The sequence below is a fragment of the Tamandua tetradactyla genome, chromosome 14 (genome assembly GCF_023851605.1).
Source record: "Tamandua tetradactyla isolate mTamTet1 chromosome 14, mTamTet1.pri, whole genome shotgun sequence".
NCBI lineage: Eukaryota > Metazoa > Chordata > Mammalia > Pilosa > Myrmecophagidae > Tamandua > Tamandua tetradactyla.
Genome location: NC_135340.1, coordinates 69976908 through 70048996, shown reverse-complemented (window position 1 = coordinate 70048996; position 72089 = coordinate 69976908). Strand labels below are relative to the sequence as shown.

The following is a 72089-nucleotide window of genomic DNA, read 5'->3' as shown; positions in this document are numbered from 1 at the left end:
CTAAATCAAGACTTTGGGTTTTGGTCTCTCACTCAACCTCTATTCATATATCTCCAATTGCTAGGATATGTATATAAATGTGTGTATATATATTTGCATATATATGTATATATAAACATATATATATATATTCATACATCTCACCTATAGCATGACTAAAACAAAACTTGTCATCTCTTCTTTCCCTTCATTTCCTCCATTCCAGTTTCTTTCCAGAAAAGACATTTTTTTTAACCCATCATTGACACTACTATTGCCCTATCTTAGGGATAAATATTCTGAATTTAAATTATTCAATATTTTTCACAAAAGCTATAAATTCTTATCTGATAAGATCCATTCTTCTCTGAATTTTGGTAAATAAGGCAGTTTATAATCAAGGGTGGAGTTTACCTTGGATACTGAGAGATAGGTGAAATCAGGTTTGTACCATGAAACACATTATAGTAGAATAACCAGATAATTGTAGAGGTAGAATATTATTGTTTTCTCAGATATGCTGCTGATATGAACTCCTGAACTGATCTCTGGCCAACAGGTTTACTCTGCCCTTATTTTCCCATGTGGTTAAGCCAGCGGCTTCCTCTCCTGCCTCTCTTATTCTAGAATCTCTCATTCTAACACATGTTCATCCCAAAAGTAAAGAATTAGGTGTTTTTTTTTTGTGGGGGGTGAGGTTTTATATCAGCTTCTTAGCTATAAAAACTATTGAATTGATTGTTAGACTTTAAGTGGATTTATCATCTACCTTGACAGGTTCAAAAGCAGATTTTATGACTTGCTTTAAAATAAAATTCAACTTAATTCTTCCATCATATCCCAAGTGATTTGTCCTTTTGAATTATTTAAGTCTTACTAACAATCCCCTGACATATTATAGTTCAGCTGTGATGGATTGAGATAGTATAGATCTGTTCTTTGTGCAAAAGCATCCCTAAGATGCCACTACCAATCTAGATCATGAATTATTGTCTCCTTTTTGAGTCCCTCACATTATTAATTACTATGAGGAATAGTTAAAGTATCTATTCTGAAATCACAACTTGTCGCTTTAGTGTTGAAAAGTTATGACATATATCTCAAATGATCGCTTCACGTGATATGTAGCTATACATGGAAGTAGGAATATTTGGTGATACATTTGTGATCTGTGGAACTGGCCAAATCTCTGAGGGTCCTGGCTAAGTTGTGTAAAAGGATGTTCTCTGTCATCCTTACTTATGAGTAAAAATGCCATGGGTGCCTAAATTTATGCACAGCCTACATATCTCCCAGCTTTAACAGAATGTGATGACAAAATGGGCTCACAGTTACATGAATTCTCAAATTGAAATGATTTTTGAAACATTTCTTGGCAGTCTCTTCATCCTTTAATGTGTTCCCACACATGTATATGACTACTAAAAGTGTGCCTTACATATGTGTAGAGATTATCCCAATCAAATGTAATGACCACATGGCTTGTGCTCCAGTTTCATTTACTAATCACGCATGTGAAGCTACTTGAGGAAGCCTTGCCACTCTCCATCCTTCCAGTTCCCATTGTGGATATGCCTTTTCTACTCAAGGGTGCTATCTCCTTATGGCCTGAAAACATCAGTGCTCAAGGTACCAGAATGTTGTGAGGGTCTTTGCAAAAGTCAGGTGAATGGTCACTTCTCCAAGCTGTCCCCTATGCCTGCAGGCATTTCTGCGAATGCCGAGTCTCTCAAAATCTGTTTGCTTATGATCATTAGCTCTTATCCAGAGTTTTATAACATTTTATAAAGACTCTCATGAAAAGCAATTACATCGGTTTTAAGGCTTCACCCTATAATCATAGGGCTCAAATGTAGCATAAGAGCTTCAACCCAATTAGCCAGAAATACTTTGTTACATAATATTTCATTCCTTGAGCTATACATCTCTTAAGGGGTGTATGGTCTGTGGTAGGAACATGGTGAGCTGGGGGTAGGAAGGGGTGATGCTCATGGTTCTTCCTCATTCCTGATGCCTGCAGAACTCTGGTCTAACTTGAAGGAACAGGAGGATATTGGACAATGGAGAAGAATCCCAAGAAGGCTGGAAAACCCTACATGCTCCAGAGAAATACTGAGGATGAATAGAGTCCAATCTAACAGATCCTCAGAGAACAGCTCAGTCACTTGACCCTTTGAATAATTTCTGATGTCTGAGCATTGGGGATACTTTTTTTTTTTTTTGCATATAGCGATTTCTTGGATAGTAAAAAAGTATCACATATATTCAAGTAACCATGCAAGTTTCTTTTTTTTAATTAATTAATTAATTTTATTTTTATATCTCTTGTATTGTATAATATAACATATATGCAAAGCAAGGAAATAAAAAAGCAACAGTTTTCAAAACACTCTTCAACAAGTAGTTACAGGAAAGATCCCAGAGTTTGTCATGGACTACCATACAATCCTCTCAGATTTTTTCTTCTAGTTGCTCTAGAATATAGGAAGCTAGAAGACATAATTTTTTTTCTTTTTTTATTAATTAAAAAAATTTAACAAAACATTTAGATATCATTCCATTCTACATATACAATCAGTAACTCTTTTTTTTTTTTATCTTTTTTTTTTTTTATTAATTAAAAAAAGAATTAACAAAACAATTAGAAATCATTCCAATCTACATGTACAATCAGTAATTCTTAATAACATCACATAGTTGCATATTCATCATTTCTTAGTACATTTGCATCGATTTAGAAAAAGAAATAAAAAGACAACAGAATAAGAATTAAAACAATAATAGAAAGAAAAAAAAACAAAAAAAACAAAAACAAAAAACCTATACCTCACATGCAGCTTCATTCAGTGTTTTAACATAATTGCATTACAATTGGGTAGTATTGTGCTGTCCATTTCTGAGTTTTTATATCCAGTCCCGTTGTACAGTCTGTATCCCTTCATCTCCAATTATCCCTTCTCTCTTTTTTTTTTTTTTTAATTAACGGAAAAAAAGAAATTAACCCAACATTTAGAGATCATACCATTCTACACATGCAATCATTAATTCTTAACATCATCACATAGATGCATGGTCATCATTTCTTAGTACATTTGCATTGGTTTAGAAGAACTAGCAACATAACCGAAAAAGATATAGAATGTTAATATAGAGAAAAAAATAAAAGTAATAATAGTAAAATCAAATCAAAACAAAACAAAACAAAACAAAAACCTATAGCTCAGATGCAGCTTCATTCAGTGTTTTAACATGATTACTTTACAATTAGGTATTATTGTGCTGTCCATTTTTGAGTTTTTGTATCTAGTCCTGTTGCACAGTCTGTATCCCTTCAGCTTCAATTACTCATTGTCTTACCCTGTTTCTAACTCCTGCTGAACTCTGTTACCAATGACATATTTCAAGTTTATTCTCGAATGTCCGTTCACATCAGTGGGACCATACAGTATTTGTCCTTTAGTTTTTGGCTGGATTCACTCAGCATAATATTCTCTAGGTCCATCCATGTTATTACATGGTTCATAAGTTTATCTTGTCTTAAAGCTGCATAATATTCCATCGTATGTATATACCACAGTTTGTTTAGCCACTCTTCTGTTGATGGAGATTTTGGCTGTTTCCATCTCTTTGCAATTGTAAATAATGCTGCTATAAACATTGGTGTGCAAATGTCTGTTTGTGTCTTTGCCCTTAAGTCCTTTGAGTAGATACCTAGCAATGGTATTGCTGGGTCGTATGGCAATTCTATATTCAGCTTTTTGAGGAACCGCCAAACTGCCTTCCACAGTGGTTGCACCCTTTGACATTCCCACCAACAGTGGATAAGTGTGCCTCTTTCTCCGCATCCTCTCCAGCACTTGTCATTTTCTGTTTTGTTGATAATGGCCATTCTGGTGGGTGTGAGATGATATCTCATTGTGGTTTTGATTTGCATTTCTCTAATGGCCAGGGACATTGAGCATCTCTTCATGTGCCTCTGGGCCATCCGTATTTCCTCTTCTGAGAGGTGTCTGTTCAAGTCTTTTTCCCATTTTGTAATTGGGTTGGCTGTCTTTTTGTTGTTGAGATGAACAATCTCTTTATAAATTCTGGATACTAGACCTTTATCTGATATATCATTTCCAAATATTGTCTCCCATTGTGAAGGCTGTCTTTCTACTTTCTTGATGAAGTTCTTTGATGCACAAAAGTGTTTAATTTTGAGGAGTTCCCATTTATTTATTTCCTTCTTCAGTGCTCTTGCTTTAGGTTTAAGGTCCATAAAACCGCCTCCAGTTGTAAGATCCATAAGATATCTCCCAACATTTTCCTCTAACTGTTTTATGGTCTTAGACCTAATGTTTAGATCTTTGATCCATTTTGAGTTAACTTTTGTATAGGGTGTGAGAGATGGGTCTTCTTTCATTCTTTTGCATATGGATATCCAGTTCTCTAGGCACCATTTATTGAAGAGACTGCTCTGTCCCAGGTGAGTTGGCTTGACTGCCTTATCAAAGATCAAATGTCCATAGATGAGAGGGTCTATATCTGAGCACTCTATTCGATTCCATTGGTCGATATATCTATCTTTATGCCAATACCATGCTGTTTTGACCACTGTGGCTTCATAATATGCCTTAAAGTCAGGCAGCGCGAGACCTCCAGCTTCGTTTTTTTTCCTCAAGATGTTTTTAGCAATTCGGGGCACCCTGCCCTTCCAGATAAATTTGCTTATTGGTTTTTCTATTTCTGAAAAATAAGTTGTTGGGATTTTGATTGGTATTGCATTGAATCTGTAAATCAATTTAGGTAGGATTGACATCTTAACTATATTTAGTCTTCCAATCCATGAACACGGTATGCCCTTCCATCTATTTAGGTCTTCTGTGATTTCTTTTAGCAGTTTTTTGTAGTTTTCTTTATATAGGTTTTTTGTCTCTTTAGTTAAATTTATTCCTAGGTATTTTATTCTTTTAGTTGCAATTGTAAATGGGATTCGTTTCTTGATTTCCGCCTCAGCTTGTTCATTGCTAGTGTATAGAAATGCTACAGATTTTTGAATGTTGATCTTGTAACCTGCTACTTTGCTGTACTCATTTATTAGCTCTAGTAGTTTTGTTGTGGATTTTTCCGGGTTTTCGACGTATAGTATCATATCGTCTGCAAACAGTGATAGTTTTACTTCTTCCTTTCCAATTTTGATGCCTTGTATTTCTTTTTCTTGTCTAATTGCTCTGGCTAGAACCTCCAACACAATGTTGAATAATAGTGGTGATAGTGGACATCCTTGTCTTGTTCCTGATCTTAGGGGGAAAGTTTTCAATTTTTCCCCATTGAGGATGATATTAGCTGTGGGTTTTTCATATATTCCCTCTATCATTTTAAGGAAGTTCCCTTGTATTCCTATCTTTTGAAGTGTTTTCAACAGGAAAGGATGTTGAATCTTGTCGAATGCCTTCTCTGCATCAATTGAGATGATCATGTGATTTTTCTGCTTTGATTTGTTGATATGGTGTATTACATTAATTGATTTTCTTATGTTGAACCATCCTTGCATACCTGGGATGAATCCTACTTGGTCATGATGTATAATTCTTTTAATGTGTTGTTGGATACGATTTGCTAGAATTTTATTGAGGATTTTTGCATCTGTATTCATTAGAGAGATTGGTCTGTAGTTTTCTTTTTTTGTAATATCTTTGCCTGGTTTTGGTATGAGGGTGATGTTGGCTTCATAGAATGAATTAGGTAGTTTTCCCTCCACTTCGATTTTTTGGAAGAGTTTGAAGAGAATTGGTACTAATTCTTTCTGGAACGTTTGGTAGAATTCACATGTGAAGCCATCTGGTCCTGGACTTTTCTTTTTAGGAAGCTTTTGAATGACTAATTCAATTTCTTTACTTGTGATTGGTTTGTTGAGGTCATCTATGTCTTCTTGAGTCAAAGTTGGTTGTTCATGTCTTTCCAGGAACCCGTCCATTTCCTCTAAATTGTTGTATTTATTAGCGTAAAGTTGTTCATAGTATCCTGTTATTACCTCCTTTATTTCTGTGAGGTCAGTAGTTATGTCTCCTCTTCCATTTCTGATCTTATTTATTTGCATCCTCTCTCTTCTTCTTTTTGTCAATCTTGCTAAGGGCCCATCAATCTTATTGATTTTCTCATAGAACCAACTTCTGGCCTTATTGATTTTCTCTATTGTTTTCATGTTTTCAATTTCATTTATTTGTGCTCTAATCTTTGTTATTTCTTTCCTTTTGCTTGCTTTGGGGTTAGCTTGCTGTTCTTTCTCCAGTTCTTCCAAATGGATAGTTAATTCCTGAATTTTTGCCTTTTCTTCTTTTCTGATATAGGCATTTAGAGCAATAAATTTCCCTCTTAGCACTGCCTTTGCTGCGTCCCATAAGTTTTGATATGTTGTGTTTTCATTTTCATTCGCCTCGAGGTATTTGCTAATTTCTCTTGCAATTTCTTCTTTGACCCAGTCGTTGTTTAGGAGTGTGTTGTTGAGCCTCCACGTATTTGTGAATTTTCTGGCACTCTGCCTATTATTGATTTCCAACATCATTCCTTTATGGTCCGAGAAAGTGTTGTGTAAGATTTCAATCTTTTTAAATTTGTTAAGACTTGCTTTGTGACCCAGCATATGGTCTATCTTTGAGAATGATCCATGAGCACTTGAGAAAAAGGTGTATCCTGCTGTTGTGGGATGTAATGTCCTATAAATGTCTATTAAGTCTAGTTCATTTATAGTAATATTCAGATTCTCTATTTCTTTGTTGATCCTCTGTCTAGATGTTCTGTCCCTTGATGAGAGTGGTGAGTTGAAGTCTCCAACTATTATGGTATATGAGTCTATTTCCCTTTTCAGTGTTTGCAGTATATTCCTCACGTATTTTGGGGCATTCTGATTCGGTGCGTAAATACTTATGATTGTTATGTCTTCTTGTTTAATTGTTCCTTTTATTAGTATATAGTGTCCTTCTTTGTCTCTTTTAACTGTTTTACATTTGAAGTCTAATTTGTTGGATATTAGTATAGCCACTCCTGCTCTTTTCTGGTTGTTATTTGCATGAAATATCTTTTCCCAACCTTTCACTTTCAACCTATGTTTATCTTTGGGTCTAAGATGTGTTTCCTGTAGACAGCATATAGAAGGATCCTGTTTTTTAATCCATTCTGCCAATCTATGTCTTTTGATTGGGGAATTCAGTCCATTGACATTTAGTGTTATTACTGTTTGGATAATATTTTCCTCTAACATTTTGCCTTTTGTATTATATATATCATATCTGATTTTCCTTCTTTCTACACTCTTTTCCATATCTCTCTCTTCTGTCTTTTTGTATCTGACTCTAGTGCTCCCTTTAGTATTTCTTGCAGAGCTGGTCTCTTGGTCACAAATTCTTTCAGTGACTTTTTGTCTGAGAATGTTTTAATTTCTCCCTCATTTTTGAAGGATAATTTTGCTGGATATAGGAGTCTTGGTTGGCAGTTTTTCTCTTTTAGTATTTTAAATATATCATCCCACTGTCTTCTAGCTTCCATGGTTTCTGCTGAGAAATCTACACAAAGTCTTATTGGGTTTCCCTTGTATGTAATGGATTGTTTTTCTCTTGCTGCTTTCAAGATCTTCTCTTTCTCTTTGACCTCTGACATTCTAACTAGTAAGTGTCTTGGAGAACCCCTATTTGGGTCTAATCTCTTTGGGGTGCGCTGCACTTCTTGGATCTGTAATTTTAGGTCTTTCATAAGAGTTGGGAAATTTTCAGTGAAAATTTCTTCCATTAGTTTTTCTCCTCCTTTTCCCTTCTCTTCTCCTTCTGGGACACCCACAACACGTATATTTGTGCGGTTCATATTGTCCTTGAGTTCCCTGATACCCTGTTCAAATTTCTCCATTCTTTTCCCTATAGTTTCTGTTTCTTTTTGGAATTCAGATGTTCCATCCTCCAAATCACTAATTCTATCTTCTGTCTCTTTAAATCTATCATTGTAACTATCCATTATTTTTTCTATGTTTGCTACTTTATCCTTCACTTCCATAAGTTCTGCGATTTGTTTTTTCAGTTTTTCTATTTCTTCTTTATGTTCAGCCCATGTCCTCTTCATGTCCTCCCTCAATTTATCGATTTCATTTTTGAAGAGGTTTTCCATTTCTGTTCGTATATTCAGGATTAGTTGTCTCAGCTCTTGTGTCTCATTTGAGCTATTGGTTTGTTCCTTTGACTGAGCCATATTCTCAATCTTTTGAGCGTGGACAGTTATCTTCTGCTGCTGGCGTCTGGGCATTTATTCAGATTTTTCTTGGTGTTGGACCCAGCAAGGTTGTAATATTTTTCTGTGAAATCTCTGGGTTCTGTTTTTCTTATCCTGCCCAGTAGGTGGCGCTCGTGGCACACGTTTGTCTGCGGGTCCCACCAGTAAAAGGTGCTGTGGGACCTTAAACTTTGGAAAACTCTCGCCGTCCTGGGGGTTCGCTAGCCGAAGCGGCTTGAGCCGGCCCTCGGTCCGAACGCAGGGAGGGTTGCTGGTCGCCGCAGCCCGGGAAAGAGCCCGTCCGAATTTCCTAGTCGGCCCTGGGCAACAAGCGTGGCGGGAGGGCGCCAGCGGCAGCGGCCCGCCCGAGAGAGCGCACGCTCCCCGGGAGTCACGGGTTTGGAAGGGGCCTCCCCCACCCGTCACCGTTCTCCGCGGCCTGGGGGTTTCCAATCCAATTCTCTCAGTTGGTCCGGGGGCTGCGCGTGGTGTGGGCGCCAGCCGTCTTTGTTTCAGGGGACCGCCTCTCCAATTCTCCCAGCCGGCCCGGGAAGGGGGAAGGGAGCAACTCCGGCCGCTTGCCACCCCGCCCGGCAAGGCCCGCGCGCCTCGGCGATCTCACCCGAGCTGCCTCTCTCAGCCAGCCAGCCGTTCCAGGATGGGGTACGCTGTCTTTTTTATCTCTGTTGTGGCTTTGGGCGCTTTCTGTATCGTTTCTACTCCCCTAGTAGGTGTCCTGGAGAAGAAACTAAGATCCGCGCGTCTTACTAAGCCGCCATCTTCCAGGAAGTCCCCACAATCAGTAATTCTTAATATCATCACATAGTTGCATAGTCATCATTTCTTAGTACATTTGCCTCGATTTAGAAAAAGAAATAAAAAGACAACAGAAAAAGAAATAAAATGATAATAGAGAAAAAAAAAACTATACGTATCATACCCCTTACCCCTCGCTTTCATTTACCACTATTTCAAACTGAGTTTATTTTAACATTTGTTCCCCCTGTTATTTATCCATGCAAGTTTCTTGGGTGGCTTCCTGCTCTCGAAAGATGAAACCCCCTAAGGGTATTGGAAACAATGTGATCATTACATTGGAACAAGAATTAGGACTGAAAGGATCAGGCTTTCACTCTCCCCATATACTGCTTAGCACATGTCCTAGGCTTTCTGGTGTTCTGGTGTTGTCTGGATATGTTGGCTGATGGGAAACCTATAGGGTGGAACCAGTGGATGCCAGGCCCTAGACCTGGTCCCTTAGTAGCCACCCAGGAACCCCAGCAGAGAAGGGTAAGTACCTATCTCTGAAGTTAATTTAGTCAGAGATGACTTTGCTTTGCTGGCTTGTGCTTCTCTGTAGCTTTCCTCTTCCCCACTAAGGGAGTAAACCAGATTATTTTTAGGGCAGACAAATATGTGTAACTTCATTGACAAGTGTCAAACTATGCACCCTTTGCTTTTTGTATAGTGTGTTAGTCAGGGTTCTCTAGAGCAACAGAACGAACAGGAGAGAACTGTAGATATGAGATTTATACAGGTGTCTCGCACTACTATGAGAATGGAAGAGTCCTAAATCCATAGGGCTGGCAGCTGCAATGAAGGATCTGAATGAACTCCACAGGAGAGGCTCACTGGCTGAAGAAGCAGTGAAAGGGTCTCTCTTCTTCCTTAAAAGCCTTCAACTGGGCGGGCCGCGGTGGCTCAGCGGGCAAAGTACTTGCCTGCTATGCCGGAGGACCTCGGTTCGATTCCCGGCCCCAGCCCATGTAACAAATACGGAGAAACAGAATACAAGAAAATGTTTAAAGATGTTTCCCTTTCTTCCTTCCTTCCTTCTCTCTGTCTAAAAAAAAAAAAAAAAAAAAAAAAGCCTTCAACTGATTGGATTGTCTCATTGTGGGAGACACACCTTAGTTGATTGCAGATATAATCAGCCACAGATGCAATCAACTGACTGGTGATTTAATACACCAGCCTTCCAATTTATCAACCAGCCACAAAACATCCTTGCAGCAACAGTCTGGCCAGTGCATGCCTGACCAGACAACTGGGCATCATCATTTGGCCATGTTGACATCAGAACCTAACCATCACATGTAGACATACCATTTCTGGGTGGGAAGCTGGCTCAGGCTTATATATAAATATGATTTGGAACTCTGGATGAGGAATTTCTAAAATGTATTTTCTTCTTCCAGAGTAACTTATCAAGACTATTTTCACACAATTGAATTGAGAAGACAGGTAATATACTCATTTTGACAGGAAATTGACTAAGTTGAAAGCATGATATATTGACATCTTAGGTCATAAATGTGACTAGTATTTAGAAGAGAGATTTAATTCTTCCCCAATTAAAAAAAAGTCATTGTGGATATTGGTTTGGAACATGTGATTCATTTCCCCTCTCATTGCTGCAAGCACAATTGACTTGGAAGAAAAGATGAAATAACTGCATATCCAACTATTTACCTGCTAGAAAAAAAGCCACCAACCTTTATTGCATTTCAGTGGCAAAGATTGTTTAGCTATGCTGTCAGTGAACTAGTAGAAAATAAATGGTTTCTTTTCCCAGTGAAGATGAGTTCTGAGAGATATGAGAATGAGAGAGACATTCTCATACTCAAACACTGAGAGAGTGTTTGGTATGTTTTCTTGGCACACCATAGATTGGTGTATCTCAGTTATTCTGGATGATTTCATAGCAGTGGTTATAACACTAAACTGACTATAGAAATTCAGGGGCAGAACAGTGAAAGGTTTAGTTCAAGATCAATAAGAGTGGAAAGGTCAAAAGTAACATCACATACCAGCTTTGGATATTGTTGTTCTTACTGTCCTGAGGGAACTTAATGTAATGAACAGTTTTTGAGTCCCTATTGTATGCCATATTCTATGCCAGGCTTTGAGGAAATGAAAATGAGTAAGATATAGTTCCTGGCCCTTTAGAAACTCCAGGGGCTAGTAGAGGAAACATATATACACACAGTAATGATATTATTAACAAAGCTAGCCACACCGATAGCTAATGCTTATATAATTCTTACTATTATAATTATTAGGCACTGTTTAAAGAACTTTATTTGTATGAACTAATTTAGACAATTAACTAAAATGCAGTAAGATAAGATGCTATAATAAGGAAATATATAACGTACTGTGAGAACATAAAGGATATAATTCTGTTTGAGGATTAGAAAATGCAGGCAAGCTGCAGAGAGGAGGGAGCATTTGGACTGGGCCTTCATGAGGAAAGAGTAGTTTGCCTAGTGATAGGAGGTGGAGTGGGAAGGGCAGGGCTTTGATAGAAGAAACAGTGTAAGCCAAGGCGTGAAGGCCCAGGGTGGGTTCAGGACACGGTGGACACCCAATGCAGCGATGTAGATGACTATCAGGAAACCTTAGAGGAAAATGCTATGCATGGTTTATCATGCTGGGTGACATTTACTCTTTCTGCAAAAGAAGCAGAGTCTGTTAAAGTTCTATTTCCGAGTTACACAGGTCTACTTTCTATGATTTAAGAGGCCAGGATCTTAGAACAGCCTCCTATTTGCATAACCTATGCCTGACTGGATCTGACCACAGAATCCTGACTGGAAGCCTGAGATTCTACCTAACAATAGATCAAAGGGCATTATAGCTGGTAGCAGGATTTTTCTCAGAGATATTAACCCCAGAGAGTATGCCCTCTTCCAAACCTCCAGTTTCTCTTAACTGACTGTGGGATGGGTATCTTAACTTAGTTATAGTTCCAACCATTACTATCTCTTGGATATAACGAGTTTTTTTCTGTTTTTTTTTTTTTTAGTTTATCAGCTATGTGGAAAAGCATGTTACAGGAGTGTCTTCTTAAATCACTTTTTTTTGTAACTTAGATGATACCTAAATCCTAAGCTTCAAAATTATTGAAGGACATCAAGAATGCAGGAATATTTGGAAACATACCATATTCACGGTTGACTATCTTAATGCTATAAATTTGTCATAAGTTAGTCTATAAATTAAATGTCACTTAAAATTCCAGCAGAACTGTTGAGAACATTAAAAGCTTATTCTAAAATTTATATGTCAGAATACTGAGTTTTGAACGGCTAAGTTGATTTTGGGGGAAAAACAGTTCCAGAACATGGAACGTACCCTAGCAGATATCAAGTTATACGCTAATAACAGTGTTGTGTAGCGCAGAAATAGACAACTAAACTAATGACATCAGAGTTGAGAGTTCAGAAAGAGAGTCATATATAGAGAACCTTAATATGTGAGAAAGGCAGCGCTTTGAATCAGTGGGAAGTGATGGATTGTTCAGTCCATGGTGCTGAAAAAATTTGTTCCCTATTTGGAGAAAAGTAAAGTTTGGATTCCTGACAAATACCATATATAAAGGTGAACTGCAAACGAATTAAAAACCCAGGTATAAAAATTTAAAGCTAATAGAATTGAATGTTGGCAAACCTCTTTAGGATGGAAAGGACCTGTTGTTACTTAGCACAATAGGAGCCCAAATGATGGATCAATTAGTTCTGTATCTTCAAACCTAAACTTGAAGGTGAAAAATTGATAGAATTAACAGTTGGGAAAGGGATCAGGAAAATATATTGGCAATGTATAAAGTTGATGGGAAATTAACATAAAATATATTTAATTAATTATCACTATCAAGTATATTGAAGGAACTCTCAAAAATCTACAAGAAAAAGATGGAAGATATGATAGGAAATTGGACGAAGGTTATGAATTAGATATTTATCACTGGGGAAGCCCAACAGTGACAAGCATTTAAAGAAATGTTGCGGTAGTAGGTTTAGGTGTCATCTTGGCCAGGTGAAGGTGCCTAGTTCTGTTACTGTGGACATGAGTCATTGGCATGTGAAGCTCGTCTGTAGCAGATTGCATCTGTGGTGGTTTGGGGGGAGTGCCTGCTACAATAAGTGGTGTTTGATTTAATTGGCTGGATGCTTAAGTGAGAGAGCTCAATGCAGCACAGCCCAAGCAGCTCAGCATACCTCATCTCAGCACTTGCAGCTCAGCCCAGGCCTTTGGAGATGCAGAAAGAAATCACCCCAGGGAAAGCTGTTGGACCCTAGAAACCTAGAGAGAAGGCTAGCAGATATCACCCTGTGCCTTCCTGTATAAGAGAGAAACCTCGGATGAAAGTTAGCTGTCTTTCCTCTGAAGAACTATATGTTTTTCACGAAATAAACCCCCTTTCATTAAAAGCCAATCCATCAATATTATGCAACTGTAAGACAGAATAAAGTTGTGAAGTATGTAACAACATGGATGGACCTTAAGGACGTTACGACGAGTGAGATTAGCCAGAAACAAAAGGACAAATACTTTTTGGTCTCACTGATATGAACTGACATTAGTGAATGAACTTGGAGAACTTCAGTTGGTAAAAGAGACCATCAGGAGATAGAAATAGGGTAAGATATTGGGTAATTGGAGCTGAAGGGATACAGATTGTGCAACAGGACTGATTGTAGAGGTTCAGAAATGGACAGCACAATACTACCTAATTGCAATACAATAATGTTAGAACACTGAATGAAGCTGAATGTGAGAATGATAGAGGGAGGAGGGCTGGGGGCACAAATGAAATCAGAAAGATAGATGATAAAGACTGAGGTGTTTTAATCTAGGAAGTGTAAATTGATGGTAAATACAATGAAGAACCAACTCATTGAACAAATGCAAATTACAGCCTGATGCTGCAGCCAAGCGGAACTTTTCTACTCCCCGTCCACAATCTGTGGTTTTCCTCTTATGCATCACTGCTCGTGCTTCTGTCTAGAATGCTCTTTCTTAGCCTCCCAAAGTTCCTAAATCATCCTTTAAGATCAGGTCAAGAGTCACGTCCTCCACGAGAAATTCTCAGATTTTCCAGCTAGAAGTAATCTCTTCCTTTCTTTAATTGCAGCAGAATTTTATTGCTCATGTCTCTCTAAGGATAGTCACAGCTTTCCGTTCCCTCATTGATATGTGTGCTAGCACACAGGCAATGGAGGGAAACTACCTGGGTTCAAGTTCCAACTCTGCTACTTACTAGCCGTGTGAACTTGTGGAAATTATGTAGGTGTTCTGTGCCGTAGTTAGCTTATCTGTAAAATTGGTACTTACCACACATGCTTGCTGCTTCTAGTTTAATATATTGATATTTAAAAGGCTTAATACAGTGCCTGGCACACAGTAAGTTCTATGTGTTTGCTGTTACTGTGTTGTTGCTGTTGTTATTATTATATATTTCCTAGTGAATGTTAAGCTTCTTTAGAAGACCCAAGGCTGATTTATCTTTATATTCTTCACTTTTCTTAAAACAATTCTCAGTATATAATAAGAACTCAATAAAGGTTTGTTGTCTGATTGAATGAAGAACACAAAGTAGAGCACTTAGATTAAAAGTATTGCCTTTTGGAAAGGCTTTGAGTCCTGGAGCTCCCTTTAACTTATCTTGCCTTGGGCCACTTAATGCCTCTGAACCTCAGTTTCCTTATTTGTAGGATAGGGAAAATAATAATATCTAACTTACAGGGCTGTTATAAAGATTGAATGATATAATATAATATGTGTAGTGTACTTGCTCCATAAACATTTGTTGTAAGAATTTAGGTTAAAGTTTTTAGTTGAAAGGTAGTGCTAAAAGGGTAAATTCATCATTTTGGACATAAATTTAAGTTTGTATTGAAGCAGGAGCAAGCCTGCAGCCTGAGATGCTGGGAGCTAAGGAAAAGGAATAAGCAAAGTCTTTGATTCAAAGTCAAGATTCAGAGTGATTAAAAAAGCATAGCTTTCTAAATTTCTACTTGTACAAAATGTTAGGTTTAGAAAAGTAAAGAAATTACGTGTGCTGGGTCTTCCATTTTGTTTTGCTGTCATTTCTTTTGATATCCTCTGAAGCTTGGCAATTTATAAAATACTTCCAATTTAATATATGCTGAAACATACACTTGTTCTTCACTGGAGCCTTGAGGAAGAAATGCCACCTTAGATCCGAGGGTAAGGGAAATCACATATATTGGGCACCACTGCTGCTTTGCCAAATCCTCTCATTTAACCCTTGCAACTTTCTTTTACACATCTTTCCACAGGCAAGAAAAGTGAGCCTGGCCAGGGACATATGTATGGTGAAGGGCACGTGGGCTTTGAACATGGCATTTCTTACTCTCACTGTTTTCTGGTTCCTGTGGTACCTGGTCCCTGTGGCATGGGCATATGTTTTGTTTCTCTGCTTCCTCCATTTCAGGCCTCAAAAAAACTTAAGTACTAGGCTCGAGGAAAATAATCTTCTGGCCCTCCAATGGTTAGGTGCTTCTTGTCAAGGCTTTCTTTAGTTTCTCTGTCTGCCTCTGACCCCACCTGGCTTCCTTTTTCCCCCTTGTTACAAACTGCCCCCACTGGAGTATTGCTGTGTCAATTTGCTAAAGATGACGACATGCAATATGCCAGAAACGGATTGGCTTTTGACATGGGGATTTATTAGCTTACAAATTTGTCCTTCTAAGGCCTTGAAAATGTCCCAATTAAGGCATCAACAGGGCGATACATTCTCTGAAGATGGGTTACCCCGAGCTTGGGTTCTTTTGACAAACAGCAAGGCACAGGGTGACTCCTGCTGGTGCTTCTCTCCCAGGTTTTGCCGTTTCAGCTTCTGGCTTCTCCATCTGTGGCTTTTTCTCTGAATTTCTCTCAGGCTTTTTCTGTGAGCTTCTCTTAATTTCATCTCTCTGCTTCTGTATGTGTTTTATCCTCTTATTAAGACATCAGTCATCTTTCTGGGCTAACCCAGAAACCCTTAAGGGGATTAAGATCTACCTTGAATGAGGTAGGTCACATTTTGATTGAAGTACCTAATGAAAAGGTCCCACCTACAATAGTCTACACACACAGGAATGGATTAAGAGATCATGACCTTTCCTGAATTGTATAACAACTTCAAACTTCCATAGTTGCTATTGGTATATGGTGTTGGGGAAGTGCCATTTCTCCATAAAGAAATGATTACAGACGAGTACAAACATGAATTGAGTTTATCATTGGAGGCAAAATGACCTACTCTGGAATTTTTCAAATATTGTTGAGTATGTAGTTTGCCTGTGAATTCCTTGGGGGAAGTTTCTTAAAAGTACAACATCTCAGATCCCACCCCTGCAGATATTAATTCAGTAACTCAGTGGTAAGGACTGAGAATCTGAATTTTTAAAAAACCCTCCCCAGATGATTTTGCCACATGACTACATGTGGGAACTTCAAGTATGAATAAAATTCATTGCCTGAGGGAAAAGATTTTCTTATTCAAACCATGGGAAAAGAGACACCCTTGTTCCTTTTTCGAATGCACAGCCAGTTGTCATACATCTGTAGCCAGAGCACAAAACTCAGCGCCAACACTGCCAGGGACTGGTTAACACGATGGCAAGAAATATAGTGAAATATAGTGAGAGGCTTCCTGCGTGAGCCAGGCTTTGTGCAGAGTGATACGAAAGAGGGCTAAACATGGGCTGTGTCCTCAAGAAATTTGTAATGTATCTGTAGGAATGTGCCCAGCGCACCTGATAAGCCTGCTAATATGTAAATGACATTAAATCCAACATTACAAGGCCCAGACAGTAAATGTGGGAGTTCAGAGAAGCAAAAGTTATGAAGAGTAATTAGTGGAGAGCTTCATATGATAAGAAAAGCAAAAATGGCTTTGACATCAGTGAGGTTTTGTATTAGTTCTGGATGCCACACTTTGAAGGGGAAGATTGCACTAGGATGTGAAGGAATTTGAAGTCCTGTGACTGGGATGGTTAGCCCAGAAAGGTGACTGATGTCTGGCCTGTCATGTGAAGATGGATTGTTAAATAAAAGGCTGAGAACTGGGACCTCTAGATGAAAGATTTAGGAAGACGTGTGTTAGGTTTAAAAGGGGAAAGGATTTCTGACTATTGAGGCCAGGCAATCATTTGGAGGAAATGTTAGGGAGAAGATTCAAAGGTCAGATAGAGCTTAAATTAGGTTTCAACTCTGTGATGTCATGGTTGTAAGGAGGAAGTGACCATGAAAGACAGGGGAGAGAGGGCAAGGGAGGAGAGGCTGCAATGATTTTGAACTAGAGATAGGGACAGAGAAGTACAAAGAATATATAAAGGAGAATGTGAGAAGGGAAGCTGTGCTGGTTTGAAAGGATGTGTGGACCCTAGAAAAGCCATGTTTTAATCAAAATCCCCTTTCATAATGGCAGAATAATTCCTATTCAATACTCTATGTCTGAAACTGTAATCAGATCATCTCCCTGGAGGTGTGATGTAATCAAGAGTGGTTGTTAAGCTGGATTAGGTGATGACATGTCTCCACCTATTCGGGTGGGTCTTGATTAGTTTCTGAAGTCCTGTATAAGAGGAAACATTTTGGAGAATGAGAGATTCAGAGAGAGCAGAGAATGCTGCAGCACCACGAAGCAGAAAGTCCACGAGCCAGCGACCTTTGGAGATGAAGAAGGAAAATGCCTCCCAGGGAGCTTCATGAAACGAGAAGCCAGGAGAAGAAGCTAGCAGATGATGCCGTGTTCACCATGTGCCCTTCCAGATCAGAGAGAAACTCTGACTGTGTTCACCATGTGCCTTCTTACTTGAGAGAGAAACCCTGAACTTCATCGGCCTTCTTGAACCAAGGTATCTTTCCCTGGATGCCTTTGATTGAATATTTCTATAGACTTGTTTTAATTGGGACATTTTCTCGGCCTTAGAACTGTAAACTAGCAACTTATTAAATTCCCCCTTTTAAAAGCCATTCTGCTTCTGGTATATTGCATTCTGGCAGCTAGCAAACTAGAACAGAAGCGAAGAGGGTTTGAGAAGGGGCACATTCCAAGAGAGTAAAGGGGGAAATAGTAAGGCATTGGTGCAACCCTGTAGTAGCCATCAGAGTTTAGGCTGAATATTGAGTTCTGATTTGGTAGGGAATCTTGCATAGCCAGAAGTAGGCTACTGGAGCAGGTGTGTGGGAAGTATTGTTCCTTTGCTGGAATTTACTTGAGTGTCAGATCATGTGTTCCTGCTCAATCTTTCCTTACCATTTCATCACCGCTGCTCTTTGTGTCAGGAAGGAGCATAATGGCTGAATTTAAACGGGCTCTTATAAAAACAACAAAATCCAGGAAGCACTTAGCCAACAGAAGAGAGAATCAGTAGAGTGATTTATAATGAAGTGGTCTTTTCTTGTTAACCAGCAACATTCTTAAGCAAAACGTAAGGGCATAGAAATGTGAAAGATTATTAAAAAAAAAAAACAAACAACTAGGTGTTTATTTAAAAACATGATTTTTCTCTTTTAGCAGAAATGGTGGAAAGGGTAAAGTATGTCCTTAAACCACTGTGAGGTGTTCAATTGTAAAAGGGCAGCATGTAAGGTGAAGGGAATTAACTTCTCAGGGAATGGCTTTGGAAACTTTCTTCATTAATTATAGATTAAAGCAGACCTTGGCAGTGTCCTTCGGATCAATATGAAATACAGAGCACAAATCAATACTACTACACAGTATAGTGTAGAAGTCCTTAGAAAGAAAATGAAAATTATAAATTGTCTTAAACAAAAAATGATTTTCACTTGAGAATGAATTTACTTCAACCAAATTAAACACTGTGCCACACAGATCCATCTGTGCTTAGAATTCCTGTGTGTTCATCACACTGGGTTCTTGCTCATTTCTCTCCTTATTAAAATGACTCAGGATTAGAAGTCAGTGTCTAATTCCAATTCTGCCATTAATTAGTGAGAAAATTATTTTAATGCCTTAGGAGGACTAAGTGACCTAGCAGATCACCAGTTTCTCAAATGTGTTAGGATTCTCTTATAAGAAGGATATTTGAAACTTTCTGAACTCAAAGAGTTTGAGGAGATATTAGCTTATGTGAAGGCACTGAGATGAAGGAAGGGAAATTTGGTAAAAAGGAGAAAAAGTGTTCACCTGACTAGAGCAGAGAGGAAACGCTGGAGTGGAGGGAAAGATCAACTCAACTGGTGACAATGATGCACCTTCCATTTATATTGCATTTCATACTTTAGAAAGAAGTTTCTGTTACATTCTCTTGCTTAAGGCTCTTGCTAAGTAGTTTGCAATTTGAGTGACAATTTGAAGTTTGCAGGTTTCTGAGAAGGATGATGATGTGTTTGAAATGATGTGTGAGCAATATAGTGACTTTATGAGATTATATTTGTAAAGCACTTAGAAGAGTGCTTAGCATATCCTAAGTGCTTGTGAAACAAAACAGGACGGATATTCTTCTGGGAAAGAGGGAAAGGCTGTATGACAAGCCTCTGCTCACATCATATTTGTGCTGGGAGAGGAAGCAAGTCAGACTTGTTTTCTAAAGGTACTAAAGGCACTTGTGTTTCTCAATTCCTCTGCTTAAGCTCTTTTTGTTTTCTTTCTCTTTATTTTCCTTAGGAGATTGTACTTTTAAAAAAAATTTGTTTTTCTCTCTCTCCCTCTGCTTCAGCCTGCCAGCCTCTCCCGGGGAGTTTGTTGAGGATCTTCATTGAAGCTGCCTGCTTGTGGCTTGCCCTACAGGTCTTGGACTCTTCCATCCCCACAGTTATTTTCTCTTCACTACACCTGAAACTGATTTTTAAAATACATTCACTGTAACATTTGTGGACTTCAAGGACCAAATATAATGCTAAAAATGAACTTGAATAGTGCCAAGAACACAGAATTTGGTATCCAAACACTTTGGCCTATAATAAGCGTCTCACATACACATCATGTGATCTTGGGACACTTGCCCTGGGAACCCTGCCAACACGTTGTGGGGCAGTCCAGGCTTCCTGGAGAGACTACTGGTGGGTGTTCCAGCAAACAGATGCAGGGAGGCCCTCAGCCAATACCCAGCATCGACTTCCAGGCTTATGATTGGGCAAGTCTTCAGATGATTGCAGTTCCCTGTCTTCAAGCATTCTAGCTGAGGCTCCGACATCACAGAGCAGAAATGATCCATCCCGTTGATGTTCTGTCTGAGTTTCTGACCCTCTGAAACCATGAGAAATAATAAGTAATTATTATTGTTTAGAGCCTCTAAATTTGGGGAATATTTCATACTCGGCAATAGAAAACTAACAGTCAAAAAAAGTTGTTTCTAGACATGGTCTCATATAACTGGGACTCAGCCATGTAATCATTTCTTTTCTTTCCCGAATCTCTTGTTTAAGAATAGCAGGGACTATAAAGTACTGAGAGCAATATCAGTGTGTGTATGGAGACTGAGCAAGCTTTATTTTCAAATGAATCAACATAGCTTTGAAAGTTTTGGTGAAAAGTTTGTATAGTTTATAGAAAGGCTGGATAATCAAACATTTGACTGCAGGTTAGGAGCCCTGGTTTTAGTCTTTGCATTGCCATCAAATGCCTTCTTGTGATATTGGGCAAATTATGCGAGTTCTCTGAGCCTTGGTTTCCTCATTTGTGAGATAGGAATTAAAATACCTAGTCTCCTATTTTTTGAAACTGTTATCAAAACCTAGAATGGTACATAATATAGAAAGTCATCTGTTAAATGTTTCTTGGATGACTGAACCTTAAATTAGATAATATATATATAATATCAATTTATAAACAAAAGCTATTATTCATGTAATAGATTCCCTGGAACTTGGAGATCCCTGACCCTCCTGTCATAAAAGAGAGTTTTATATTTCCACTCTTTCACCTTTGCCTCAGGCCTGATTTCAGGATTGTAGGAAGTGTCAGCTTCTATGAAAAGTTACCAACTGCTTTAAATCACCAAGTACTGTATGAAAATAAGAGGAGACAATTAGCTTTAGAAGAAAGGAAATAAAAGGAAATGAAAAGGTTAGTGTGGCGGATTGAATTGTGTGCTCCAGTCTGGACATGTCTTAATCTGCATTCTGGTGAGTGTGCACCCGTTGTAAATAAGATCTCTTCGAGATGATTTCTTTAGTTAAAATGTGGCCCCACTGAATCAGGTTGGGCTTTAATCTGGGTTGCTGGAGTTCTTTGGAGGCAGAATGAAAGTCAGAGGAGGGAGATGCCAGGAGTTGCTGCCATTAGCATTGCTGTGTGACAGAAAAGGCAAGAACCAAGCTGCACTGGCAGCCAGCCCCAAGAACGCCACAGTCTCCTGGGAGAAAGCACAACCTTGCTGACACCCCAATCTTGGATTTCTCCTAGGCTCAGAACCATGAGCCAATCAATTTCTGTTGCTTAAGCCAACCCATTGTATGCTATTTGTTTTAGCAGCTGGGAAACTGAAACAGTAAGGGTGTATGAAAGCTAAATAGAGTTGCTTGGATTTGAGTTTTGGTTCAACCATACTTACTTGCTGTGGGATACTGGGATATTCCTTGAATTTGTATGCTTCAGGTTTTTCATCTGTAAAAAGGAAAATAATACTATCAACCTTAGTGTTTCTATGACACAAATGCTTGACAAAATACCTGACATCTAGTAAAGGTTCAGTAAATGTTAGATAATTTTATTATCCAAGTAAGGATAAATAATATTATAGACACAAGGTTACAGAATCTAGGGATTAAGTTGTGTTTATTAATTAAGATAACTTAATTCCTAGGATTTGAAAGAGGTAGACAAGAAAGGGTTGACCATGAATGCGATCACAAGATAGTGACATTCTAAATGTGGGGGCACTCACATGTTTCAGGAGATGCTGAATTAACAGACAAAGAGTTTTGACTATGAAATCAGTGATCTGCTTCTATATATTGGGACTTTTGAAATTTAATATGGCTTTGCTCCCATTAGTCAGGGAGTTGTTTTGAGAAGAATAAAGAGAGAGTGAAATAGAATGATTTTGGTTTGGAGACTTTTGGATCCTTTGGCACATAGATATGATCCATCTCAGAAGAGATTATTATAAGTGGAAATGTTGGTAAGAGTTACTGTTGATTTTATTATTAATTTTGTTCAGTGTGGGGCGTGAATGAGATGTAAAGAGTAGCCATGTAATAGAACTATAAGGCTCTCTTTTGGGGATATTATTTCCAGGCTTATCCCTGGAAATCAATAAATATTGCTATCTCATATAAAATTAATGAATCCACTCATTCAACCAATATTAATCGAGCACCTGTTATGTATCAGGCACTGTATATCTAGGCCCTTGGGATTTATCAGTGAACAAAACTGTCAGAGATCACTTTCCTCTTGGATTCACATTTTAGTGCGGTGGAGGATGTGGAGAGATAAACAATACGAAAAAGTATAAAAGGAAGGTAAATTACTTAATATATTAGAAGTTGGTAAGTACTATAGAACAAAGAAATATGAGAGTACAGAAAGGGGAATTGGAAGCATAGCGGGCAGGTTGCAGATTAAAATAGGATGCCTGGGGTCGACCTCATTGAGCAGGTGACATTAGAGAAAATACTTAGGGTGAATGAGTCAACTATTTGGATAGCTGAAGTAAACCATTCTAGACAAGGAAAATAGACAGTGAAAAAGCTTTGGGGGTGGAGCATTCCTGGCATACTTAAGGAAGAACGAGACCAGAGTGACTGGAGCAGAATTGGTAAGAGGGAGAATAAAAGAAATGAGGTTAATGGGGGTAAAGGGAGGAGATAGAAACCATGGAGACTCGTAGAAGAATTGTAAGGATTTTGGCTTTGACTCTAACTAAAATGGGGAGGATCATGATCTGAGTTAAGTTTCTAAAGGATCCCACAAATTTCTGTGCTGTGTATAAATGACAGGAAACAAGTGGAGAAGCAGGGATTTCAGTGATATGCTATGGCATAATCTAGGCCAGAGGTGATGCTGGTTTGAAGTGCATTAGGAGTGGAGGTGGTAAGAAGTGATCATATTCTGGATATTTTGAAGATAGAGCCAACAGGATTTTCTCACAGATCAGATGTGGTGATATGTGGTAGAATATGAAGTTGTCATCCTTGACTAAAGGTTTGTAGCCCAAATGACTAAGATGGAAAAGGTTGAGGATGGAACCAGTTTTCTGGCAGAATATCAGGAGTTCAGTTTTGGACATGCTGAGTTTGAGATGTCAGTTGGCACATTGTGGTAGGCAGAATTCTAAAAATGTCGCCCTCTATTCCTTGCTATAATTCCTGGGCCATGAAGAACATGAAGCAGTATCTCATGCATGAATACGTTCTGTTATATGACAAAAGGAATTTTGCAGATGTAATTAAGGTTTACTAATCAATAAATCTTAAAATAGGGAGATTATCTTGGATTTCCAGGGAGGGCCCACTGTAAGCACACAAGTCCTTCAAAAGCAGAGAATTTTCTTTAGCTGCAGCAGAAGAGGAAAGCAGAAGGGTAAGTCAGAGATCTGAAGCATGAGAAGGAGTTGACTTTCTGTTTTCTGGCTTAAAGATGGAGGGTGACATGTGATGAGGAATGTGGGTGGCCTCTAGGAATTGAGAGCATCCTTAAACTGATATCCAGCAAGGAAAACAGGGATCTTTATCTTACCATAGGAATTGACTTTCTTCCCCAGAGTTTGCAGATGAGAGCCAGCCTGGCTGACATTTTGATTTCAGCCATGCAAAACCCTAAGCAGAGAACCCATCTGAGCCCAGTTGAACTTTAGACCAACAGAACTTTGAGATAATAATGGGGTATTGTTTTAAGTTGCTAGGTTTGTGGCAATTTTTTCTATTGCAATGGGAAACTAATGCAGGCATATATGTGCGCTATCAAGTAAGTAGTTGGATATATTAGTCTGGAGTTAAGAACATGGGTTTGTGTTAGAGATATACACTTGAGTGTCACTGGCATAGAGATGGGTTTAAAAACCATATGCTTGGGCATTACTAAGGAAGTAAATGAAGATGAATTGGAATAATGGATCCTGACTTACAGTCAAATATTTTATTATATTTTCATCATGCATATTATGGTGAAAATATAATAAACTATGCATATTTTCACCAAATTTATTGAAGATGAGTTGCTTTATCTGAGGATGGAATAGAAATTTAGACCAAAGAATGAATCCCGGGGCCCTCCAATATTGAGGTCAGAGGAAAAGGATACAACAGGAAAAGATACTTGGAGGTAGAGACCAGCGAGGTAGGAGGAAAATGATGAGATTATGGTAGTCTGGAAGTCAAGTGAGTAAATTGTCAAAGAAGAAAGAGTGATCAGTTGGTCAAATGCTGATAAATCAAGTAAGATGAGGTTTAGGAATTGGCCATTAGATTTAGAAACATGGAGGTCTTTGGTGATCTGCTCAAGAGCAGGTCAGGTGGAGGGATATAGACAAACAAAAGCTGACTGAGTGGGTTGAAGAGAAAGAGGAAGGGCACTAACTACAGACCACCATTTGGGAGGGGTTTAGTTACAAAAGGGTGCAAAGAAATTTTTTGACAGTTGGTGTGGGAAGTTAGTCAAGATGAAGCTTTTTTGTTTTATAAGATGGGAAAAGATAATGGCATATTTGTATGTCTATTGTAAAGATTCAATAGAGATGGAAAAATTACCGAGGAGATGGAGTTCAATTGAAGCTGATAGGATTCGCTTTTGATAGGAATATGTATAGTTCATCCATTTTTTAAAAGATGGAAAGGCAGAGTATGCAGGGGAGAGGCTGTCAGGTGGGTTGGTAGTGGGAGTCTAAGGAAGCTTTCTTTGGTTCATTTAAAAACTAAGGATTCCAGGGAAATATTGTCCCTGGGAGAGAACCGATTTAATTTAAAGCAAGATAGTAAAGGGAACGCTCAGAGAAGAGGTTTTGAGGGTAGAGGGTCCTTTTTGGACAACTGACTGAATTCCAGAGAACATAGTGGACAAGTTTCAGGAGATGGGAGCAGTGAAAAAGGGGGAAAGAATAGGAGGTGTGTAGAGACTTTGGGGATTAGAATATGGGTAATGAGGGATGACTTTGGAACCTGGGCTTCTTGTGGGGACTGACATAACCAAGACTAAAAGGCTTGTAGATTCAAGCCTTTTAGTGCTGGTAGATTTAAGCAGATAGCAGTAGCAAGGCTGTGAGTGTTGTGGAATGGGGAATGCAATTATTAACATATTTTTGTCCATATTGGTATACCTGCAGCCAAGTTAAATATGATCTGGTTTATGACAAACAAACAATCCTCAGTTGCACAATACGGGCCTGTTGGAAATGCCAACTCCCCAATGAAAAGTCTCGCAACTCAATTCCTGAGCAAAATGTCAGTTACTTGCCTGATATTACCTAGGGAAAAGCAGGGTAGTAGTTCCTCTCAGACCATGTGTCCTCTAGCCATATTGACATTTCTTCTGAGGTTGGGCAAGTGGTGACAGGAGAGAAACAGTTCCTGAGAATGTGAGTGACACAGCACTTTCCAGGAGGGAGAAGAGTATCACTACCACCGCCCCCTACCCCCCATCCCCAGCAGTGATACCCAGCCAGGTGTGAGGATGCCTCAGTAAGCCCAGGTGGATACATTTCTAATCTACTAGGAAATCTTCCAGTTTTTACCTTGTAATAACCTTAGAGCAAAGCCTGAATGTGGAAATCTTCCCTGAATGTGAATATACATAAAAGTGGTGATAGAAGCTCTAAATATTAAAATTGGTGTTGTGGTTTCTTAAGTTTTACATTTTGCAGGGAAGCTAATATTGTATTATGTATTATCATATTATATCACATTTTTTTGGAAATCTTATGAAGGACCACAGCATACATAAAACAGATAAAAATAAAACTGTGTTGTGTGGTCCTTGAGATGCTTCAGAATTCCCACTGTTTGGCTGCTGTCACTTTAGGAGCACTCCTGAGCACCTCTGTGGAACGTTAGGACTGTGTGGCATACGGTCTGACAAACGTTGATCTCAACTGCTTGTATTGGCTTGGGGTCCCAAAAGAAGCAGACCCTGTGTCAAGAATGTGAATGCAAGTCTTTTGTTTGGGTGGTGACCCCAGGAAACAAAGTAGGGAATGAGACAGTAAAAGGAAGGAAATCAATATGGGTGCATTAATGAGCACGTTATCACAGTGGGCAACTGGAAAGACAGTGTAGGACATGCCTCAGAATTATTCCACAAGAAGGGGGAAGAGGCTGCAGAATCCATTTACCAACCACCGTCTTGGTTGAGAATTGGTCCAGAGAGTTAACTCCTTGGCACTTCTTGTCTGTCCTGTGTGTGTGGGAGAGCTCTAACCTATGGCTAAAGTCTTCAGATAGTGAGTCTCTGGTGCTTATAATAAGTAGCCAGAGATGTACACTAAAGGAGCCATACCGAAAACAAATGGCTGGGCACCTCTTCTATCTGTAACATCTTTCTTTTGGTGGATGAAGAAACAGAGACTCATCAGGGTGGAGAAGGGACAGTCCCAAAGAGGTAGAGACGTGATGTTAGAGCAGGATCTTAGACCTTTGTCTTCTGACTGCTTTTGTTATAAAATGCTACCCTACATATCTAAAAATCACATATGCAAAAAGGTATATTAAGTTGTGTCTGCGTTTCCAGTCTGCTATAACAAATAAAACACAATGGGTTAGCTTAAGCAATGGGAACTTACTGGCTTATGGTTTCAGAAGCCATAAGTCCAAATGAAGATGTTGGCTAGAAGGCTTGCTTCCTCCCAGGGTCGGTAGTGTTCTGCCGGCTGGCAAACCTTGAGTTCCTTGGCTTTTCCATCCCATAGTGATGTCTTTTCCTTTATTTTCTGGATTCCGCTGATTTCCAGCTTTCCCTGTGGCTTTTCTTTTATTAGACCTCTAGCAATAGGACCAAGAGTCATCCTCATTCAGTTGGCCATAACTTAACTAAAAATAACATCTTCTAAAGTTCCTATTTACAATGGTTCACACCTACAGGAACGGGATTAAGATTAAGAACATTTTTTTTCTGGTACACCTAATTCAATCTACCACAAGTTCAACTAATATTTATTAGGCATTTAGTATATGCCAGGCACTATTTGGGCACTTGGGATATATAATCTAGTGGGGGAAATAAGGCAATGAATGATATATAAGAAACGAATGAGCTGTATAATAAGTTAGAAGATGGTAAGTATTATGAGATAAGGACGAGGAAAGTAAGGAGTGCAGGGGTGAGTGTGGGGGAGGAAGAGGGTCAGAATCTGGGTACAGTGAAGGCAGATCCGAACAGGGGTGGGGGAAGATTGCAATTTTAAATAGGGTTGGTTAAGAGAGGCCTTACTGCAGGGTGGCGTTTAAGCTAAGAATCGAGAGTTAAGAGAAATAACCATGAAGGTATTTGGGGAAAAAGTATTCCAAGTAGAGGGAACGAGGGTTGCAAAGGCCTTAAGGGAGGAGTCTGTTGGGCCTGTTTTAGCAACAATAAAGAAACCAGAGTACCTGGAATAGAGCAGATGAGGGGGCAGAACTGACCTAGGTGTTGAAAAGGATCACTGGATGCTGTGCTGAGAGTAGAATTTAGGAGCCAAAAGTAGAAGCGGGGAGACCAATTAAAAGACCTTCATAGTAAAACAGTATTCCATCAATGGAACTTTTTAACTATCAAAGTATTTATCCCTTGTTTATGGTTTTAGCCAATAAACATGTATTGGGTGACTTCTGTGCTTAAATTACTGCATTAGGGAGCCACAGACTGTTTTTACCCCAAAATTGTGTTATGAAAAATTTCAAAATTAAAAGAATTTTACAGCCAGCAACTGACACTGACAATTACATATCTAAACTCATCCACTTTCTATCTATCACTGTATCCATCCATTAATTCATCTTATTTTTCTCCTTTCAGCATGCATATCAGTAGCCATGGAAAATTTTGAGCAGGGGTGTAATAAAACTCACAGCATATTGGGCAAACATATCCTATGATAGAATGGGAAATGATGGTGCTGGTCTTAGTGATTATGTCCTCTCACTGCCTCTGTCCTTCCTTCTCCTATTTTTAGGGGCATCAATCAGTCATTGACTAATATGTTGGGAAGGGCAAAGCGTTTCCATAAGAAGCAGAATGGGAGAAATCAGGATGCTGCTGCTCTATGCAGACACAATTTTGCACATGGCCTGGAAAGACAATATTGGGATGTGATTATGTGGCACAGGGCGAATGTTTCTGGACCTACTTTCTCTAGGTCAACATTTTTCAAAATGTGTGTTTTATAGAACACTAGTCCAATGGGGTATTGCTCCCTAAATGGGGTCTATTGCAATAGGGAAATATTCCTCTTTTGGGGATTTTCAATGAAAGTCTCTGTGAACTTTCTGCGGTCAAATATACGGTTTAATCTAGAATTTCCAAAACCTCTTTGATCACAGATGCATGTACACACATGTGTGTGTGTGGGTGTTACTGTCTTGTGGGACTAGCAGTGAGTGGAGCAGACATTCAGAAACACCTACATGGAGTCAAAGGGCTTGATTGTTATTGGAAGAACTCTGCTCCAGAGATGGCTGCAGACTGACTAGGTGGGATAGTTTTGGTGCTTCATACTTCTACCTGTTGAACTGTCAGAGGGTTGTGGAAGCTGGATATTTAATGAGGCAGCTTTGAGGCAGGTATAATCCTGGGAGTTTTTACCTATATTATCTATTGTCATCTTCTCGACAGCCCTTTGTGTTGACATTGCTATTCCCATTCTGATAAGTATCCTGAGTTTAAGTCACTTGCTCAAAGTACTTTGCTGTGAGGTGGCACTTAGGAATGAGACTTAGCTCCTGAGACAATGCTTTTTCCCCTTTGTTGGCTGTTGCGAAAGTTGACACTTATTCTGCCATTTTCATTATACCTGCTTCAGAAGGAAGTGTTATAAAAGCAAAGGAAATAAACAAAAATTATATCTCTTTTAGTTGACAAATTATAGGATCCTAGAGTCCCATGGTGGCAATCACCTAGTGTTCCTTCCAGTCTGTGGACATTGGCGAGGAAAGATTTCCCTCTTGGGCAGTCTGCAGATTTGCTGCCTACTGGCATGAGGCACACCTCTTTTCTGGCTTAGCCTCTGCTGATGTATTTGATGTGTCCCTGTCTTCCAACCAGTATTCTTTCCTGCCCATTTAAGGCACTCACAGCTCTTCTCGAGTTTTTTCCAAACTCATTGGCGACTGTAGCTCTTTCCCACTGTTCATGTTTGTGAGGCTACCCTTGCTTCTTGCAGTCAATCCTCTCAATTTATGGGTTTACTTTATTTGCTTGTTTTTGGTAGTAGGTGGAGGAATAAGGAAGGCTTGTTATTTCTGAGAGATTTATGTCTGCTTCTTTTTTTGAAGATCAGCTTTTGCCCTCGGCCTCAGCAGAGTTTCTTAGAGTAGTGCTTATTGCCTACTTTTGATACAGCACTTGCCATATTTAACTATTTATCATTTAATTGAGCTCTCCAAAGGCAGGGGTTATTTAATCTCCACCTTAGTATTCTCAGGGCCTATATCAATAAATGGTTGAAATGAAAATGAAATTAAATTAGTCTCCTCTGTACATAGACTTGGCCTTTCTTTACCCAGCAATCACTCCTTCTGCAGTCCTGCATTTTCAGAGCAACCCAGTTCATTAGGTAGGCCTTGAGTGGGAGGGCTCCAGCAAGGGGCTCTATTGGTAAAGCAGTTTCTAAATTCTGCAGATTCTGGGGATCTGACTTCAGCTCTCCACGAAGAGTAGAGAGGTCATAGTTCAGGAATCTTTATCTAAGGATGGCTATATTAGCAAGAAAGGCCTAGTAAACTCTTGGTTGGCCATAACTGGGTTTTGCTCATACTTGTGGTTTCTACAGCAGTCAGGAAGAGAAATAATCCAGACAGTGTGATCTTGGGCAAGTCATTTAACCTCTGAGGTAATTTGTTTCCTCATTGATAGGCTTGAGCTTCAGGTGTATTTCAGTTTTAGTGATCAATCTGTGATTCTCATAGATATTTTCTAATTGTTCATGGTATTGCAGTGCAGACTTGTGTTTTCATCAGATTTGACATTCTGGGAGACTTGTCTGTGATCTTTCTAAAATTTCTGAAGAAGAAATAGCTAGAGTTGCTAGGGCAACTATTGTCGCTTAGCAATCTTGAATTCTTGTAATATCTGTGATACAGCATCCCTTTATGAAAGGACAATATTATTTAATTTATTTTATTTAATAGATACCTGCTCTGTAACTTAGCCATGCACTTATCCTAATAAATTCATGCCAGCTATAGCACTGCTTTCCTTTTTTTATTGACTCTGGCAAAAACTATTCACAACTTTGTACTTGATGGTATTTGTTTATTTAGTTCCCAGCTTTTAAGGTAATTGGAAGGACTGTTTAACATTTCCTATTAGAGTTAGGGTTAATATCTTCAATCAGTTTTTTCCTTTTGCACTCAAATTATGAAAAAAAATGTAGCATTTGAAGTGTTTCAAAGGTCTGGAAATTCTTCCTGATTTGTGCAAGAGGACCTCAAGGTAATGTGATCTGGAAGGCTAAGTGTCCTTTAGCCATAGCTGCTGTTTCCAAGGGGATCCTGCTGCCATCAATTATATTAGGGGAGAGTGCAAAGTCATGGTGCATCAGTGCTAAAAACAGCCCAGACAGTTATTCCAAGTTGCTCTAAATTGCTGCTGATGCTGCAGCTACAACCTCAGGTTGTTTCATCCCACCTGGGCCTAGGGAATCCAGAAGCTAGATATTCAGTTACTAACCTTCCAGCACATCCTCTCACATCACACCCACAGGCACGCACACACCATACTCAGCCCCCACAGAGAGGAGAGGGACAGAGAGCTGTGCTGCTCCATTGAGCATCTATGTGTGAAATAGGAGCCACCTAAGCAAGGGCAGCTAATTAAGGCAGGAAATTGTTGCCAGGGATGTGTAGGCCTTTCTCCTTTGCCTCCCAAGCTCCACTTCTCTATGTGTTCTCATTCTTGTACTCTGCTCTCAAGATCTTTGTTGTAATCGTGTTCAGAGTCCATGACTGAATTGCCTTTCAGAATTAAAGAGCCTTTGTGCTGGAACACTCCAATACAGCCTGGCGTGAATTACAATGTGTGCAGGGGCAGCCAGAGGCAATTGCGTCTCCTCTCCTGTGATCCCCTGAAAGCTGTATGACTACAGCAGTGCTGCCTTACAATTTAGGTTTCCTTGAGGGACTGATGCTCCTCCTAGGAGCTTCATCAGCCATGCCATTCTCTTATACTTGAGGGAAAATGATTTTAGGAGTCTTTCCTAGAAATTTTAACTTCTTATTCTGATCCAATCCTCTTTTAGTCTAGCTCTGAGAATTTGGGCTTGAAATAGGGGTGGCAGGTGAGAAATTTACATTTCTTAGAGCATACTGGATGAGTGTCTTCACAGAACCCCAACTTCTGTACTTTTTTTTTTTTTTGGCATGGGCAGGCTCTGGGAATCAAAGCTGGGTCTCCGGCAGGTAAATTCTGCCACTGAGCCGTCACTGCACCACCCCCAATTCCTGCACTTTTGAATTTCAACATTCTTATGCCCTCAATGCGATGGAAGCCGGGAGTGTTGGGCTGAGTGTAACAAAAATGGTTTTTGGCTAATTCTTCACAGATCCTGCCTTGATAGGCTGGCAGGTATGATATCCACTGTCTTAGAGCTTCTACAAAAACTGAAACAGAAACAATTGCATTTATTTCATATTGAGCTTCTTGAATTGTGAGATTTAAGAGATCAACCTTGAGAAAATATTGGCCTTTATTTCTTCAAATATTTTTCTGTTCGCCCTCCTTTTTTTCCTCCTTTGGGAACTCCAATTATGTATAGATTAGGTTACTTGAAGTTGTTCTACAACCAACTAATTAAAAAAATTCTTTCTGTATTTCATTTTGGATTATTTCTTTTGATATATCTTCAAGTTTGTTAATCTGCAATGTCTTATCTACTATTGATCCCATCCAGTGTATTTTTCATCTCTAGAAACTTCATTTGAATGTTTTGCATTTCTTCCATGCCTCTATTTACATGCTAAATCTTTCTTTTAGCTTTGTGACCATGTAGAATATTGTTATAGATTTTTAATATCTTTGCCTACAGATTTTATCATCTGTGTCATTTTTGGGTTGGTTTTAATGAATTATTTTTTCTTTTCATGACAGTTTACATTTCTTTGCTTGTTTGCATGCTGGTAATCTTTGATTGGATGCCAGACATTGGAGTGGATCCAACATTTTAAATGGTTGGATGCTAGACATTTTTGTATTCCTATAACTATTCCTGAGTTTTGTCGTGGAGTATAGTTATTTGGGAAGAGTGACATTCTTTTGGGTTTCACATTCAAACTGGTGCTAGTTGAGACCAGGGTAGCATTGAGCTTATGGCTGAGTTTCTCAACTTTGCCACTATTGACATTTTGAGCTGGATAATTCTTTGTTGTAGATATGTCCTGTGCATTGTAGGATGTTTAGCAGCATCTCTGGCCTGTCCCACTAGATATTAGCAATACTTCTCCACCCCAATTGTGACAATCAAAAATGTTTCCAGACATTGGTAAATGACCCCAGGGGGGAAAGTGCACCTGATGGAGAAATACTAGTCTAGGGATATTTTTTTACCCTCACTACCAATGCAAAATTTTTCCAAGTATTTTCACTAATATCCCAGGAATTTTGCAGTTTACCACTCTGGTTGATGGGGATAGAAACTATTTCCAACTTTGTGGAAGCCCCAAGAATTGTCCCCTTTAATGCAGTCAGATGTTTTTATTCTGAACTTGGGTAGACTCTTCACACACATGTGCCAATCAGTACTCTGCTTAAAACTCAATGGGGACACATTGCAGATCTCCAGAGCATGCTTTCTTTCTCTGTGCAGCTTTTTCCTCTCTGGTACTCTGCCCTGCGAATTCTAGATGCCTTGGATTCTTGGAGTCCCAGTTGTGTCTCATCAACTCAGAGAATCAGTCAAGCTTTGCTTGAGTTCCCTCTTTTCTGTGTCACAGCCTAGAAACTTTCTCTAGGCGTGAGTTGGAACAATCATAATGTTCCCCTCATTTGTTTTTTTCTCTCAGAAATCACTGTTCTTTACTGCTTGACGTCCAATATCTTGAAATTAGCGTTTATATATTTGTGTCAGTTGTTTCAGGTGAAGAATAAATCTTGTCTCTGTTACCCCATCTTATCTCAACTTCTACTTCATGTTTGAAAACATACAACATTGCACATATATGTATATCCACAGGTATATTTATCTATCTTTCTATATATACAGAAATGTAATGCTCTTTGAGACTCCAGTCTTGTGCCATTGCCATTTTCACTTGAGGCCTATACTGTACAATATGGGAGACACTAGCCGCATGTGGCTATTTAAATTTAAATAAATAAATATTAAATAAAATTTAGAAAAGCTTAATTCTTCAGTTGCACTAGTCTCATGTCAAGCGCTCAATAACCACGTGTCTAGTGGCTAACTGTATTGGATTGGGAAGACATTGAACATGCCTGATAGAAGGTTCTATCAGACAGCACTGCTCTGGAGTCTCTCTCTGAGTGAAATCAAACCTATGACTTTAATTATTCTCTGGATAATACTGAATATTTATTTTCATGTAGACTTGTTCCTAGAGTTCTGGACCTGTATATCTAACTGTTGTCTCAAACACATTTTGTCTCAAATTGAACTCTCTGGGTCCTTCTACCACCCAAATATGCTCCTCTCATTCCTTCTCTCAGTGATGGTATTGCCCATTAACCAATTGTGCAAGCCAGAAACTTGGGCATGTGCTCTCACTCAGTGTCTCATCCTAGCAGCCCCAGGTTCTATAATCTTAAAGTATCTAGTAGCCACATGAACTACCACGTTACTCCTATTTCTGCCTGAGTCAAAGCCCTCTTCACTTTAAGCCTTGATTCCTGCATAAAGCTGCTGATTGGTTTCTCAGTCTTCAACTTCCTTCCTCCTGTCAAAGTTAGGCAGAGCTGCCTAACTTCTGGCTGTGAGGAAATATAACTTTACTAAGGCTTATGGAAGGAAGAGAACCTAACCTGTTGGTAAATATCATTCATGAATACTAAATGGCATAAGAAGATACCTACGGATTCATTCTTTTTTTTTCGCATGGGCAGGCATTGGGAATCAAGCCTGGGTCTCATGCGTGGCAGAATTCTGCCTCCTGAGCCACTATTGCACTGCCTGGATTCGCTGTTTTTATACCCAGGATTTTGAGGTGATTTTCTTTCTGGTACTGGGAAATACATTACCTCCAAGTATTTGTTAGTTCTCCTGGTAGCATGACAGCAACCACAGTCAGTATATAAACAAATGGGTGTGGCTGTGTCTTATTTACAAAACCAGAAGGCCAGCCAGATTTAGCCCATTGCTGTCATAGTTTGTTGATTTCCTGTTATAGAGGAAGGGAAGGATTGAGATAAAATGGGAAGCAATCTGGGACTCTGCCAGTCAGGCCTGCCTGAAGCAGAGAAGTTCCCTGTTGTCAGGTACTCCCCATGCTATACTCTCTGGCATGGCTACCAGAGTTGCTGTATGGTATGGATACTGGGGCTACAATTGCAGCTTCCCACAGTCATGGAATATCAAGCACACCTCTTCTTTGGGGAGAAAAGTGTGACTAACAAACTCAGTCAAGCTGTTAAATATTTCAACTAGTATACTAAAACTTCCCTTTGGACGTAATTGCCCAAAGGTGAATGTAGTTGCCACCAACATACCGTTCTTACACATAGAGTGGGTGAGAAGTTTGGATCAGGGAAAGCGAGACCAGCAACAGTCTTGCTGTCTATTCTTATGTTATTCTCCTCCCGGTCTTGCAAGGACTTGATAGATATCTCCTTGTGTCTGTGGCTTTGCTGACCTCCCTACAAAATTCATTGTTTTGAACTGCTCTTAATGGGCTCTTCTCTTTTGGGCAGTTTCTCACCCGTGTTGTCTTCACTTGGTGCATACTCTCTCTCTGGCTCCCTTTGCTGTTCCTATTAATACTGATATTGTGTCAGCCTGTAAATGGCTCTTACCTTCACATTCTTGATACTATTTCTATTGCGGCTGCTTTCACATGGCACTAATTTGGGTAGTCTTGTTTTCTGCTTCTCATGGCTATGTAGTTATATGGGGGATGGCCCAGAGGCCCTTTTCTTTTCTTTTCTTTTCTTTAAATTTATTTATTAATTAAAAAATTAACAAATGAAATAAAAATTAACATAGATAATCAGTAATTCACAATATCATCACTTAGTTGCATATTCATCATTTCTTAGAACATTTGCATCCATTCAGAAAAAGAAATAAAAAGACAGTAGAAAAAGAAATAAAATGAAAACCGAGAGGAAAAAAACCAAAAACCAAAAAACAAAAAACTTATACCTACCGTACCCCTTACCCCTCGCTTTCACTGATCACACATTTCAAACTAAATTTATTTTAACATTTGTTCCCCCTATTATTTATTTTTATTCCATATATTCTACTCGTCTGTTGACAAGGTAGATAAAAGGAGCATCAGACACAAAGTTTTCACAATCACACAGTCACATTGTGAAAGCTATATCATTATTCAATCATCTTCAAGAAACATGGCTACTGGAACAAAGCTCCATTTTCAGGCATTTCCCTCCAGCCTCTCCCTTAGATCTTGAATAACAAGGTGATATCTACTCGATGTGTAAGAATAACCTCCAGGATAACCTCTCAGCTCTGTTTGGAATCTCTCAGGCATTGACACTTTGTCTTATTTCACTCTTCCCCCTTTTGGTTGAGAAGGTTTTCTCAATCCCTTGATGCTCAGTTTCAGCTCATTCTAGGGTTTTTCTCAATCCCTTGATGCTGAGTCTCAGCTCATTCTAGGATTTCTGTCCCACGTTGCCAGGAAGGTCCACACCCCTGGGAGTCATGTCCCACGTAGACAGGGGGAGGGTGGTGAGATTGCTTGTTGTGTTGGCTGTAGAGAGAGCAGAGGCCCTTTTCTTAAAGTCTCCTCTCCTCCCATAAAGTAAATGGCCATTTATTTCCCCCAGTAAGATACATAATTTGGGGGTAAATATCTGGGTTTCTAGTAATGCAAAGGGCAAAAGAAAGACTTCTCCCATTGTCCTGATTTCTAGGATATTTCCTGGTGTTTTCATTTTAAAGCAACTTTGAAAGATGAGAAAGATCGAAGAGTTTTGCAGCCACCTGAGTAATTAGCAGTGTGGAAGAGAGTTTGCTTGTGACTCTTCAGGGCAGTGTGACAGGTGCCTCTCTTTGATGCTCCCTTGTAGGGTTGAACTTAGTAAGTTAAGATATCTGACATTGTGATGCTGAAGCCTTTTAGAGTCTCAGTTTATTGTATCCTAGAGTATACCCCACTGTTGAATCTGGCTCAGTTAGGGCCCAGAGAGAACACATCACTTAACCTGAGAATACTCTAATAAAGTTGGAGAAAAACTTGGTTGCCTGGAATGGTGGGTCAAGAGATCTTAAAAATGTTTACCTTCCAGGATAATTCTGCAAGCTGATATTCACTCCACACATACAAATCATATGATAGTCTTGGTTTCAACATAAAATGAGGGATAATAAAGAAATGTTAACCAATCATTTTATTCTAATTCTCTAAACTCTTCTATATCAGGGCATAACATGAGTTGGGCCAGGTAGGTCCCAGGACACTGTCCTCAGATTTGTGCACTTAAGACATGTCTTTAAGTTCAGTGTAGGGTCCTGATAGGGCCCTCCATGAATGAGGATTTGTTTGACAAAGGAACTCCAAGTTGAAGGAGGGACAGTCAGTTTCATAGAATAGTATGAAATATATATACTATATATAACAGTCAGTTTCATGGAATAGTAAAGTGAAAAGAGCACTGGAGTCCTCTGATCCTAGAAGTTTTGGACCTGGCTCTGCAACTTAGGAGCTGTGTGACCCTAAGCAATTTAATTTTCTTGGCTTTAGCTTTCCTAACTTTCTTGTAAAACAAGGGAGTTGGATTCCAAAATTATCAAGATACCTTCCAGGTCTAAGATATAACAAATATAGGAAGCGGGGATTAGGAGGAAATACTCAAAACCCACCAGCAAGGAGAGGTATTACTCCTTAAAAAATGTCTCAGATGATTACTGGTTAGTATGATCCATACCACATCCTCTCCTTTGCTTTCTTGGATGTTAGTTGAATTACATATTTAATTTTTCTGTCTCAGCCAAGCCCTTCAGCTCATAAACTTGGAGAATTGTTGAACAGATGTCCCCTCCCTAGTCTCCTTAGATTATGGCTTTTGGTGAGCAGGGTTCTTCAGTCAGAATTTACCAGTCATCCCTCATGCTACAGCCTATGTAAGAATTTTCCATCTTAAGAGTTGTAGTCATTTCTTGACTTTTTCTTGTAGACCAGGACATCCTATGTTCTGTCAATAACCAAGGTCTAACCAAGGCACAAAGTATAAAAGAAGATTTTGGGTTAAGGATAGTAAATATGTGGCCCATAGACTGCCATTCCTGTCCCTGCACTCATAACAGACACAACTTTAGAATTTTCCTTGACTCAGAATTCATTCAGTCACTCCCAATTACAGCTGGTGCTTGAGGACACTCATATGTCAACTATATGCTACTATTTGTCTTACATCGCAGTGACACCTGTGATGGCTTAAATAATTTAACTCTCTATGTTCCTAAATCAGAATGGTTACTGACCACAGGGAACTTCACCATCCATAGCTCTTACTAAGATTTCCTGTATATCCATTAACATATGGCCATCTTTATTGCCTAGCCAATCTCAAATCTGATTGTTAGTCCCTATCCCACGGGAAGCAACCATTTTCACCAGCAAATGTTTGTCAAAGACCAATTACTATTGATGTGTAACAGCTGGTGGGAGAAAAGATGCTGCCAAATGGTTTCCATGGTTTCATTGACCATAAATGAAATGTTTTATTAAAGAAAGATGGTGGCTTCAATAGAACACAATGACTCTTCTGTTATGTAGACTGCAAATGCTTAGTATTCAGGTATACCAATGAAAACATGTGAAACCCAAAATTATTGAATGGATCATGATTTTTCAGGGTATAAATATAACTTAAAGTTACTTCTGTCCTTTACTTACATAGAATGAAGTCAAATAAAACTATTGTGACATATTTCAGCCCAACAAAAACAAATAGGGTATTGGAGAAGTCAGCTGCTGAGATTTGATAAAGCACCATAACCAAACTAAGTGTATTGTAAATTTACCTCTTTCTCTATAGATATAAGCTTGTCTTCTGCATTCTGCCACAAAGTATGGTTGAAGATATTAATTTTAAATGAGTTTTCAGGAAAGAGTGATTGCCACCTAAACACCTGGGGTAAGAGAATTCAAAAAACATTGAACAAAACTGTAAGAGCTAGGATGTAGAAAAACTAATTCATTGAGAAAATGGGCTGAGCAATTGAAGCTCTGGAGAAAAATGAGGTGGATCAAGTATGAAGATCACTCACATACAGATTCAAACACATTCCCTGGGAAAGGAGCTTTTTGCAACTGAGAAGGAAACTGAAACCCAAGTAATTAAAGGTGGCAGTACCCAGAGGTGAGAAACCAGTTTCAAGGAAGCCCAACTCACCATTCTTTCTATTCTTGTTTCCTTATCTATAAGCTTCAGCTGATCTTACTTATTGTTCAGTTCACTTCTTCCCTTTTATATTTAAGACAGTTTATTAGTTTCCAGTTCTTTTTGCAGCATGTTTTCAACCTTTCTATTTATGCTTCTTCCTTTTGTCCAAAGTTTTCATCAAACCTCAGCTTACCATAGGTTTTAGCCAACCTCACAGAACTGTTTTCTAATCCAGAGACTTATATTTGCACTTGCTAATGCATCTTTTTCTATCTTTTGTACATTTTAAAAGACGATGGACTCATCAGAGAACTTCCTAGGCAGTCACATTAGTGTCTCTTTATATACTCTATTCCCACATACTCTTATTTGAACACATTTCTTATCCTTTTACTGAGGATTAGATGCTATTTAATCAAAATATTTTTGAAATCCTCCAACCTTGTGATTGACCTTCCATTAGGAGACCAGGGTATGGAATCGCTCTTACCTTTCTTTGAATATTTTGGAATTTGGCTTCCCAGATAGTATATATACCTGACAGGGTCAATTACCCCTAGAAGAAAAAGCTCCTTATAGGACTGACTTGTTCGTTTTTATTTTCCCTATGGTGCCTGGTATAGGGTTTGACATATGATGCTTGATAACAATATATTATTGAAGGCATATCCTGAAAGTCCTATTATAAATTAACATAGAAGGCATTTGAAAATGAACTTTTAATTTTTCTCTTGTTAAGCTCTAATAGAGCAACCAGGAAGAGAAGGAAATGGAATAATTAATTTAATAACAAAAACAGGGCAAGCAGCCTTAAATCAATTTAAAGACTCAGAGACAAAGACCAAAGAGGTTTAATGAAGGTATGGTTATAGAAATCAGGAGCAAATAAAAACAGACATAAATTCAAGGAAGAGTGATTTATGGACCAAGACTAATTTAGAAAGTCTTTTTTAATTGGTTATTCTGTTGTAAATCCATGCGTGAATGATATATGCAGCAATAGCAATAATGAATGGAGTCCTTATTCTCCACACTCATAATTCAGAACAGAATAATGTCTAATAGCCATATGCTTGGGTTCCCCAGCTTCTCACCTTTCAAATAGACATTATGGATTATTTGGATAGCAAATGGGAAAGAGAAAGGGACTTTGCTTTTCTTAAAGAAAGAGGCTGAAAAAATAACTCCTGGGCTTAAGTAACTTTTAGGAAAAAAAAAACAAAAGAAAACAAAACTCTCCCAGTGAATATTCAAATATTTTTAAGGCCTTGGATAGCAATGCATGTTGATTTGAACTTTTTATGAGCATGTAGTAAATCACTTAACTAGGGTTAAACTGACAGTGTATGTTTTCGAGTGACTGGACATGTGACCCCAGGAACTTGCTTCTGCCATACAAATAACTGCTACCCCAGTTATATTCTTGAATCTGTCTCTTGCCTGTGTAAGTTACATAATTTTTCTGGGCTTAGTCTCCTTATTTTTAAAATGGAATTATTAATACCTAATTTTGTGGTTGTTGTGAGGATTAAACAAGATTATGCATGTATAGTGACATTATATACTACAGAGTGAGTGTTAGATATGTGTGCCTTCTTGACTATAAGCAACTTCTTGAGGTCGGGGATTGCATTTTATGATCCCAGATCTAGGCAATGCCTGGAGCATATTTGCTTATTAAATTTCTGGAGAATATAGAATGGGCTCACCAACTGAATTAAATTCTTTAGGCAATATGAGAGAATATCAGAATCATTACCTCTTTATTAAAACAATGACTAAAAGAGTTTAACAAAACATTTAAAGAAAGTCATAGGATTTAAGTACCATGTAAAATAAGAATTGTTCACTTTGAAAGGATTTTGTACCTTTTTAAGAGAATTTCAATCATGGACTGTGTCTGGGGGAGTATTTTGGAAGTTAAAGGCATTGTCTCAACTCTAAATCCTTCCTCACTGGTAGCTGCTGATTCTGGTCATCCATCATGCCAACTTGGTTGGTAATGAAGCTTTTCTAATTGCAAAATTCAGATAAAAGCAGAATATGGGGGAAACCAGGTTGTCTGGCTCATATGATGAGTGGCCCACAGGTAGGCAGGGAAGATGCTTCTTCCAAGTGAGGTCAGAAAAGACAATCAATGAAGAGAACAGGGGATTTGCAAGTATTGGAAGAAGAAGTGAATTATCCCATCACTTTGCTTCCAATGCACCTGAGGGTGTGCTCTGACTGGAGCATTCTCTCTGAAAAGCAAATGAGAAGCTATGTTTTGATACCCCTTTCCCATGCTCCCTGCTGAGTCTATATCTGATTTTCCTCTTCTAGAAAACTGATCTGACTCACTGAGCTGGTTTAAGTGAGTTCTTGTCAATTCCATAACTTGACTTCTATTGAAACATATACTATCATTTAAAAAAGAATCCAGGAGCATGAAATAATCAGTTGTCTTAATAACAGGAAATTCCCTGGGGTACAGCCAGGGTATTGTCCCTGTTTTGAATAACTTTTGACTTTGGAAAAGTTGCTGGTCTTTCTTTTGCTGATGTCTCTGCAGCCTGGTGTATAGGTCTGTTTGTACCTGTCTTTATATACCAGGGGTTTTGCTGACAACTGGTCCTCCTCTCTTATAGAGAACCTGGATGCATTATGTGTAGATGTAATGTATAGTTCTCTACATTGAGTGATTTCCTTTTGAAAGAAATCTTTGTTTCTCATTAAATATATTCCCCCAACAATCTTTCTGAAATTCTTACTATTGGACAAAGCATTAACATTTATGGTCCTCAGACGGGTGCACCCACACAGCTACATCCTCCCTGGCTGCTGTGTGCCCACATTCGCAAGCATCTGTGTAACATCCCCAACCTGTGCCTATATCTGACCTGAAACAGGTCACCATACTGAGTGCTCTATCCCATGCCCTGCTCCCTGCTGTACAACCATCCTGCAAACACAAGGCCTTAGACTTCTGAAAGAAATCAACTCCCCAAGTAATCAATCAAGATATTTATATGCCACGAAGACAGCAGAAGATCACTAAGCATATCACAATGAAGACAGATATAGCCCTGCCTAATGACCAAATTAAAACACCAGAGGAGACACAGACACTGGAACAACTAATCAAAGATGTTCATATAACTCTACTTAATAAAATCAATGGGATAGCAAATGACATAAAGGAGATCAAAAAGACAGTAGCAGAGCATAAACAGGGATTTGAAAGAATATATAGAAAAGTATCAGATTTCACAGAGATTAAAGACTCTGGTGACCAAATAAAAAACATATCAGAGGCACACAACACCAGATTTGAAGAGACAGAAGAAAGAATAAGGGATACAGAGGACAGGATAATTGACTTCGAAGACTCAAAGCAGCAAATGGCAAGAAAGATGGAAAAAATTGAATGGGAACTCAGGGAAATGATAGACAAAACAAAACACTCAAATATTAGAATCATTGGTGTCCCAGAAGGAGAAGAGAGGATTAAGGGGCTAGGAAGAGTAGTTGAAGATATAATGGGGGAAAACTTTCCAACACCTCATAAAGGGCATAAATACACAAGTCAAAGAAACCCAAAGATCTCCGAACAGAATAAATCCAAATAGGCTTTGCCCAAGGCACATACTAATCAGTCTGTCAACTGTTGAGGAGAAGCAGAAAATCCTGAAATTGGCAAGAGTAAAACAATCTACAAGGGAAATCAAATAATACTGAGTTCAGACTACTCAACTAGCACCCTGGAGGCAAGAAGTTAGTGGTATGATATACTCAAGATCCTGAAAGAGAAAGACTTCCAGCAAAGAATTCTGTGCCCACCCAAATTGTCCTTCAAAATTGAGGGAGAGATTAAAATTTTCACAGACAAATTAGTCTTGAAAGAATGTGTCAACAAGAGACTGGCCCTACAAGAAATACTAAAAGGAGTTTTGCAGCTGAAAAAAAAGACAGGAGAGGGAGGTCTGGAGGAGGGCACAGAATTGAGGAGTACCACTAAGGGTAATTTAACGAATACAAAGAGAAAGAGGGAAAAGAATATATGGATCTGACAAATAAAATAAAAAGATAAGATGGTGGAATCAAGCAACACATTTTCCGTAGTAACTTTGAATGTTAACGGACTACATTAACCAATTAAAAGATACAGATTGGCGGAATGGATTAAGAAACATAATCCAGCTATATGCTGCTTACAAGAGACTCATTTTAGACACAAGGATACTGATAGATTGAAAGTGAAAGGATGGACAAAGATCTACCATGCAAGTTGTAACCAAAAGACAGCAGGAGCAGCTATAGTAATATCGGACAAAGTAGACTTTAAATGTAAAAACATCATAAGAGACAAAGAAGGACACAATATACTAACTAAAGGGTCAATTCACCAAGAAAATATAACAATCATAAATGTTTACACTCCTGATTAATGAGCTCCAAAGTACATGAGACAGACATTGGCAAAACTGAAGGGAGTTATAGATGTTTGAACAATAATAGTAGGAGACTTCAATATACCCATACTCTTCTATAGATAGAACAACCAGACAGAAGATAAACAGGGAAATAGAAAAGTTAAATAACTTGATAAATGAATTAGACCTAACAGATATATATAGGTCATTGTACTCCAAAGCACAAGGTTATGCATTCTTCTCTAGCACTCATGGAACATTCTCCAGGTTAGTTCATATGCTGGGGCACAAACAGGTTCTTATAAATTTTTAAACATCAGAATAATTCAAAGCACTTTCTCTGATTCCAATGGGATTAAACTGGATCTCAATAACCACCAAAGAATGAGAACATTCACAAACATATGGAGATTAAATAACATACTCTTAAACAACCAGTGGGTCAAAGAAGAAATTGCTAGAGAAATCAGTAGTTATCTGGAGATGAATAAAAATGAGAATACAATTTATCAGCACTTAGAGGATGTGGCAAAGGCTGTGCTGAGAGGAAAATTTATTGCCCCAAATGCCTATATTAAAAAACAAGAAAGAGCAAAAATCGAGGACTTAACAGCACACCTGGAGGAACTCAAGAAAGAACAGCAAACTAACCCCAAAGCAAATAGGAGAAGAGAAATAACAAAGATTAAAGCAGAGATAAATGAATGGGAGAACAAAAGAACAATAGAAAGAATCAATAAAACCAAAAGTTGGTTCTTTGAGAAAATCAATAAGCTTGATGGTCGACTAGCAAGGCTGACAAAGGAAAAAAGAGAGAGGATACAAATAAACGAAATCAGAAATGAGAAGGGGTGCGTTACCACAGACCCTGGAAAAATAAAAGAAATCATAAGAGAGTACCATGAATAACTATACACCAACAAACTAGACAACTTAGATGAAATGGTGAAATTCCTGGAGACACACAAACAAGCTACACTGACTCAGGACGAAATAGAAGATCTCAACAAACCAATCACAGATAAAGAGATTCAATCTGTCATCAAAAATCTTCCTACAAAGAAAAGCCCAGGGTCAGATGGCTTCACAGGGGAATTTTATCAAACATTCCATAAAGAGCTAACACCAATCCTGCTCAAACTTTTCCACAAAATTGAGGAAAAAGGAACTCTACCGAACTAATTTTATGACGTTAATTTTTTTTTTTTTTTAAATCAATGGTCATTTATTGATTACTTTGATCTCTTCAACCATTGTGTCAAAGTCCAGTCAGGTTCACCATTTTATATAGAAGATAGCATTCATAAAGTAAGTGGTACCAAAATTCATGCATTGTGGTATCATTAAGTAATAGAGTCTAATGCCATGTAGGTAAAAGCTACTTAATGCCCCACTCTTTTAGTTTTAACTAATGTTTCATCAATGGTCCATTTAAGTATATGATTTTTTAAAAAATGATGTTAATATTTTAATACCAAAATCAGGTAAAGATGCTATAAGAAAGGAAAACTACAGGCCAATCCCCCTAATGAACATAGATGCAAAAATTCTCAATAAAATATTAAGAAAAATTGAATCCAACAGCACATTAAAATAATTACACACCAAGACCAAGTGGGGTTTATGCCAGGAATGCAAGGGTGGTTCAACATAAGATACTCAATTAATGTAATACAGCATAGTAACAAATCGGAAGGAAAAAATCATCTGATCATCTCAATTGATGCTGAAAAAGCATTCAACAAAATTCAGCATCCTTTTCTGATAAAAATACTCTAAAAGATAAGAATCAAGGGTAACTACTTCAATATGATGAAGGGAATATATGAAAAAATGATAGCATCGTATTCAATGGAGAGAGACTGAAAGCTTTCCCCCTAAGATCAGGTACAAGATAATGATGCCCACTGTCACCACTATTATTAAACACTGTGCTAGGAGTTCTAGCAGAACAATCAGGCAGGACAAAGAAATAAAATGCATCCAAATTAGAAAGGAAGAAGTAAAACTCTTATTATTTGCGGATCCTGGAAGATCCTGACAAAGGATACAGCAAAGTTACTGGAGCTAATAAACAAATTCAGCAAGGTGGTAGGATATAAAATTAATGTGCAAAAATCAGTAACATTTCTATACACAAGCAATGACCTAGCTGAGGAATCAGTTAAGGAAAAAATTCCATTGAAAATAGCAACTAAAAGAATCAAATACTTAAGAATGAAATTAACTAGGAAGATAAAGGACTTGTACACAGAAAACTATATAACATTGCTAAAATAAATCAAAGGGGGATCTAAATAGGTGGAAAGACAGTACCTGCTCATGGATAGGAAGGCTAAATATAGTTAAGATGCCAATTCTTCTCAAATTGATCTATAGATTAACACAGTACCAATCAAAATTCCAACAACCTACATTGAAGATTTGGAGAAGCTAACTATCAAATACATCTGTAAGGGAAAGAGACCTTGAATAGCTAAAAGCACCATAAAAAAGAAGAACAAAGTGGGAGGATTAACACTTTCTGTCTTTAAAACCTATTATAAAGTGATCAAAACAGCATGGTACTGGTATAAAGACAGAAGCATTGACCAATGGAATTGAATCGAGAGTGCAGAAATAGACCACCAAATCTATGGTCAACTGGTTTTTGAAAAAGGCCCCCAAATCCTTTGAACTAGGACAAAGTAGTCTTTTCAATAATTGGACATGAAGAACTGGATGTCAATAGCCAAGAGAATGAAAGAGGATACACAAGCAATGACCTAGCTTATACCCTACACAAAAATTAACTCAAAGTGGATCAAACCATAAATATAAGAACTAGCACCATAAAGCTTCTAGGAGAAAATGTAGGAAAACATCTTCAAGACCTAGTAATAAGAGGTAGCTTCCTAGACTTTACACCCAAAGCACAAGCAACAAAAGAAAAAATAGATAAATGAGAACTCCTCAAAATCAAATGCTTCTGCACTTCAAAACTTTGTCAAAAAAAGTGAAGAGGGAGCCAACTCAATGAGAGAAAATATTTGGAAATCACATATTGGACAAAGGTTTGATTTCCTGTATATACAAAGAAATCATACAACTCAACAACAAAAGAACAAACAGCCTGATTATAAAATGGGCTAAAGTTATGAATTGGCATATTTCTGAAGAGCAAATATAGATGGCTCAAAAGCACATGAGGAGATGCCCATTTTCATTGGCTTAAGGGAAATGCAGATCAAGACTACAATGAGATACCACCTCACATCTATAAGAATAGCTACTATAAAACAAATAGGAAACTATAAATGTTGGAGAGGGTGTGGAGAAACCAGGACACTTATGCACTGCTGGTGGGAATGTATAATGGTGTAGTCACTATGGAAGTTGTTTGGTGGTTCCTTAGCAAACTAAATATTGAGTTGCCTTATGGCCCAACAGTAGCACTACTTGGTATATACCCAGAAGAGCTGAAAGCAATGACACAAGCAGACATTTGCACATCAGTGTTCATAGCAGCATTATTAACAATCACCAAACCAAAACCCCATCAACAGACAAGTGGATCAACAAAATGTGGTATATACATATGATTGAATATAATGTAGCAGTAAGACAAAATGATGTCCTGAAGCATATGACGAAATGGATGAGCCTTGAGGACATAATGCTGAGTGAAATTAGCCTGACACAAAAGGATAGATTGTATGATTCCACTTTTATGATCAGTATAAAGGGGGCTGAAGGAGGCACTGATGGAGAAGTAGATTGGTGAACGATGATGTATACTTATGAATGAAGGTTGTGCTGCTAGAAAAAGAAACAAAGTCGTGAGGCATGCAACAATGTGAATAAACATGTGGGATATTTGGTGAGACAAATAAGCCAGAAACAAATGAACAATGATACGGTCACCTTTAGAAAATGCTTATAAGAAAACAGGGACCTAGATTGTAAGTTTTAGAGCAGACATATTAAGTCTGGAGTGGTGATTATTATTTCTGGATTTAGAGAGGCTTATTTATATATATAACCTGATATTTAGAGATAAGAACAAAGCTGAACAGGCTGGGGTTAAAGTAATTCAGAACATAGGATTAAGGAAGACAGTGTTTATATTTTAGAACCACACATACTCTTTGAGACCAATGGAAGAAAGGTCTATTTGATCTGGAACTGAAATTTTCTGTAGTATAATCTAATTCAACCTATCTGTGTAGTCATTTGAACAATTGAAACACGGGGAGCCCAGAATAAGAAAGAGTTCCTTTAATCTTATACAGATACGTTAATGCCTGGAAACATACTAGAGTATAGTAAGAAGATAATCAAAAGTATTGGCAAAGTCCTGTGAGGGAGGGGAGAAAGAATATGGAACTATTAAACCTTACCATCAGGGAATTCCCTGATACTGTGTCAAACTTGAGGGATACCCAAATCAATAGGCCATGCCCTTGATCATGAGGCTTACCTTTGTGAAGCTTATGTTGGTAGTGGAGAAGCTTTAACTACCTATAGGCATGCCTAAGAGTCACTTTTGGAGGACCTCTTTTGTTGCTCAGATGTTTCCTCAGTCTCTCTAAATCCAACTCTGCAAATGAAATCATTGCCCTCACCTCTACATGGGACAAGACATCCAGGGGTGAAAGTGTCCCTGGTGATATGGAAGATGACTCCATGGGATGAATCCAGACCTGGCACCCTGGGATCAATAATTACATACTGACCAAAAGGGGGAAAAGAAGTGTGATTAATAAAGTATCAGTGGCAGAGAGAGTCCAAATAGAGTCGAGAGGCTACTCTGGGGTTTGCTCGTTTGCAAGTTTCAGGTAGAACTTGCTGCCTATCATAACCTGCCAATCTCCAACCAGGACCGTTCCAGTCAATCCTAAAGAACACCTAGGGCAATATATAAAATTTCACAAGGGTTCCATGCACTAGAGTAACTTTCCAGAAACCTACAACCTCCAGATGGGTCCCTGGTCCAGATAAGTCCTGAAACACAGCCCAGCCTCTCCAGAATATCAGATAATTCCATCTCCCTACCCCATATTAGTGAACAAACCTTCCAATATCAAAAAGTTGGAATGGCCATAGCCCAAACACCCCTTAAGAGAGGTATGGAAAAATCAAAGGTGATGGAGTTATACAGAGAAGAAAGGATTTAAAAAATGAATATGAATGCTGAATCATTAGATCGATATCTCTTTTAGTCTCCAGTATTTAGAACAGCTAGAAGTAAAAACCTAAAATCGTGAAGTTGTAACCCATGTCAAACACTGAAATATGTTCTACAACTAATTGTGGTTCTTGTGCTTTGAAATTTATAGATTTTTTGCGTATATATTATTTTCCACAAAAAGAGAAGGAAAAAAGTCGATTGTGATGATGAAAAAATATTTAAGCCCTCTAGCCTCCTATATTCTGGAGCAGCTGGAAGGAAAAATATGAGAGGATCATATGGTAGCCCATAAGAAACCCTGAGATCTGTCCTGTAACCACTTGAAGAGTGCTTTGAAAACTATTGCTTTTTTATTTCTTTGCTTTGTATATATGTTATACTATACAATAAAAAAGTTTAAAAAGTGAGTGCATATTAACTTTCATTAATCAACTCATTTATTAAACCAATATTTGTTACATCCCTACTTTATTCTCAGACTCTCTTCTAACATGGAAATGTGTAGATAAGACAGACATGCTCAAAATTTTCATAGATTCATGGATCTCACATTGTAAAATTAAACGGGTGTGCTGGAGTTGAAAATGAACAAACAAGTCAGTAAGCCAACACACGTTATAATATAATATAGGATGGTGCAAGTGCTATGAAGAAGATAACATAGGGTTGTAAGAGAAACAGTATTGGTGGTGGGGTAGAAAACAACATGTCAAATTGGGTGGTCTAGGAAGATATCTTCAAAGAGGTGACATTTGAACTAAGACCTGAATGACAAGAGTAGCCAGTCATGGGAAGATCTGGGGCAAAGCACTCAGGCAGAGCGAATATCAATGCCAGATCTTGAGGCAGAGTGAGCTTTGTAGGTTTAAAAAACTGAGGGCTAGTGTAGCTGGAGCTAGTAAATGATGAGAAGAATGAGAAGGGATGAGATCTGAGGGGTGGTATTTGAAGATAACTCAAACTGAGGACTACGGCTCAAATTGGCTTAGAGAAGAAAATATTTCATCTCAAATGGGATTTTTGGAGATAGGGTGGACTTCAGGGTTGGATAAGTAGTTTAATGACATCTTTGAGGATGCAGGTGCTTCCCATTTTTTTTTCCTTTGTCATTTTTTGGCAAATTCTTTCATTGTCTCAAGTTGGCCACAACTGGTGTAGATGTTATATTCAAATACAACACTTGCAGAATAAGAGATGTTTTTTTTTTTTTTAGGGAGGGGAAGGCTTTCCCAAAGGCAACACAGCTAACTTCCTTTCATATATTGTTGGCCAGCTTTGGATTTCATGCCCATTCCTAAAAACAAAACCAAAAACAAAAAAACAAAACAAAACAAAGGCAAGAAGAGAGTTACCATGTTATGTTTAGGTCGGTGGTTCTCAAAGTGTGGTCCCTGCTATATCAGCATCAGCAGCATCAGCAGAATCAGCAGCATCAGAGAACTTATTAGAAATGCAAGACCTAAAGAATGAATAACTGGTAGTGGTGTCCCATTAATTGGTATTTTCACAAGCCTTCTAGGTGATTCTGAGGTAATTCGAGTTTGAGAACCACTGGTTTAGACTAATCATGAAGGAAGAATGTATGTTAGACAAGAAACTATAATGCTCATGACGGGGGTCAAACATTGGAAATGTAGGTCAAAGTAAGGATTTAGATATTACAAGTGCAGTTTAAAACCACTCAGGATTTTAGTCAGGAGAAAGTCTTTAATCTATTTACCTTTCATCTATCTGTTGCATGGAGAATGGATTGTAAGGGAGAGCAGGAGTAAAAGCAGAGAAATAATTATTTAGGAGGCTATTACCCTTAGAGAAAATTAATGATGGCTTGGTCTAGAATGACAGTAATGGAGATAGCGAAGGGTGGCTGGATTTGGACTATGGTTTAGAGGTAGAACCCAAGGAGTCTGCTGATGGATTGAAGAATGGTATGTGGGAATGGGGTGAAGAGATGGAGGGAATGGAGTAGACCAATCAAGAATAAAGGTGAAGTTTATAGGAATTAAAGAATCAAGGTTTTTGGCTAGAGCAATGGGTTAGTGCTATTGCTACCAAATGAGTTGGGGAAACCCATAGAGGAGTATGTTATGGGTTTGAAAATAAAGATTTCTGTCTAGGCGTGTTAAATTTGAGATATCTATCAGATATGCAATAAGACACATTAAGCAGACAGTTTGCAGGATTTCAAGTGGACATATCCACTTTGATTTTGGGGAAAGGTAAGGGTTGGAAATATAAATTCTGGAATCCTTAGCACCTGCATGGTGCTTATAGTCATGTAACTATATGATATTGCCTTTGGGAGATTATTATAACAGAGTAGACGCGTGTGTGAAGGATGATATTCAGAAGTTAGGCAGAGGAAGAAGACCTAAGAAAACCTGAAGGAGAAACCATTGGAGTAAAACATAAGGGCTGTGGTATTATAGAAGTCAAGGGAAGAATGTGTTTTAGGAAGTGAGTAGTAATAACACTAGAGTGCTGATGAGATTAAGTTGGAGGCAGAGAATTGCCCATTGGATTTGGCAAGGAGGAAGTAGTCAGTAACCATGACAAGATGTTTCAGTGGAGTGGGTTTCAGATAGACCAGATGATCAGGAAGTAGAATGGTTACAAACAACTCTTTTTTTAAAAACGTTTTTCATTGTGAAATATAACATATATATATAGAAAAAGAAAAAGAAAAAGAAAAAGCAATAATTTTTCAAGTACCCTTCAACTAGTAGTTATAGAACAGATTTCAGAGTTTTTTTTAAGAGTTATCATTCAACTATTTCAGTTATTTCCTTCTAGCTAGCTGCTCCGAAACACTGGAGGCTAGAAGGAATATCAGTAAAGTGATTCAGCAGTCATGCTCACTTATTAAATCCTATTTTCTCTGTTGTAACTCCTCCTCTCCTTGATCCTTCTCCCAATCTATAGGGAGCTTTAGGCAATGCCCATTCTAACTTTTTGATATTGAGAAGGGCTATCCACACTAAAAGGTAACAGCTGGCAACACTAAAGGTTAAGAGGGTGTAAATAGTTGGTAATCTTGGAGAGGCTGGTCCCTCTGGATTTCAGAGGTTATTAGACAACTTTTTTGTTTACTTTTATTGTAAGTGATGGCAAAAAAATGGCATAGCAATTTTAAGGGATGTGGGCTCAAGGAAGAATGCTTTTTAGGATGTAAAATATTTAAATGTTTGTGTGATATTTGGAATCATCCCATTGAGTGGGGTGAATGATAGTGTAGAAAAGAAAGAGGATGATTAGTTGTTAATTGGTAGGGAACCAAGGGACTATAGTATGGGACAATTAGATTTTGATAGGTAAAGAGAAAATGAAAATGTCTGAATAGTGAGAAATTCTAGAGACTTAGAGAGCAAGTAAAATATGCCAAAAACAATCTCAAACTAAAACTCAAAATCAGGTCTTGGATATGTTCCAATTTTTAAATAATAATTTGTTTAATATCTTTTCTTTTTTCTCCTTTACATTATTTCCTAAAAATTTATCAATTGTAGTGGATGTGGATGTAAGGGGGTGGTAAATTTAACATCTTGCTTCCTTTGGGTGATCACTGATGCAACATTCTACTTAAGCCAGTGGCTTTGAAGTCTGTTTTTTAATAGCATTTCATTTATTATCTCCCAAAATTTATTTAATAGTATATATTTTTCTCATCTTCATCTCTAGTAGCTTTCAGTTTTTTGTTTTCTTTGATGCTGTTTTCTTTTCTTTCTTTCCTTCTTTTTTATTATAGAAATTGTAGGTTTATAGAAAATCATGCATAAAATACAGAGTTCCCATATATCTGCCCATTATTCATACCTTGCTCCTATTTTGATTCTTAGTCTACAACAAAGCCTTTTTCCTAAAGTCTGTTTTTGGTAGAAATCTTTTCTGCAAGTGTCTTAGGTCAGAATGATTTGAGAAAGTACAAATATGTTGAAGAGTTGCAGAAGTACAACAGAAATTTAGGTAAATTGAAAAACTTCCAGGCTAATGAATTTATCGAGGGAACTTGCAGGAATCAACTACAAGAAGATAGAATAAAAAGTACACACAAGAAGAGAAATATATAACCTAAAACTCAAGTGACAGCTGTAATTGGCTTCTGTAGGAGAGAGAACTTGATCAAATTGAAAGGTGGGGAGGGTAAAGGAAGGTTAATTGGAAATGGTTATTTATAGGTTTGTATCTCTTACTTTCCTTAGTCTATGAAAGTACAGACTAGGTCATGCTTATGTAGGCAAGAATTGTGTATGAAAAAAAATAAGCACATCTTAGTGATTTTTCAGAAATATACCTACAGCTGCATCTTTGAAGAATTGCACTGTGACCTCCTAGGACAGGACTGAACTCTTTGGGATGAACAACTTAGCCTCATGGAAGAGAAAGAGCAGGGAAAATGACCAGGATGCTGGTAACACAGGTGCTATACCACGTCACTAAAGATATTGCTCTCTGCCTTCCCGATACCGCATTCCTACCCTGTATGGACATGGATATTTGAGCTGCTTTCACGACAAGGAATGAGGTAGTTATTTTAGAAAGAGGGTAGAGCGTGATGGTTAAGGATTTTGACTTGATGTTCAGACAGCTTGGGTTTAAATCTCAGCATTATTTAACTTTTTTTTTTCTTGAGCTTCAGTTTTCTCACCTGTTAAATTGGAATAACACCAGTAATCGTTTTTGTGGGATCAGTAGTAAGTTTCAGTCTGATACGCAGAATTGTACTTTTTAAAAGAAAATAAAGTATGGCCTCATAAATAGAAAAGGAAGAAAATACTTCTTAAGTGTCTATAATGTCTAGGTGGTTTTATGTACATTATAAACTTTATTATTCTTATAATCCTCTGAATTTGGTGGTTTCATCCCACTTTATGAAAGAGGAAACTGAAGTTTATCATGTTTAAAAACTTGCCCCAATTCAACCCAGCTACTGGGTTAAACCCTAGGTCTGTGTGACTTAAAACAACTGTTTTGGACTGAGGCCAAAAATAAATTAAATAACCATGTTTTTAAGGTCAATACAACTATTATTTGTATTTTGTTTGGAATACTGTGTATACAGACATGTCCACTGCTGTGCTGTTTCTTTTAGAAGTGATTTTTACCACCCACTGCACAGTGGAATTACCTGAGCAGATGAAAACTTTACTGTTGCCTGGGTCCACCCAGAGATTATGAATCATTTGTTCTGAGGGGCCTATACACTGAGATTTTTAAAGCCCCCCAGATTATTGTAATGCATAGCCGAGGTCGGGGAGCATTGTACTAAAGGGAACAATATTCCCCATAGCCTTTCCGAGTGGGTAACGGTTATGTTTTGTGCCATGTAATCCTGAATACTCATTTTATCTCCATAGTTGATTGGACTAAGCCCAGCCAACCTATAGAATATATGGTGGGTTGAATCATGTTCCCGTATAAAGACTTGTTCAAGTCCTAACCCCTGGTCCTGTGGATGTGGGACCTATTTGTAAATAGGCTCTTCAAAGATTCTATTAGTATAGATAAACCAAGTTGAATCTGGGTGCATTTTACTGAGTCCTTATAAGCAGAGGAAATGTGGGCCCAGCAGGAGAAGATAGGTTGAGAAGTGGCCATGTGACAGAGGCAGAGATTGAGTTTTAGACTGTAGCAAGCCATCACCTGAATGCTACAAATTTCAAGGATAGTGTGATCCTTAAGGATAGTTTGGACATCTAACCTCCATAACTATGAGAAAATAAATTCCTGTTGCTTAAACTAACAAGTTTGTGGTATTTTGTTATGGCAGCGCTAGCAAATTATGGCAGAGATGTTAACTGCTTATAGCATGCCTTATGTAGAAATAAAAGAAGTTAATCAAATTCTCTCTTTTTGAAATTTAATTTGAAAGTGCTAAGAAAAGAAGGTTGTAAGCTAGTAGTTCCCAAACTTTGGGCATTAGAATCACCTAGGTAACATTTAAAAACCTGGCTAGGACATTGTATTAGTTAGGGTTCTCTAGAGAAACAGAATCAACAGGGAACACTTGCAAATATAAAATTTATGAAAGTGTCTCACGTGACCGTAGGAACGCAGAGTCCAAAATCCACAGGGCAGGCTGCGAAGCCGATGACTCCAATGGATGGCCTGGACGAACTCCACAGGAGAGGCTCACCAGCCAAAGCAGGAATGGAACCTGTCTCCTCTGAGTCCTCCTTAAAAGGCTTCCCATGATTGCATTTAGCATCACTAATTGCAGAAGACACTCCCCTTTGGCTGATTACAAATGGAATCAGCTGTGGATGTAGCTGACGTGATCATGACCTAATCCTATGAAATGTCCTCATTGCAACAGACAGGCCAGTGCTTGCCCAATCAGATGAACAGGTACCACAACTTGGCCAAGTTGACACCTGTCCCTAACCATGACAGACATAATCAAATGCAACCTATCTGTATATGTCATTTGAACAATTGAAACATGGGGAGCCCAGAATAAGAAAGAGGTCTTTAATCCTGTATAGTTTAATGTAGTGCTTGGATACATGCTGGAAATTATTAAGCAGATAATCAAAAAGTATTGGCAAAGTCCCTTGAGGGATGGGAGAAAAAGTATGAAACTATTAAATTTTACCATCAGGGAATCCCCTGGTACTGTGTCAAACTTTAGAGATCCCCAAATCAATAGGCCAAGCCCTTGATCTTGAGGCTTACTCTTGTGAAGCTTATGTAGGTAGCAGAGAAGCTTAGCCTACCTATACTTATACCTAAGAGTTACTTCTGGAGGACCTCTTTTATTGCTCAGATATGGCCTCACTCTCTCTAAGCCCAACTCTGCAAGTGAAATCATTGCCCTCCCTCCTACTTGGAACATGACTTCCAGGGGTGAAAGTCTCCCTGGTGATGTGGGAGATGACTTCCAGGGATGAGTCTGGCCCTGGTACCATGGGATCAACAATGCCATCCTGACCAAAAGGGGGAAAAGAAGTGTAACTAATAAAGTATCAGTGGCAGAGAGAGTTCAAATAGAGTGAAGGGGATACTCTGGAGGTCACTCTTACACAAGCTTCAGTTAGACATTGTTACCTGTTATAACCTGCCAACCCCCAGACAGGACCATTCCTGCCTATCCTAAATAAAAACTAGGGCAATATATGAGACTCCACAAGGGTTCCATGTACTAGAGTAACTTTCCAGAAACCTACAATCTCCAGATGGGTCCCTGGACCAGATAAATCCTGAAACCTAGCGGTCCCAGCCTCTCCAGAACACCAGATAGTTCCCTCTCCCTACCCCATATCTGCCCCTTCCAACATGAAAAATTTAGAATGGCCATAGCCCAAACACCCCTAAAGAGAGGGACAGAAAGATAAAAGGTGATGGTGGAGTTATACAGAGAAGGTAGGATTTTACAAGTGAATATGAATGCTGAATCATTAAATTGATATCTCCTTTAGTCTCCAGTATCTTAGAGCAGCTAGAAGTAAAAACCTAAAATTGCAGAATTGTAACCCATGCCAAACTCTGAAATCTGTTCTACAACTAATTGTGCTGTGCTTTGAAATTTATTGTTTCTTTTTTGGTATATATTTTCTGGCAACCTCTACAGAAGGAAAAATCTGAGAGGATGGTATGGTAGCCCATGACAAACTGGAATCTGTCCTGTAACTACTTATTGGAGAGTGCTTTGAAAACCATTGCTTTTTTATTTTTTTGCTTTGTATATATGTTATATTATACACTAAAAAAGTAAAAAAAAAAAAAGAATTTCTTATAAATGCTTACAAAATTATGCTTGTTTTAACCAAAAATAAACGAACAAAAAACCCAAAACCCAAAATAAAAAAAGTACCTTAAAAATAAAATGTTGAATAAATAGGAAAAATTTTAGAAGATAGAAAATTATATTATAATATAATTAAAGGATACATATACCTGTATATGTAGTAGAATGATTGATTTACATTATACTCTATGAAACTGGTTGTTTCGATGATTATATGTATTATATGTGAAAGCACCAAAAAAAGTTCATGATACATTGTAAATGCTCAAAAATTATAAAAAGGCAATGCTTCTTTATACCAATTCTTCTCCCTCCTTCTCCTTTTTCTTCTTATTAAAATATGGACTGTAAGAATATGTGCCAATTAATTACCATGATTGTCTCTGGGAGGGAGGTGATACTAGGACTAGAGTACAAAAGGAGCTTCAAACTTATCAGTAATATTTTATTTATTTTGTCTACTTAAATAGGTGAAAAAATATAATAAATTGACTCATTCCGAAAAAAAAATTTTTTTCGACCTCCTACCTGCCAAATTTGAATATCTGTAGAGGTTGCCAGGCATTCTGTAGCTTTTAAAGATTCTAGGCAATTACAATATAAAAAAAAAAATTGGAAACCAGTGCAGTAAGAAGTGGAAGCTTAAATCTAATGGTCATTATGTAGAGCAGTATTTCTCAAACTTAAATGCTAATTCAGATTCAGTAGGTCTGGTGTGGGGCCCCAGAGTCTGTATTTCTAATAAACTCCTGGGAAGGCCAAGGCTGCTAGTTCCCAGATGACAATAAGAGTGCCTGAGAAGCCCGGGTGGCAGGCTAAAATCAAAATGAGAGAATGGAAATTATGAGATTAACGACAAAAGATAAAGACCAGAGGATGAGAATGCTCATCTGTAGGAAAAGGAGACTGGACTAGATGCTTGTGGAATTAGCCTGATGGAGCAGTTTTAGAATAAAGGTGCCTGGCCACCTGACGCTGAGATTGCTAGAGATTCCTTAGATTTAGAAAGACCTTTAAGTTCCTCTTGTTCTTAGGACCAATTTGGATTTCTTGAGTTCCTAGGCATATGTGTTTTTATTCTTTGCTTTCATTAACTGAAGCAAGTTATGTCAGACACTCTTGGTTACCCTAGATGGTTTTTCTCTTTCGGCCTCTCAATTTCATTCCATTATGGTATTAGATTTCTATTTCTACATAACAAACTTCCCTCAAACATTAGTGATTTAAAACAACAAACATTCATTTTCCCATAGTTTCTGTGGGTCAGACTTCCACAGTGGTTTAATTAGGAAGTTCTGGCTCAGAGTCTCTCTTGGGGCAGCATTTCCAAGTGGGCTCACTCACGTGGTGTAGGCTGGAGGCCTCCGTTTTTCACCTTGTGGGGCTCTTAGGGTATCTTCATAAAATGGTCACTGGCTTCCTTCAAAGTCAGCATTTAAGAGACAGATTAAGCTGAGGGATGGGAGAGATTAAGCTGAGAGATGAAAGCTGCAATGTCTTCTACGAACCGTTGTTTAAGTTATATGCCATCACTTCCACTTTATTCTATCTGTTAGAAATGAACCACTAAGTCCATCCTATAGTCAAGGGAAGGGAACTTAGGCTCCATCTTTTGAAGGGAATATTAGAAAATTTGTGGACATATTACATTATTGCAGATGTCTACTTCTCTTGCACATAGCCATGTGCTTCAGGGAAAGCTGATTACATTCTCAGCAGGTGGAACCTCATTGGTCTAAGTCAGGGGTTCTCAAACTGCATGAGCACCATTCGGGAACTGAGTATGTCAATACTTGGGCCCTATCCCAGAATTAATGAATTAGGAAAATCTGAGACGGGTGCCTGGCAATCTGTGGTTTACCAAGCCCTCCAGGTGACCAGGTGATTCTTAAGCATCAGCTTTAGCCAATCTTGGTTATTTGATTATGTTTGCCAGCCAATGATTTAGGGGCTCAGCTTTGGAATCAGCCCTGGCCAATGAGTTGTGAGTGTGTATAAACTGGGGGTTTCTGGGAAAGGTTTCCTTGTTGAAAAGAAGCAGTTGGATGCGCGGGATAAGCTGAATGTGCTTGGATGTGTGATGTTGAAGTGGTTGCAAACATTTTTCTACCAGACCGAGGTTGAAGGCATCAATTAGAGCAGAAATGACAGAGTTTTGGAGACTGTGCCTGGACGTACTTCGATGGATGCCGCTCCTACTATGGACTTGTGATTTGGGTGAGCTGACATGTTCATTAGTTGTTTATGCTAAAAACAACTAAAAAAAACAACTAAAAGAAAGATTCTTTTCTTTACAGAACATGTGGGTTTACAGAACAATCATGCACAAAATACAATACGCCCATCTGCCACCCCACCATCAACATCCTGGGTGGAGCATTTGTTGAAATTGATGATAGTATGCTTTAATCATTGTACTGCTAACTAAAGTCCAGGGTTCAATCTGGGGGTCACTCGTTTATGCCAATTTGAGTCAGGGTTTTCTATTACTTGCAGCTGAAATCACCCTGATTTACAACCTAAGTGAGTCCTTGTAACCAAGTGTCTAGTTCAGTGATTTCAGTTCTGTCTGTGCACTTGGATTATGTGAAATGTTCTTAAAAAGCCAGTCCTGGGCTCAGTCCCAGAGATTCTGATTTAAGTAGCCCAGCACAGAGCCTTGCATCAGAATTCTGCAGCAGGCAATTGGAAAGTGCAGGCTGCATTGAGAACCATTGGCAAATACGATTACTGGGAGTCTGTCTGTTGAGGTATAGAAAACATTTTCTCCCCTAACATTATCTGCAAGCTACTCAGATGAGAATTATATAAAAGTGAAAGAAGTCGGTTGGGGTTTACTTTTTTCTTATGTAGTTTGACGCTAAAGTAACATTTGCTAGGTTAACATGACTGCTTTTCTGTATCAACTAATTCCTTCCAATTAAACGACTTGTCCTGATTTCTGCTTCTTCTAGTTTCTTCTCTTTGAGTGGTTATTGGAACATCCTGTGAGAACCCCTCTTGAAGGAGTCTTTTTATAGCTTTTTCTTACCATAAAAAGACAACTCTGGCGATACTTTGTCCAACGTTATTGAAAAGTTTTTTTTCTGTATAGGTTTTGATTGGAGTCCTCTGCACACGTCTTCTCAATTTGTAATTGCTTCTTATCTTGTTACTACTATTTCAGCTTGAGATGTTCACTAGGAGACACGTCTGGACTTTCACTCTAACGTTGTTAGAGGTAATGGGGCATTGGCATTAACCTTGAGTGTCCTCTAGGGGAAGAGAAAAGCAAAATGTGGTAGATGGGCTATCTTGTTAGAAGCAGCAACGAACTGCATGGTTAGAATTTAAAAACACAGTATTGGGTGAGAAACAGGACAAGGTCTCTGGCGTAATACAGTTTTGGAAATTAAAATAGCATGGAAATGCTATTTTCAAAAGACTGTGTAGTCTTTGTTTCTATATGGACGTATATAAATTCAAATGTATATATACAATTTTAAATATCATTGTATGCTTCCTGTAGGAAAGGAAAACTGGAGATGATGGGGGAAAAATGAGGAGACTTGTAGAGGACAATAGTGTCCCATGGACAGAAGAGTATGACTATCCAAAATGTTTGTACCTGAGATTCTTCCCCCACCCCCCAAAACCTCTAAAACTTTGAACTATGTTGTAGTATTTGAAAACCTACAGTTGAGATGGAGAATTGCATGTTACATAGGAATAAACAAGGTGAAGCTTAAGTTTAAGGGTTTAGTTTAAACAGAAGACTTGGGGTTACTTCTTTGGTTTGTGCAGGTTGCACAGGGGCCCAGCTCCGGGGCAGGTAAGAGTGGAAATTAACTCTGTGCTCCATTTCCTGTGTGGGAATGCTTTCTAACTTACAGGAAGACATATAGCAATAGAGTCCCTGTTGTGACTCTACAAGAAAGATAGAGACTGTGTTTTCTTTACTTCTTTGTGCCAATATTTAGCACATATAGCTGGTTCCCAACAAAAATTTGTTGAAAGAATGAATAAATGTTTGGCAAGATATTTGGGCAGATTGAGGTTCCTGGAAGTCTCGTTCTCTCTCTCTTTTTTTTTTTTTTTTTAACTTTTTAAAAATTGTATAATATAGCATATATAAAAAGCAAAGAAATCAAAAAGGAATAGTTTTCAAAGCACTCTTCAACAAGTAGTTACAGGATAGATCCCAGAGCTTGTCAAGGGAATTTAGGGGGTTAGAGGGCATCAATATTTTTTATCATCACAATTGACTTTTCTGTAAAAAAAAAAATCATATGTATAAAAAAAGCAATATCAAAGCACAGCACTACAATTAGTTGTAGAACAGATTTCAGAGTTTGATGTGGGTCACAATTCCACAATTTTAGGTTTTTACTTCTAGCTGCTCTAAGACTGGGGACTAAAAGAGATATTAATCGAATGATTCAGCAGTCATATTCATTTGTTAAATCCTACCTTTTCTGTAAAACTCCACCATCACCTTTGATCTTTCTATCCCTCTCTTTAGGTGTGTTTGGGCTGTGGCCATCATAACTTTTCAATGTTGGAAGGGTCAGTCACTAATAGGGGTAGGGAGATGGAACTATCTGGTGTTGTGGAGAGGCTGGGCCCTCTAGGTGTCGGGACTTACCTGGACCAGGGACCCATCTGGAGATTGTAGGTTTCTGGAATGTTACTCTAGTGCCTAGAACACTTGTGGAATCTTATAAATTGCCATAGGTGTTCTTTAGGATTGGCTGGAATGGTCCTGGTTGGGGTTTGGCAGGTTATGATAGGCAACAAGGTCAACATGAAACTTGTGTAGGAGCAACCTTCACAGCAGCCTCTTGACTCTATTATTTGAACTCTCTCTGCCACTGATGCTTTATTAGTTACAGTTCTTTCCTCCCTTTTGGTCAGGATGGAGTTGTTGATCCCACAGTGCCAGGGCCGGAGTCATCCCTGGGAATCATTTCCCAAACTGCCAGGGAGATTTTCACCCCTGGAAGTCATGTTCCATGTAGGGAGAGGGCAATGATTTCACTTTCAGGGTTGGGCTTAGTCTCTTTGTTTTTTTTTTTTTTTGATAGTGTATTATCTTGAAGAATCCTTTTAGAGTAAGCATTTCCTCATATATAACCACATATATTTAAAAGTACTTTTGGTGGCTTAGAAAAATGCCTTAAGGAAAATTTCAGCTTGGTATAACATGGTAGGTAGTATGCTCTACTGGTCCAATTTCAGTCCTGGACTTGGATAGGGGTGGTTTAAGCTTCTCAAAGTATGGTTTTCAGACCACCCCCACTATCTTGGGCATGTTGGAAAGGCATTTCTTAGAATTATACTGGGACATTACTGATTCAGAAATGCTAGGAGTAGGGACTAACATTCTGTATTTTAACAAGGTCTACAAGTGATTTTGATGTGCACTTAAATTTGAAAAGTCCTTCCGTCTCCCTCTGTTTTCCTTTGGGACCCATGTTTTTATTTTAGCACTTGCTTGGGGACCCACAATGATCGTAGAGAGCTGCGTTCTGACTGCATCTTTCTTCCCATTTGTTGCTAATGAGAAGGCCCCAAGTCTTCTACTGGCAAACCATATGGAGGCTGGTGTTGGATTCAGAGGGGTTTAATTCAAGTGCTCTTAGGTTTACTCCTCAGAGCAGCACTTACATGGCCTGGAGACCTACAGAAATATCTCATAAGAAGGTGAAATAAAAATAGTTGTGAACAGTTCATTGAACTGAGGAGTTCTTTCCACTGCTTTGTTCTAGTATTGTTGTTCAAGTTGACTATGCATTACCTTAATACGTAAAAGACGAGTTACATAGGAATAGGGGGCAGGTATTTAATATAACTGTCTGAAGGTAGTGGTGGGAGGAAAAAACCCAATTACCTGGAAGTAAATAATAACATTAAATAGTAAATCAATAGTGAAATATGTACTAAGGGTGGTATTTTGGAAATAGTCTTGTTATACGAGTATTTCTATACTTCTATAGAATTGAACTGGTTTTTGAGTTAAGGACCATTTCAAAGCAAACTAAGATGAAACAAATGAGAGCAGTGACTACCAATTAGTGTAACACACAATATACATCAAATGCCCAGAATGATTGCCTGTTGAAGGGAGGGGAAGAAATATAAAGGAAAAATAACAGAAGAGGGCTTATATGGGCCAATGATAACAGGCCAGGAAACAAGGCATATGATTAAGTGTTTTTTTCCATTTCTGTGTATGATCTTCTCTTCCTATGCTTTTGAGGGTTCCTCCTTCTGGAAATTGTTAATATCCTTTACCTATTTTCCATTTGGAATTCTATCTTAATGATTTACAGGTGGTTCTTCACTATTCTAGATGTTAGACCCTTGTTGTTTTGGATATTGCTAGTGTCTTCTCCAAATTTAACATCTGTTAACTCTTTTCACAATGCCTTTTATATAGAAAGTTTGAATTTTGGTATAGCCAAATTCAGTAGGATTTGCCTTCTAGGTTGTGTGTTTTAAGAAATTCATCACTGCCTTTGTGTTAAGGATATTCTCCAAAATTTTGTTCTTTTAACTATAAAGTTTAACTTTCATGTATGCAGGTCTTCATTTTTTATTCCATTTAGGGTCCACCTTTTGTATCAGGAATTAGGCATGCTTACTGTGTTCAATGCAGCGTGCCAGTTTCCCCAGCACTATCTAAATAACCACCCTTTCACTATTGTTTGTGTTGCTACCTTTAGAATATATTAAATTCCCATATGGAAAAAAGTCTATTTCTGATCTCTGTACTTGTTTCGCTAGCCATTAGTTTGCTTTTGTGCTAGTACTGTACAGTGTTTGTGGTATATCTTCATATCAGTAGTGTCATTGTGCAATTCTTCCTTTTTTAAGGCTGTATTTATTTTTCATGGGCCTTTATTTTTATATACATTTCAGAATAGATGAGTTCCATGAATTCAGCTGGAGTTTTGATTATGGTTATACTAAATTTATTGATTAATTTGGATATGAAATAGCATTTCATAATAATAGACTATCTTCATTTATTCGTATCAGTTATTTTTTATGTCCTTTATTAGATTTAAAAGGCCCTCACCATAGTGAACTTTTGTTTCTGTAAGCTAATTCCTGGATGCTTTGTTTCTGTTGCTACTGTAAATGGTAACAATAGCATGCTTTCCAGCTGGCCATCCTAAGTTTAAAGAGATGCTGCTGATTTTTATAGGCTCATTTTTGTATTCAACGACCTGATTGACCATACTATTAGTTCTAACCATTTAGCGTTTGATTATTTCTCCTCTTCAATATTTATATTTTTTATTGTAGGTATTCTTTATCATATTTAGGAAATTCTGCTTTGTGTCTAGGTTGCTAGTACTTTATCAAATAATTATTTTATCAGTTTTTTTGTATCTGTTATCTATTATCCAGATGTTAGTCTGTCTTCCATATGTTTTATCTAATGAATGTGTTCTCTCCTTTGCTTGTTGCCTTCTGAGGAAGTTCTTCAATTTGAACTTCCAACTCCTTAATTCTTGATATTTTGCCATGCTGTGATTTATTTTGATTTTTAAAATTTCACCTCTTATTTCTACTGCTTAAAGCTTCTTGATCTTGCTTCACAGAGTTAATATTTTCCCTTATTATGAGTATTTATTAGGCTTATTTATTTATTTATTTTTTACATGGGCGGGCACCGGGAATTGAACCCGGGTCCTCGGGCATGGCAGGCAAGCACTCTTACCTGCTGAACCACTGTGGCCCGCCCTATTAGGCTTATTTTAAATGAATAATACATCAGTTCTAATAATTGTTTCAGATATTTTGTATTTTTTTAATTGTTTTCAACTGCCTTATTTTCTTAGCTCAGGCTTTCCTGGGCATATCAGCTTCTCCGTCTGGCCATGTGTACTAGGGTAGGGTCCTAATCTGTGTCTCTCCATATGAATAAGGGAAGAGGGGAAGAAAGTCAGGGTGGAGAGATCACCTATCACCAAAACATTTTTATTGCCACTACTCTTCTGGGCAAAGGTCTGTTCTGGCTTTTACCTTAAACTCTAGAGCTATTGGGATGTGACAGAAATTATCTTGGAGTCTTAGAGAATCAGTAGGTAACAAGTAAATGCTCAAGGGTGTCTGGTCTATCTCATCTTTTCATTAATTTCTCACTTTAGGAGGTCTTTACACTGCTCATTTTTTAATATCCACAGTGGTTCCTGTAGCCTGATGATTTTTACGGTGAAAAGACTGGCAATACTTTTGCAATGCTATGTGGGGAGAAGGGTGGATGGAACTTCATTGCAACTTAATCTCTCACTGCCACCTTCCCCACAGGCACTCATCCTTTAGAGAATTTGATCTTCTAAGGGAGAAAAGAAGAAAAAGAACAAATTCATGATAATTAGTAGTGGGCTATCTGTTAGATGGCGTTAATAGTGAAAAAATTCAGTATGGTTGTGAGCGATAGTTAAAGAAGTTATATTTGTTTTCCTCAAGAAATACAGTATCAGTAATAGCGCTTAACATAATTTATGTATATCTTTTTCTAAAAATTAAGGAAGAATGTATTTAACCTCTGAAGAATCAGATTATAATGTTATAAGTCTAATAAATTCTTGGATGACAGGAGATTTGGTGAAATTGAGTTAAAGGAAGTGACTTATGGACAGGGAAGAGAATTGGCAGGAGAGCTAAAGCCGGGGAACAGTCTAGGGAGCGCAATGTAGTAGGAGTGAGGACTCTGTACATTTGTTTGGAAAATTGTATGTAGTCTAATAAAACAGTATGTGGTTGGGTGAAAAATGATATTGAGGGAAGAAGCTGTGGTCAGATCAAGATGGACTTTATATGATACACTAAAGATTGGAGGTTTGTTTATCTTAAGGACGATGAAGAGTCTGCATAACACTGATTGATTAAAATTGAGATAGATTGAAGTTTATTTGGTTAAGTAATATATGGGTAACAAAGCCTGTAAATGGCTTGGTGTTCTAAAGAAGGCATAATTATTTGTATGCTATTTCTAAATAGGTATGTTTATTTAAAAAATGTCCAAATGGTTCCAAGTATTACGAGAAGCATACATATACTAAAAATTCATTGTTTACCTGAAATTCAGATTTAACTAGGCACCCTATTTTTATTTGCTAAAACAGGCAACCCTATTCATAGGTTGTATTAAATCAAGAGAATTGGGTGAACATGACCCAGGTGATAAGAAAAACATATTTTGGATAACAAAATACCAGAGGTGTTAGCTTGCAGAGCTTGATATTTTAGACTACAACAAAGGGGGAAGGGTGGCTTGGAGTTTGGGGATGAGTTGTACAGGGAACGGTGATTAAGTACCTATGGAGAAGGGCTTGAATAGCAGTTAACCCCTTCACTGTAAGTAGAAGGGAGCCAGTGGATAATGCTTTCCTCTCTCTTCCCCTGGGAGGATGGTCTTGAGATTCTCCCGTGAGTATCTCACAGGTCAAGCAGCCACCTCCCTGATGGGGGCCAATTCTACACATCCTTCTCTTTTCACTCTCATCGCTCCTCTTTTCTGTTCCCTGGTATCATAGTCACGAATAAAGTACTCATGTGTGAGGGAAAAATGGAATGAGGTGAAAAAACACAATCCAATAGAGAGGAAAGTGATGGGACAGGTCCAAATAATTAATAATTGCAATAAATAGAGTAAGTTAATCAATAAAAAGATACTGTTTAGACTAGTTTAAAACAAAGCTCAATGTTGTCCAGAAAGATTGAAAGCAATAGGAAGGAATAAAATACGCTAGATAAATACTAACCAAAATAAATATATGGTTATAAAAAAATAAATTAGAAAATATAGAAGATCCTTACTATTTTAAACTTGAGATGCCAACCATTTTAAATATCTAAAACAAAAGTGGATGAAACCACGGGACAGTTAATTCAACACCACCACAGTCAGTTGAATCAGGGTTGTAGCAAAATGGATTTCATTGCTCTTACTAAAGCCTACTCTTTGCTCCTTAAAGTCACCAAGGCAGGGCAAGGCTATCTGGACTTCTGGGTAGAAAGAATAGTTTTTGAACAGTCAAATGTTGATGAGTATCAAGTAGGATGAACACTGGGAAAAGAAACAGGTTATTGTAGACCTTTGTAAATATGGTAAATATGATTTTAATGTAATTTTCAAGGGTAAGAATCAGGCTATAGAAGGTCACAGTACAGATGGTAAGTGACAGGATAGATCCGGGAAACTTTGAGGTCTTTCATGCCACTGGAAGCACAGGAATCTCAGGGAGTGATATTGAACCTTCCTTGGCCCAGATGTGTGACTTTGCTAATTCTACTGGTATGTCCATTCCTAGACGAGAGCTGAGACTGTGGCTGCAACTCTAAAATCCCTAGTCATAAGGGAGGCACAAGTCCACTCAATTCTTAAGTCCCCAAATTTAAAGGGGAATGTCATTCTCTTTCTTTAGTCAACTCCTTGACTGACAGTGATATAGTAGGGCCATATCAGTTGGGGTGGAGCCAGCAATAAAAAATACCCCATACCAGGAAATTCAGAGGAAATAATACTGGGAATTGGTTACATACGTAACAAAAGAACTAAAGGAGTCATCATGGGTTCATGCGGAAACCAAGGGCCTTCTTGAACTGGTAGAACCCGAGTAGAAGATGGTGGTGCTGCGAGAGTCTGGTTGTTGACAATGTCTAGAATCATGATGATGACATCATTACAGAAGCTAGAACTGCTGAGGGAAGGGCTGTCTGTAGTAGAAAGAGCCACAGAATAGGCAAACCATTGCTGGGGGCACTACCTAAGGTAGAGGAAGAGGGAGAAATACTCTACCTTTCTTCCTCGCTTGTTCCAGGCTTTCATTGGTTCCTCTCATTAACGGGCCACATTTGGAAGGCATTTGGCAAGAGAGTCTAATAGGAGAAGGCTTGGAAACGGATGTAGAGCAAAGAGGCAAATGACCATTTTTCTATATCACACAGCCTTTCAAACTTTGGAGCTAAGAACTTGGCATCTTTTTTCTCTGTAGTATATGCAACTGCACTAAGCTGTTGTATTGCCTATTTAGAGAGAACAAAGGGAAGGCTATCTAAGAACAGTATTAGTCTCAGTCTGGGCAGAGCTTGACCTTCCTGGTAGGGTTTAGATGATACAAACCCCAGACTCGGCCTACAAAACTACACAATGCTCACATGTGGTTTGCCTACTTAAGAATATATTATATCTTTATTGAAGGTGTCCATTAGGACATCATACTTTTTTGAAAGTAGCCTGGGTTTGTACTAGCTCTTATAGGAGTTTCTCTACAGAATCACGTTGACTTTATGATCCCTTACATGAACTAGCTTCCAAGCTTGGCTTTAAAATCCATTCTTGGAGTGGTTATTCTCTTGGTTCTGAATGTAAGACTATATGATCTCAATTAACTACCTTTGAGAGATCATTAAATTTTGTTTCTTTCATATAACAAATTAATTATTCCTTTCAGTTTCCATATCTACAAAGTTGAAAAACATACCTTTTATATACTTTTCTAAAATGTTGAAAAAATATTGGTCCTATTATATTTCCTCAATGTGTATTCATCAATCAGTCCTCTTCAGGTATAGTCTTTCAATTAGAAACCTGACTACCCACATTATCTGCCAATTCATATTTCCCCATCTGGCTCAAGGATGACACCTGCAGCATATTTGCAATGTTTTAATGTCACAAGCCTGTTAAGTAAAGCCATTAATTTGACAGGGCTTGTTCTTGATGAATTCATATTGGTTATGGTGATCACCATTTTCTACAAATGCCCATAAATCATTTGTTTGATAGCCTGTGAATAGAACTTCATGAAAGACTGGAGCAAATGCAATGGTCTATTGCTTTCAATAAACTAGGAAGCATTTTCCCTTCTCTAGTCTTCTAGAACCTTCCATTTTCTGATTGTCCAAAGACTAATTTAGCAATTCTGAAAACTCACAGGCAAGGACTTTTAGGATTATGAATTTGAGTTACATGAATCAACTGGGGGTAGAAATTCATGAGGTGTCCTTCTCATGTAGGACTATTCTTTTTTAAATTTGGAAAAATGTAAATGCGTCATATTGAACCTAGTTTTATTATAATAAAGATCTTTTGGTATTGGTGAAAAGAGAGGTGTCCCGAGCAATGGAAAAAATAGAAACTCCAGAAATAGACCCATACAAATATGGTCATTGACTTAACAAAGGTGACAAAATAACTCAGTGGGGAAAGGATAGTTTCTTCTACAAATGGTGCTGGAGCAGTTGGACATCCATATGTTAAAAAAAAAAAAAAAGTGAACTTTGACCCACATGTCATACAGAATATAAAAACTAACAAATTGATCACAGACCTAAACGTAAAACCTAGAACAATAAAACTTCTTGGTGAGGGGAAAAAGAATCTTGTGTTCTTGAGCTAGGCAGCGATTCATTAGAGAACACTCAAAGCATAAGCTACAAAAAGAAAACATTAATGAATTGGAACCCTTCAAAATTAAGTACTTCTCTTTGAAGGGCACTGAACAAAATGAGACAGGCTACAGACTGTGAGAGAATTTTCATAACACATCTGACCAAAGATATGTATCCGGGATGTATAGATGGTCACGTAACTTAATAAGGAAACAACCCAAGAAAAATTGACAAGACTTGAACAAACCCTACAAAAAGATACAGATGGCAAACAACAACAACAACAACAAAAAAAACCATGAAAAGATGCTGAACATGGCTAATCATTAGGGGCTATCAAATTAAAAGCACAGTGAGAGGTTGCTGCATACATGTTAAAGTTGTAGAACTTAAAACACCAAGTGCCAATGATGATGCACAGCACCTGGAGGTCTCAGAGCTTTGGGCTTTGCTGGAATTCAAAATGGTGCAACCACTTTGGGAAGCAGTTTGGCAGGTTCTTTAACATACTTGTTATATAATCTAGAAACCCCCACTCCTCTCTATTCATCCAAGAGAAATGAAAAATAAGTCCTCATTGAAGATTTGTACATAAGTGTTCATAGCAGCTTAATAATTGCTAGAAACTAGAAGCAATCCAAATTCTCACTAACGGTAAATGGCTAAGCAAATTGAGTTTCATCTATATAACAAAGTACTATTCAATAAAAGGGATCAAACTACTAACACTCAATAATTATGAATATAGTATCACTGTGCCAAAAGAAACCAAAACACCCCACTATAAGACAACATATTATATGACTTCATTTATATGACACCCTGGAAAGGCCAGACTGCAGGGTTAAGAATCAGATCAATGCTGGAATTGGGGGAGGGAACAGCAATTGACTACGAAGGAGCACCAGGGAATTTTTTTGGGTAATGGTAATACTCTATCTTCATTGTAGTGGTTGTTATACCATTTTATATACTTGTCCACCAATCAACCAAATGCCTGAAAATCAAACTATGTGCCTGAAGAGGATAAATGGGTGAATTTTAATCTGTTAATTATACCTCAAAGCTGACATCTAACAAAGATTTTGTCTATATACATGTATCTCCATATAACATACACATGCATTACATGTATATAGATCTCTCAGTGTTATTTTTACCCTTTCTGATGCTTTTTATTTTTTCCTTCAGATTCACGCTTCTACCTTGTTTTAGTTTGAAGGCTGCTGGAATGTGATATACCAGAAATGGAACGGCTTCTAAAAATGGAAATTTATTAAGTTGAAAGTTTACAGTTCTAAGTCCATGAGAATGTCCAAATTAAAGCAAAGCTATAAAAATGTCCAATCTAAGGCATGGAGGGAAAGATACCTTGGTTCAAGAAGGCCGATGACATTCAGGGTTTCTATCTCAGCTGGAAAGCCACATAGTGAGATCTGCTAGCTGTCTCTTCAACAGCTTCCCCAGGGCTCTGTCGGGGCCAGTGGCTCTGCTTTTTCCACAATGGTTCCCTCTCAAAAGGCTCCACTAGCAGCCCCACCTTGAACGGGTGGAGATGCAGCTCCATGGAAATCATCTAATAAAAAGTTACCACTCACAATTGGGTGGGTCACATCTCCGTGGAAACAATAAAAAAGATTCTACCCAGCAGTACTGAATGAGGATTAAAGGAGTACACCACAGATTCAAACTAGTGTACAACTGATATTACTACTTTTCAGCCTGAAGAAAGGTTGAAGGGCGGGTCTGCTGAAAACAAATGATCAAATTTTGTCTGCTATGGATGGAATCATATCCTCCACAAAGATGCTTTCAAGTCCTAACTCCAAGTTCTGTAGCTGTGAACCCATTTTTTTTTGGCATGGGCTGGCTGTGGGAAACAAAACCGGGTCTCTGGTGTGGCAGGTGAGAATTTTGCCACTGAGCCACTATTGCACTGCTGAACTCAATTTTAAATACTGGCTCTGCAGATGATATTAAAATGAGGCCAGACTTATTCAGGATGGGCCTTAATCCATAATGGCTGGTGTCCTTATAAGCTATGTACGTGTACATGTGTTTTGGAGTAAGGGTCACATTTCATCCTTTTTCCATGTGAATATTCTGTTGTTATAGGACCATTTTTTGAATATTTTTTTTTTGAGTACTTGGGCAGGGAATCCAAGCAGACAAGAATTCTACCACTGAACTACTGTGTACCCCTCAAACTTTCTTGAGGACTATTTTAGGGTACATGGCTCAATATATATCATGGGCAGGCACCAGGAACTGAACCCGGGTCTCTGGCATGGCAGGTGAGAACTCTGCCACTGAGCCACCATTACCTTCCCTCAACATGTTTTATTTTCCAATGGGCTATGTTTATTTATTTTGAAGTTCCTTAATCTTACAATTTGGTTATGAAAGAAATAGAAATGTAATATGGCATTTTAGAGCAGGGAAGAATTTTTTCCTTCTCAATTGCATTAGTTTCATTTGTTTTTTGTTTAATTATTTTTCTTATTGTGGAATCCTTTGTGATTATGAATACAGAGACTGGATGATATAAAAAATGCTAGTGTTAAATGATACTATATTCTGTGAAACTGATATATCTACATATTTCCATCTCTCTAGAAAAACAAAAGAAAAGAATATTAACAGTAGTGCTGTTAAAGAACTGTTAGTTGAAGTGATTTTTCACTTCTATTTTCCCCAACTTTTAAAAAAGTTTAATTGTGAAATATATATACAAAATTTCCGAGTACATTTTTTTTCCAAGTGTATCTTAACAAGTAACTGCAGAACAGATTTTAAGGTTTGGTATGGGTTATAGTTCCACAATGTTTTGTTTTTCTTCTAGCTGCTCTAGATACTGGAGACCAACAGATATATCAATATAATGATTTAGCAGTCATATGCATTTGTTAAATCCTATCTTTTCTGATACATTCCTTTTCTTTAAATAACATACATAAAAGCAAGATATTTCAAAATACATTGCACAAATTAGTTGTAGAACAGATTTCAGAGTTTTGTACGGGTTACAACTCCACAACTTTAGGTTTTTATTTCTAGCTCCTCTAAGGTACTGGAGGCTAAAAGAAATACCAGTATAGTGATTCAGCACTTGTACTCATTTGTTAAACCCGACTTTCTCTGTATAACTCCATCATCACCTTTGATTTTTCTCCCATTCTTTAGCAGTATTTGGGCTATGCTCATTCTGACTTTTTCATGTTGGAAGAGGCCATCAATAACATGGGATAGGGGGATGGAGTTAGTTGATGTGCTTGAAGAGCTGGCCCCTCTCTGCATTTCAGCACTTACCTGGTCCAGGGACCCATCTGGAGATGGTTTTGGAGAGTTACTCTAGTGCATAGAACCTTTGTAGAATCTCATATAATGCCCTAGGTGTTTTTTAGGATTTGCAGGAATGGTTTTCATTGGGGATTGGCAAGTTACGATAGGTAGCAATGTCTAACTGAAGCATGCTTAAGAGTGACCTCCAGTGTAGCTTCTCAACTCTATTTGAACTCTCTCAGCCACTGATACCTTATTTGTTACACTCCTTTTCCACCTTTTGGTCAGAATGGCATTGTTGATCCTACAGTTCCAGGGCTGGGCTCATCCCTGGGAGTCATCTCCCATGCTGCCAGGGAGACTTTCATCCCTGGGTGTCATATGCCATGTAGGGGGAAGGGCAGTGGCTTTGTTTGTAGCATTGTGCTTAGAGAGAGAGGCCACATCTGAACAACAAAAGAG

The 72089-nt window shown here is 38.2% G+C and overlaps 1 long non-coding RNA gene across 1 annotated transcript; it reads right to left on the bottom strand.

Moving 5' to 3' along the window:
- Positions 1-19906: 19906 nt before the first annotated feature.
- LOC143655165 (uncharacterized) lies at positions 19907-69901 on the bottom strand. The gene is made up of 4 exons (XR_013162087.1): positions 69717-69901; positions 26697-26895; positions 21534-21586; positions 19907-20227 (listed from the first exon to the last, which is right to left on the bottom strand). It is a non-coding gene; the product is annotated as an uncharacterized LOC143655165 (long non-coding RNA).
- Between the last annotated feature and the right edge of the window lie 2188 nt (positions 69902-72089).